Here is a 72,089-nt window from a genome sequence, read left to right as displayed (position 1 = left end):
CCATCTTGGATTTTCACGTGGGTTGCACCCACACACCAAATTAGAATTCGGTCCTTCGCTTACGCACGCGAGCATGTACATACGCACGCACTGACGGACACACGGAAGGAGGGGAAAACCATAGTCCCCCTTTCGCTCCGTGGTGCGACGGAGGACAATAAACGCTGTCTCCATCGATCTTGCCAAGGCCGTAACAGCTATCGGCTCAAAATCCTTTTAACTGTTGATTTGGTACAGTTACACGTATCGGGAATTTGGTACATGTATCGGGAGTACATATGACATAGCGATTGTGAACACTATTATCGATCACGATTCACGATCATGATCATCACGATCACAGTGTATCGATCACGATTTGAAACACTATGGAATAATATTTACCGATATGAACAGTGATGTGGCTTTTATTGAAATTCTAAAGATACTGTTGTGGCGGACACGAAAGCACTGACGTGGTGACATCACCCCACACATCAAGTGGGGGTGGGCCACGCCGGGGAGAGAGGCGTGGCCTCAGGATATACACGGGGCACGCAGCCCCGAGCATCTCAGTGCTGCAGTTTGAGTGCTTTGAATAAAGACTCTTTTGTATGAACCGCGTTGTCCGCTTGCTCCTTTCGTAAGCCTTAGCGTGCGCAGCACCGCGCTTCATTTGGTGACCTCAACATTGGATCTGCCGTAGCGATCCTTCCGAACACGACGCCATTGCAATGGCAAACAACGCGATGTCGGTCAAACTTCCCGAATTTTGGGAGGCCCAGGCCGAAGTTTGGTTCGTCCAAGCTGAAGCTCAGTTTCAGCTTCGGCGCATCACCAGCGACGACACGCGCTACTGCCACGTCGTCGCCTCCCTCGGGCCCGGCACGGCCACTCGAGTTGTGTCCGTCCTTCGCCACCCACCGGACGGCCACAAGTACGAGGCGCTCAAGCGGCTACTCCTAGCCATGTTCGGCCTCACGGAGGACGTACGGGCCGACCACCTCCTGGATCTCCCCGAGCTCGGCGACACGTGCCCGTCGGTCCGAATGGACCATATGCTGTCGCTGTTGGGCGACGAAGCCCCTGGTTCTCTATTCCGGGCACTTTTCCGTCGCCAACTACCAGCACAGGTACGCCTCGCGTTGGCCGGGACCGAGATAACGGAACCCCGAGCACTGGCCGCCGAGGCAGACAGGTACTTCGCGGCTTCGGACACGCGGGCAAGAGTCGGTGCGGCCGTCGCGGATCTCGAGGCTGATGCTGCTGCACACCTCGTGGATCCCGAGGCTGATGCCGATGCACACCTCGTGGCCGTCGCCACGTCCCGCCCATCACTGCGGAGAAAACCGCCACCGTGGGGAAAACCGCCGGCTCCACCAGCCTGGCGGAGCCAGCCACGCTCCTCCAGCTCCACCACCTGGTGCCGGTTCCACGCCAGGTTCGGCCACGAGGCTCGACAGTGTCATCCGCCGTGCTCCTTCGACAGGTCGGGAAATGCCCGGGCCGGCGTTCGATAGTGGCAATGAGCGCCGGCCGTTCGAACAGCCTACTGTTCATAACGGACACCTTATCCGGGCGCCGTTACCTGTGCGACACGGGAGCGCAGGTGAATGTCGTTCCTGCCGATACGTCGGACAAGCACACCGTGGGCGGGGGCCCCGCGCTGCTTGCCGCGAACGGGACGCCCATCCGTACGTACGGAAAATGCTGCCTCTCTCTGCGGTTCGGAGGGCAGGTTTTCTGATGGTCGTTCGTCACCGCCGACGTGCCCATAGCATTGCTTGGCGCGGACTTCCTGTGCGCAAATGGGCTCCTGGTCGACGTAAAGCACAGACGTCTTGTCCAGGCCGAGATGTTCAGCTCGCTCGCTTGTGCGCTGCCCAGCTCGTCGAGCAGCTCACTGAGCGGCTCACCGAGCGGCTTGCCAAGCGGCTTGCCGAACAGTTCGGTTCCGGCCACGTTGATCTGTATGCTTCCGGCATTGGACGAATTCACCCGCCTCCTCGCCAGCTTCCCGGCCCTCACGCGGCCCACCTTCTCGGCGGGGGCCATCAAGCATGGGGTGGCCCATCACATCCCCACCGTCGGGCCACCGGTCTACGCCCGGGCACGCCGCCTCGAGCCGACGAAGCTAGCGGTAGCAAAAGCGGGGTTCGCTACCCTGGAGCGACTTGGCATCGTTCGGCGCTCGGAGAGTGCTTGGGCATCGCCGCTGCACATCGTGCCGAAGCTCGGCGGGGGGTGGCGACCGTGCGGGGACTATCGCCGTCTCAATGACGCCACCACCCCCGACCGCTACCCCGTCCCCCACATTCAGGACTTTTCCGCCCGTTTGGCGGGCATGTCCTTCTTCTCGAAGGTGGACCTCATACGCGGCTACCATCAGGTCCCCATCAGGCCGGAGGACATCCCGAAGACCGCGGTCATCACGCCATTCAGACTCTTCGAATCCCTGCGGATGCCCTTCGGTTTGAAGAATGCGGCTCATGCGTTCCAGCGGCTGATGGACAGCGTCCTGCGCGACTTGGATTTTGTATACCTCTACCTGGATGATATCCTCGCCACCAGAGCGTCCCGCGAAGAGCACCGACACCACCTCCGCACGCTCTTCGAACGCCTGGGCCAGCATGGCCTGATTGTGAAACCGCAAAGTGCGGGTTCGGCGTCGCCGAAATCGATTTTTTGGGACACCGCGTCACCAGGCACGGAGCCGTCCCCCTGCCGGCCAAGGTGGAGGCGGTGAAGGGGTTTCCGCGCCCCCGCACGATCAGGGGGCTGCAGGAGTTCCTGGGCATGGTGAACTTTTACCATCGGTTCCTGCCCCGTATCACCCAGCTCCTGCGCCCCCTGCACGAAGCTCTCCGAGGTAAGCCGGGCAAAGGTGACATTACCTGGACCAAGCAGATGGACGCGGCATTCACGGGTGCGAAGCTCGCCTTGGCTAACGCCACCATGCTCGCGCACCCGTCGCCCGATGCACTGATCGCCCTCACCACCGACGCCTCGGACTACGCGGTGGGCACGGTGCACGAGCAATGGGTGCGTGGAGCTTGGCAACCGCTGGCGGTCTTTAGCCGGCAGCTTCGCCCGCCTGAACGCCGTTACAGTACCTTCGACCGCGAGTTGCTCGGGCTTCACCTGGCGGTCAGGCACTTCCGCCATCTGCTCGAGGGCCGTGCGTTCATGGCCTTCGTCGACCACAAGCCGCTGGTCTTCGCGATGGGCAAGGTCACCGAGACGTGGTCGGCCCGGCAGCAGCGTCACCTCTCGGCCGTGTCTGAGTACACGACGGACATCCGGCACGTCGCGGGGAAGGACAACCCGGTGGCGGATTGCCTTTCCCGGGCCGTCGCCCACGCAGTCCACCTCGGCATTGACTATGCCCGGATGGGAGCGGACCAGGCCGCTGACTCCGACGTCCAGGCCTTGCGGACCGCCGTCACGGGCCTCCACGTCACCGAGGTGCCATTCGACGGCGCGGGCGCGGCCCTCTTGTGCGACGTCTCCCTCGGGCGGCCTCGCCCCATCGTGCCCGCGGGCTGGCAGCGCCAGGTGTTTGACGCCATCCACGGCCTGTCCCACCCGGGCACGAGGGCCTCCCAGAGGTTGATCGCCAACAAATTCGTCTGGCATGGCCTCCGGAAGGCCGCCCGTGGCTGGGCCAGGAGGTGCCTCGCGTGCCAGCGCGCCAAGGTGCACCGGCACACCCAGGCCCCGTTGGCCCCGTTTACGGTGCCGGAACGCCGGTTTGACCACGTCCACGTGGACCTGGTGGGACCTCTGCCCCCCTCGCGGGGTTTCACCCACGCCCTCACCATGGTGGACCGCACCACCCGGTGGCCGGAGGCCGTGCCCTTGGCGTCGACGACGGCGGCAGACGTCGCGCAGGCGTTCATCGCCACCTGGGTCGCCCGGTTCGGTGCCCCCTCAGACATCTCGTTCGACCGCGGCCCCCAGTTCACCTCAGAGCTCTGGGGGGCGGTCGAGTGGGGGCTCGGGGTCCGGCTGCACCGAACCACGGCCTACCACCCCCAGGCTAACGGCCTGTGCGAGCGATTCCACCGCTCATTGAAGGCTGCGCTCCGGGCCACCCTCCGCGACGGCGGCTGGGTCGACAGGCTCCCCTGGGTCCTGCTGGGCCTCTGGATGGCGCCCAAGGATGACCTGCGCGCATCCGCGGCGGAGTTGGTCTTCGGGCAACCGCTGCGGGTGCCGGGCGAGTTCCTTCCCGACTCCATGGCACCATGGTCCGCGGCACAGCAGCGCTCCGCTCTGCAGGAGACTGCCCAGAGGTTCGCCCCGGTGCCAACGGCACGCCACGGGCACCCACCGACACACGTCGCCCCGGAGCTTCGCACGGCGGAGTACGTCTTCGGCCGCCACGGTGCCCACCGGACACCACTGCGGCCCCCGTACGACGGGCCTTTCCGCGTGCTGGAGACCGGGGTGAAGCACTTCACCCTGCACATCGGCGGTACTCCTGACCGCGTTTCGGTGGACCACCTCAAGCCGGCCCACCTCGACGTGGACCATCCACCGCCAGTGGCCCGACCCCCGCGTCGGGGCCGCCCCCCTGCGGGCGGACCCCCGGCACCGCCCAGTCACGCCGCCCCCCGGTCCTGCACCCATCCCAGGGGCAGCCAGAGGCATCCCAGATGGCATCCCGGACGCCGCCAGTCGCCAGGGGGCGCTTCGGCCGGGTCATCCGTTTGCCCCGCAAACTGACCCTTCAGGTGCGCGGGGATTCTGGGGGGGCGCATGTGGCGGACACGAAAGCACTGATGTGGTGACATCACCCCGCACACCAAGTGGGGGTGGGCCACGCTGGGGAGAGAGGCGTGGCCTCAGGATATACACGGGGTGCGCAGCCCCGAACAGCTCAGTGCTGCAGTTTGAGTGCTTTGAATAAAGACTCTTTTGTATGAACCGTGTTGTCCGCTTGCTCCTTTCGTAAGCCTTAGCGCATGCAGCACCGCACTTCACTGTTTAGATTTTGATGATTTGCGTGTGATATGATTCAACGGATGTTTACATGAATTGTTTAAAATAAAAAAACCCTTCAATTTCTGATATTTTTTTCCTTTTCATTTGGCCTTCCCAATTGAAGCCCCGCCCATAGGGCGGGTACCGCTGCCAGTTCATATAAACATCCGACAAATCATATCACACGCAAATCATCAAAATCAAAACAGTATCTTTAGAATTTCAATAAAAGCCACATCACTGTTCATATCGGTAAATATTATTCCATCGTGTTTCAAATCGTGATATCAACTGTACGCTTTTCTTTAGGGAAAATAATTGAATGATTTTGTACCTCTTCTTCAGCTTGGAACTTCAGGATAGACGACATTGCTGATAAAAGTTCATTTTCTCGAATTGCACGAATATGTGAATTGTGATTGTTTCATTGTGATGTTTGTGCGGCGACGGGCGGTGTGTACAAGGGGCAGGGACTTAATCAACGCGAGCTGATGACTCGCGCTTACTGGGAATTCCTCGTTCGTGGGACACTGTCTCGAGCCCCAGTCCCCATCACGGATGGGGCTCAGCAGTTTACCCGAGTCTGACGGTGAAGGGCAAGGTCCACACTGGCCGCCCGTCCAGTGTAGCGCACGTGCGGCCCCGGACATCGAAGGGCATTAAAAGTTCATTAAACATTAAACTTTCATTAAAGGATTATGAAACGAAAAACATTACGAAACTACGGATTGCATGAATATGTGAATTGTGATTGTTTCATTGTGATGTTTGTGCGGCGACGGGCGGGGTGTACAAAGGGCAGGGACCTAATCAACGCGAGCTGATGACTCGTGCTTACTGGGAATTCCTCGTTCGTGGGACACTGTCTCAAGCCCCAGTCCCCATCATGGATGGGGCTCAGCGGTTTACCCGAGAGCAAGGTACACGCTGGCCCATCCAGTGTAGCACGCGTGCGGCCCCGGACACCGAAGGGCATTATAAACGTTCATTAAACATTAAACGTTCATTAAAGGATTACAAAACAAAAAACATGATGAAATTACGTTCACACCATCACGTCACACAAGACCGTGAACACACACATCGCCACAACATCGTCACAACGAGAACATCGTCACAATGAACGTTATGTGAATGCGAATGTTATGCGGGAGTCCAAACCTCAGAATGCTGGAGACCAAAGCTGAAATTGGGAAAACTAAATAGTCTATTTTACTCCCAGGGGTCGCAGGATAAACCCACCCAAAATATCTTTGCGATCGGTTCAGCAGTTTTTGCGGTACCTTCGAACAGACAGACGGACTTTTGGTGAATTATAGTAAGATGAGGTGTTTCCAATACAATGGCAGATCAAACACGAGCGGGGCGAGGAGGGGAGGTTATGGGGGGGGGGGAAGGGGGGTTTGGGGGAGAATGCCGCGGCTTACCTGTCGGTCTGACGGTGTCTTCACCCTGAAAATCAACTCAACCCGACGCGGATGTAAAATGTACAAATATAAATATTTATTACGCGATGGAAGAACTAAAACCTTGATTGGGATCCCACTCACAGATTTCAAATACAGCACAGGGGAATGAAGAATAAAATAAAACGTTGTGTCCGTGTTTGTGTTGGGTTTATCTCGGTCTGTGTCTCGGGTTGATCATGCTCCGTCCGACGTGGCTCCGGATGGCACAAATCGCTCGGCTCGTCTGCTGGTGTTCCACCGGCCCTCCCAACGACTAGAACGAGTCGAGTGCAGCTCGCTCTTCCGGCTGTGCCCGAACTCGTCTAGCGGAGTCGCCCCCTTATCCGGAACCAAGATGAGAGGTCCGCCAGCACAGGAATGCGCAAAGGGCAACAAAATAAGAAAGGAACGGTCTCCATCGTGGGAAGGCAGGAAGAGGCAGAGGCGAAGAGGGAAGCGAGAAGAGGAAAAAATGTCCGTCTCCGTTTACCTCTATCAGACGTCTTCTGATGTCAGCTCTCTATCTCTGCCAATCAGTGCGTCGTTTCCTTGCGGCTTTTTGCGCCTTCCTCACGTCCTGGTCTTTTTCCTCCAATCAGCGTGTCATTTGTTGGAAGCTCGTCCGACCGTGCAACGGTGCAACGGTCGCACGTCCTTGTGGTGTCCAATCAGTGTTGCGCGTCCTTCATCCTCCCTACTCTCCAACCGGTGCTCAGGTTGTTGCTCGCCCCTCCCCCTCCTGTCAATCACGAGTTCTCCGAGGCATGACTCTCGGCCAGCCTGTGCGATGTCTGCTTGCCATAGTGCCGTCGTGTGCGGTCGCTTGCTGTCTGCTCTTCCGGTCAGTTTTATCGTCTTGTGTCGGAGGGGAATTTAATTAGTGTGTGCACTAATGGATCTAACTAATGCATGTGATGTGTTGCTGTCTGCTCTTCCAGTCAGTTTTATCGTCTTGTGCCGGAGGGGAATTTAATTAGTGTGTGCACCAATGGATCTAACTATAAATGTATGTGATGTGTTGCTGTCTGCTCTTTGAGTCAGTTTTGTCGTCTTGTGTCGGAGGGGAATTTAATTAGTGCGTGCACTAATGGATCTAACTGTTACGGATTAGGCCCTCATTATGGTTGTTGTTATCATTGTTGGTTATAGATATTATGCTTATTGTGACTTAAGAGAAAGGGTTGTTGTGGTTAAATGATTTAAAAGCGCTCCTGGTAAAATGTGGCCGGAAATCCGGATCGTGTCCGGAAGAGGTGGAGCTAGGAACAAAGAGGCGGGAGGACATCGAAAAGAGACATGTTTGTTGAAGCTCCGGCCCGAGCATTCGACATACAGTGCGAGTGAACTTTGCGTCCTTGAAGGGAAGTTCGGGCGATGAGAAATATCGCCGGAGTGCGTGGAGCCTGTGTCGTCGGGTATTCTCATTGAGGTTGTGGAGGATCCGGGCCTCAAAGTCCGGGTTGGAGCGAAAGCCATCCGCCATCATCGCCACGCGAGCAACCTGGACTGGACAGGCTTTTGTCGTGTCGGCTGGGCATTATTCCCTGGTGGTTTGCCGGGGACGGCTGTGCAAGAAAGGGGCACGTGAGAATTATACGGAGGCTCGCGGATTGAACCGCAACGTGTCCGTCGGAGGGCGTCTTTGTGAGGTTCCTCTCCACCGCTGTGTTGCTGGGGGCCGAGCACGTGACCTCGGGGTCGTCTCGCTCGTCTACGCCTCAATTGACCATCGGGCCTTGACTCCCCGATCGCGGGAGCGCACAGAGACATTGGGACTTCGCCTTGGAGGGGCGCAGAGACATTGGGGGAGGTGCCGTGAGTGTGGGGTTAAGGGGATTGACAAGGATATTATCGTAAGATTTGAAAGTAGGGGTGATTGCCCCCATTGTTGTATGGCTCTTTGGGTGTGATCTATAATATATTATGGTTTGTTTATTACCTGGTGTGGTTGCATTATTGATTCGACTGTTTCATTTGCTGGTTCCATTGAGGGACATTATTTGCTGGGTTTCAACCAAGGATAACACATCTTTCTGCCGGGGACCCTCTCGGCGTTCGGGGGTCCACCGAGACCAGGGGTAAGGGGGGAGACCCCGTAACACTAACTAATGTATGTGATGTGTTACTGTCTGCTCTCCCGGTCAGTTTTATCGTCTTGTGTCAGAGGGGAATTTAATTAGTGTGTGCACCAATGGATCTAACTCATGAATGTGGTGTGTTGCTGTCTGCTCTTCCGGTCAATTTTATCGTCTTGTGTCGGAGGGGAATTTAATTAGTGTGTGCACGAATGGATCTAACTAATGCATGTGATGTGTTGCCATGAGGGACACCGAATGATCACAGAGGTTTGACATGCCGGGGAGTTAGCCTAATCCCTCTTCTACCTATCACCCGATCATCCTCGCATGATCACAGCTGCACACTTAATCCGACATTCCGGCTACAGAACTTATTACATCGAGATTCCCTTTCCCGACAGACGAAGCACCGACCTATGCAGATCTACCTGGATCTAGAAAAGCCCGACCCAACCAACATAACACATGTTTATTTATGCCATATACTTATTTTGATATTTTGATTGATGTAATTTTATATTTATTAAATTTATGAATGTAATTTTATATGATTAATATTATTTTTATGTACATTTGTAAGTTTTTTGAAACAGTTTTATTATTGTAAACTTGACAAATTTCAGTCTTCGAACTGCCTTGCCCAGTGTTTAAATATTTCAATAAACCGAAATGAATGAATGAATACCGTCCCTTGGACCTGTAAATTATATGATTTGAATGGGGAAGAAATCTTGGGTTCATTTTATTGACAAGAATTACAAAAGACCCAAATAAGCAGATAATGCCCTTGAAAGCAATGGGTTGGCGCTTAACAATCCTCTACTATACACCGCTATGGACACTCGAGGGCCAAGTTCAGGGTGTATAGTAGGGGGCATCTGCTGAGGTATTAAAAATAATAAACAATCCATGTAATGGGGGACGTTCGCAGATCTGTGAACCCCAAACACAGAATCCTCAACTGAATAATCAGTCAAGGCTTAACTTCGAATCTATTTGACCTTGTCGGACACCCAACCGGTCCCCGAAGTTTCGTCCAAATCCGTCCACAACTTTTTGAGATATCCTGCTATGTATCGTTTTGGCCCCATCTCCCAATGGTGAAGAATCAATTAAAAATTCTAGTCGCCGAATCCAGATATTCACCAAAATCTAATCATTTCGTCCTTGACACAAACGCGACATCTCTGCCTGCGACCGTTCACTTGAACTAGATTCTTATATTCTGATGTGAAAAGCGAAATGTACAACATTTAACAACTAAACGCGGACGTCATAGGAAACACCGTTTAGATTTCCTGCCCGTTGTGTGTTTTCTCTTGAACTTCTCCCGCCGCTGGTCGGGTCTTTTGACCAACCAGGAGTTAAATTAATTGAAATGATTTAATCTGAAAGCTCCGGTGAGTAATCCTCAAACGATCTCTTGTTATTATCTTCCACTGATTTTAAAATACCATTTACCTCAGCTGAGGAAGAAGCCAGGACGAGCATTTCATGCGATCCACAGGTGCTTGGAGTGCTGACCACGCCCAAAAGGTGAATTATTGTGTTGTAGAGAAGTAAAGTCGTCCTGGTTTTAACAATGTTTTATTTATAATTCAGCCATTCTGCACTCTGTCTGCGGAAATATTCACATTTCTTCTTTGACCAAGTTGCACTTTCACCCCTGATCGTTTCCCTGCCACTTCCGCCTCTTCCGTTGCCGAGCAACGGTGTTTTGAGACAGATCTTCGAAGTAATGAGGGAGAAGAGCGAAGGATGAAAGAAGGAGGTGAGCAGCAGGGGTGTGTTCCATCAGCAGGCCGCTTGTAATGTCGATAATAACAGGTGTCGAACACTCCGCTCTGTCACCTTGGAGTGCTTACTTGAGCGCTTTGAATCAAGCGAGCCGCTTGGCGAGCGGTAAGCGAGCTGCTTGGAAACGGAACACCCTGGGAATTGAGGCCCACGTGGTCCGCCGGCTGGTCGTGCACCCCCACCCCCAGTACCATACCTGGTTGGCATCTTTTTATTCCTTTGGATGTCCTGCGTGAGTAATACGATGTTAACATAAAATATCTTGGGTTGGAAATTTGTACTTCAGGTACCTTGTTGATAGGTGCCCATAGTCACGTGAAGTGAACTTCATACTCTGAAATTTCGTGAATATGGTTGCTCAGCAACCTCCTGCCTCAATTTGAATAAACCTTTCGTTAATTGTTGCATATCATTTGAAAGGTTAAATCAATTGTCTGTTCAATGATGTAGCAAATATTCATTTCTGATGAATCTTCATCCGAACAGTCATGAAATCACAATAATAAACGAGACCGTCACAAGGTAGAGCACACATACCTCCACCTGACTGTTTATTTTTTTTGTATACAAGATCGAGGTTCGTGTAAGAGATAACATTCATCACAAAAAGACAAACTGACACATAAAACGTGTGATAAAGGGAGCAGGACACAACATGGAGAGCAGGGATATCGGGAGATCTGTGGGAGGGTGAGGGCTTGGGGGGAGGAGGCATGGGAAGGGGGTGGAGGAGGGGGTGGGAGACGTAAAAAAAACACATGGACACTGCTAGGGCTTCCAGGAAAGAAGTCGGTATTTCAAAAAAGTGGGTCTGGGGTGAATTAATGGGGGTAGAAAAGATCAAGATTTTGGATGGGGGAAGATAAGAGATGGTGGTGGACAGCTGTTTTAAAGACCTGGAGGGAGGAGTGGGATTGACGAGAGTGAGGGAGTTTATTCCAGAGGTGGGAGGAGACGAATGAAGGAGTGAAGGTGAGTAGAGAGTCTTGATTTTGGCAGTTTCACGAGAAGAGGGTTGCTGGCAGATCTTGTGCGACATGTCGGAATATTTTGGGGACAGAGCACGGACAGAGCTGGGGGAGCTAGGCCGGATAGGAGTTGGAAAACACAGAAAGACCACCAACCTGCATGCGGTGAGTGAGTGAAAGGACCTCAGAGTTAGCTTCATCACGGGAGATTCCAATAATTCTGAAAGCTTTGGTTTTAACAGTGTAAAGACAAGCTGGGTGTGAGGCAGGAACACCAGCCCAGAGGGGAGAACAGTATTCCATTGAGCTGCGGATGAAAGCCTTGCATGTGGTGAGGAGCTCAGGTGTGCCAAGGAAGGACTTCGCACGACGGAGGATGCCTAGCCGGCAACTGGCTTTGGAGGCCAGCTTGGAAATGTGGTTTTTTCAGGAAAGATCAGGGCAGATAGTGAGACCCAAACGCTTGAGTGACAGAACTTCTTGGAGAGGATTGTTCAGAAAGTAGATGGGAGGGTTGTCCAGTCGGTCTTTTCGGAGAGACATAGTGAGAGTGTGAGATTTGTCAGGTTTGCAAGACATGTTCCACTTGTTTGAACAGTCTGATTTTGTCTAGGTCTGCAGAGAGTGAGGAGGCTGCAGACTGCTGATCTGAGGGATGAGGAATTGACCGGCAGAGAGTGGAGTCATCAGCAAAGAGATAGAGAGGATTTTCCAGAGACTCGGAGAGATCATTGATGAAGACCAGAAAAAGCACAGGGCCCAGAACACTGCCTTGGGGAACTCCAGCCTGAACAGGAAGGGGGAGATGAGAGAAACCCTTTCAGGGCCACACGTTGATTACGACCAGAAAGGAAGTCCGCAAGCCATTTTTGGAGATTTCCATGGATTCCATTGGAGGAGAGTTTGGTGAGCAGAGCGGGGTGCCAGACCGTATGGAAGGCACGAGATATGTCAAAGGCGACAGCTCTAATTTCCTGTTTGACATTGAGGACCTCCATCCATTGTTGAGACAGCAGAAGCAGCATGTCCAGAGTGGAGTGACCTGGTCTGAAACCAAGTTGATGATCCGAGATCAAGCCATTGGAGAAGAGGAAGGATTTGATGTCAGAAGCGATAATTGATTCCATGACCTTGCTGATTATTGGGAGCAGGCTGATTGGTCTGTAGTTGCAAGGATCTGTTTTTGCACCTTTTTTGTGTGAAGGGGTAATGTTGGCTGATTTCCAAGCTGATGGCAGATGACCTTGAGCAAAATAGAGGGTGAAGAGAACAGACAGAGGCTGTGAAAGAGCGGCAGAGCAGGATTTTAGGACCCTTGGGCTGATGCCGTCTGGTCCAGTTGCAGAATCATTGTCGAGGATTGACAGAAACTTATCCACCTTGTCAGGAGAGAAGGACACAGAGTCCAGAAGCAGCTGGGTTTGACTGGGAAAGGTAGGTACAGAGGCAAAATGGGTCCGGGACACAATATTTTGAGGCAAACACAGAGTTGAGGCATTCAGCTTTTTCATGTGCGGAGTCAGCTGTGTATCCGTTTGAGGTAAGGGAGGGGATGGAAGGGGAACAAACACCAGAAACAGATTTGACCAGACGCCACCAGCATTTGGAAGAGGGAGACAGGTTTGAGAGTTCAGTCTTGAGAGTGGAGAGATATTGTTTCCTTGCTGTCCTGAGAGTGGACACACACTTGTTCTGGGATTTGTGAAAGGAAATTAGATTTCCTTCCGTTGCATTTGTCTTACAGGAGGCGAAGTCAAGTTCTTTCAGGGCAACTGCCTCACCACAAGATTCCGTGTACCATGGACAGGAGGAAGGGTATGACAACTGAAGACGAGATGGGATAAATCTGTGCATGAGAGAGATCAGTTTACTTTGGAAGAATTCCCAGGATGAGTTGATGTCAGAGGCAGTAGAGATAGGAGACCAATCCAGATGATTGATGGTTGCTTTAAGACTGTGCCAGTCGGCCCGAGTTAAATGCCAGACTCGTCGACGCTGAGGAGGCTCTCTGGGAATGGCCAGAGAGATGTCCACTTAAACAAGCATATGGTCAGATGAACCGATTGGAGCAGAAGAAGAGCAGCAGACATTTGCATGTAAGTTAGTCATAACCAAGTACATAAGAGAAGATTCTCCGTTGACTGAGATCCAGGTCGGGAAATTGACAGATTGTGTCAGTCCCAATGAGTTGCAGAAGTCCTTTGCTGAGGAGCCGTGGCTGGTGAGAGAGATACCCACACCCAGCCAGCTGGCATGATGACAATTAAATCACCACATATGAGGAAAAGAGAGTTGGAATGATTGGATAGAAGTTGGTCCATGTTATCAGACAGCGAGATGTAGATGGAGTCATCACTGTTTGGTGGATGTGTTCCGGATTCGTCATGTCCGTTGTTGTGGTTATCATCCACTGTAATCATTTTTGGTTGCATGTACTATTATTGTTATCGTTTAAGTGAATTGGAAATAACTGTTTTCAAAAGGTAAAAAAAATTAATGTTTTAAAAAGAAACCGGAAACCGGATCGGGAACCGAATGAAGAAGAAGAGGAAGAAGCAGAGGAGGAAGAGGAGAAAAGGGAGGCGCAGTGAGTGAGGTAGGAGAAGGAGCCGAGCTGCGTTGAGGTTTTGAGCAAACGCTGGCGAACGGGGGTCTCAAGTGAACTTTGGGTTTCCTGGGAAAGGGATTCCTGCGACAGAGTTGTTATCGCTGTGACAGTTAAACCTGTGTGACAGGTTTTGCAGTTGATTCCGAAGAGAATCATTGGAGTGCCGTTACGTTCCGAGAACGGACTGTTGGCCATTTTCCCTCGCGCCTGATTTCGCATCGCTCCAGGTTCTTCACCTCGCTTCAACCATTTTCACAACCATCCAGACGTTAATCTGGTGTGTGTGTGTAATGTGGATTTTGAGTGGGAATTTGCGGTTCGCTGATTGGGAGCCGTTGAACGTCCATACCCGAAGGTGTGATTTCCCAGCCGCCTCTTGAGGACACTTTTGCCTATCTTTGGCAGTGTGACTGTCAACCGAGCGGGATTCTGGTCTCGATACAACATCGTTCTGACGATCACTGGAGCGTGGATCGACTTTCGTTTGAAGCTGGGACAGAGACATTGGGAATGTTTTTTTTCACTCACTTGGAGCACAGTGAGTTCTATTATGCGAAACTGATGGTGCCATCATAGGAATGATATATTGGTTGTACAATTGATTAATATTGTTATTGTACTGTTATTCTTGTGTGACCTTAATACAATACTTGTTTGTTGGTAACAATTGGTGTGGTTTCACCATTGATCTTTGACACACAGAATAACACATCTTTCTGCCGTGACTCCTCTCGGGGCTCGGATGTACACCGTGACCGGTGTTTGGGGAGGAGCACGTAACAGAAATTTAGGGCTCGTCTGGGATAGAATTCCGCAACATTCCCAAAATTCCCAAATTTGGAATTTTCTAACATTCCCAAATTTTTCTAAAAAATTGAAAATTTTTGTGTGAAGGTTAATAGGTGCTAACTGATAGTCACTATGGTGTTTGACGCAGAAAAGTTTGCGGCGTCCCCTAATGAGGTACAGTTCCAGGCATCAAAAAGATCGGAACTCATGATATTGGCTAAATATTTTAACTTGGAGGTCCGAGTTAGTATGAAGAAAGCAGAGATGCAGACATTGGTGGTGGAGTCTCTAGTGGGACAAGGAACATGGGAAGAGCCTGAACTCTCCAGCCTGCACAGGAAGAGGAGATGAGAGAAACCCATTCAGGGCCACACGTTGACTACGACTAGAGAGGAAGTCCGCCAGCCATGCGTGGAGATTTCCATGGATACCAAAGGAGGAGGGTTTGGTGAAATCGAAATTGGAAATTGGAATGGAAAGCCGAGGAAAGAAGAGCAAAGGAAAGAGCAGAACAGGAACGAGAACTCGAGGAAAGAAGAGCAGAGGAAAGGAGAGCCGAAAGGGAGTTAAAGGAACGTGACATGGAGTATCAGAAGGAACTTAAACTCAAGGAGCTGGAATTACTGGGAGAACGGAGAGAAGTAGTATCCATGCCGGCTAGTTCGACAACTACTGAGAACTCTTGGTATGTTGGTAGGCATGTGAGGCTGGTTACACCCTTCAATGAAAAGGAGGTGGCCAAGTCATTTTTACATTTTGAGAAAGTGGCTCCAATGCTAAAATGGCCTGTGAGGTCCTGGACTATGTTAGTGCAAAGTGTTCTGGTGGGTAAAGCTCAAGATATCTATTCGGCTTTACCGATTGATCAATATGCAGATTATGAGATAGTGAAGAAAGCCATTCTCAAAGCCTATGAATTGGTCCCTGAACCTTACCGGCAAAAATTCGGGAATGCCAGGAAGAGGGAGAGTTAGACCCATGTGGAGTTTGCCAGAATGAAGGAAACCATGTTTGATAGGTGGTGTGACTCGAAGGAGATTGGGAAAGACTTCAACCTGTTACGACAATTGATCTTGGTGGAGGAATTCAAACAGTGTGTCCACGTGGACATTAAAGTACATCTGGATGAGAAGAAAGTACCAGAGTTGTATGAGGCAGCAACCGTGGCAGATGACTATGCCATGACACACAGGATGGGGTTCCACAAACCTAACTTCCCACCTAGAGTTTTATAGGGGAGATATAGTAAATCAGATTCGGAGAACAGATTTTCATGGAGGCGGCCTCGAGATGACTATGGGGACAAATCTGATACCACGACTTTTAGGGGTCAGAAGACTACAGTTCCAAGACAGACTTATCTTCCGGGGGTCCCGAGGCAGACCCCGAGTTTTTCCTCCTGGCCGACTTGCGCTTTTTGCACGAAACCTGGGCATTTGATGTCCCAATGTTACGCCCGGAAAAGGAAAAATCAGGAGCGGAGTCAAACTAGTGCAACTCCGAATGCATTGGCCAATGCGAGTAATCGTCCTTGGAGGACAGTGCCTTGTGAAGGTTCCCATGCCAAAGTTACGGCATCACAGAATGACCTTGTTCAAGAGGGTTACAAACCTTTTATTTAAGAGGGGGTTGTGTCACTGGATGGAGACTTAACGAACCAGAGACCTGTTAGGGTATTGAGGGACACAAGAGCACATCAATCTTTGATGCTTGAAGGCATTTTGCTATTGCCAGAGAAGACGGCAACTGGTGTTAGTGTTCTTTTACAGGGGGTTGGGGGCTATGTTAAAGCTCCTCTTCATGTCATCCATTTGAAGTCTGATTTGGTGTCGGGACCGGTCACTGTGGGGTTACAAGCCACTCTTCCTGTCGAGGGAATCTCTTTTATTATCGGGAATTATTTGGCCGGTGGTCGAGTTTCTCCTAATCCGATGTTGGTTGAAAAGCCCAGTATGGAAAATAACACCGCACAGTTAGAACAGGAGATTCCGGGTATCTTTCCATCCTGTGCAGTGACTCGTGCTATGGGTAGGAAGCGCTCTGAAGAGAAGGAAAAGGAAGGCGATGTGAATTTGGGTTCCTTTGAGGTATTGGAGGAAAATTCTGAAAGAGGTAATAGGAAAGGGAGTGACATCAAGGAACCGAAGGAAAAGGTGGCATCTGGAACAAAAGAGGAAATGGAGTGTCCGTCGGAGACATCTGGGAACGAGGTTGAACAAACAGTGCTGGTCCGAAAGAGACTTGTTGAAGAACAACACGGAGATTCGGAGATCCGGAGTTTAATTGTTAAAGCCGTTACAGAGGAAGAGGCTATGAAGATACCTGTTGGTTACTTCATGAAAGGGGAAATACTCATGAGAAAATGGAGACCACCGGAGGTGCCAGCAAACGATGATTGGAAAGTTCATTACCAAATTGTGGTGCCACCGCCGTACCGGAAGGAGATATTGAGTTTGGCGCATGAGACACCTTTGGCCGGGCACCTTGGAGTGAACAAGACCTGTGACAGAATATTGGTACATTTTTTCTGGCCAGGATTGCGACGTGATGTGGCGGAGTTCCTTAAATCTTGCCACTCTTGTCAGGTGGTGGGAAAACCTAATCAGAAAATCCCATCCGCACCTTTAAAACCAATTCCAGCTTTTGAAGAGCCATTCAGCCGAGTCATTATTGACTGTGTCGGCCCTTTACCTAAAACTAAGGCTGGACATCAGTATTTGCTGACCATCATGTGCACTTCCACAAGGTTCCCAGAGGCAGTGCCTCTTAGAAAAATTACTGCGGCAGTTATTGCGAAGGCCTTGATTAAAGTTTTCACTTTCGTTGGCCTACCTTAGGTCATCCAGTCTGATCAGGGTTCCAATTTGATGTCAACGCTTTTTCAGCAAGTGGTACACCTGTTGGGAGTGGAGCAAGTAAGATCAAGTACTTACCATCCCGAGAGCCAAGGGGCCTTGGAAAGGTTTCACCAGACATTGAAGAATTTGATCAGAAGGTACTGTTTTGAATGTGACAAGGATTGGGATGAAGGAATACCCTTATTGTTGTTTGCTACGAGGGAATCTGTTCAGGAGTCATTGGGATTCAGTCCTTTTGAACTTGTGTTTGGACATGCAGTGCGAGGACCATTGAAATTAGTGAAAGAACAGTGGCTACAGGAGGAGTCACAGTCAACAGTGGTGGAGTATGTGTCAACGGTTGGGCACAGATTGGCAAAGGCTTGTGAAGTTGCGAGAAGAAACTTGAAAGTGACACAGGATAAAATGAAAGTGAGACATGACAAGAAATCTCAGGTAAGAAATTTCAGTCCTGAGGACCGAGTGTTAGTGTTGCTTCCTGTTCCAGGTCAGCCACTACAGGCTAGATATTTTGGTCCCGATGCAATCGAAAGGAGGGTTAATGAAACAGATTACGTGGTGACAACTCCCGACCGACGGAAAAAGCAGCAGCTGTGTCATGTCAACCGACTGAAGAAATATTATGAGAGGAAGCCTGTGGGAAAAATGGTTCCTGTCTCACCTGTCGTGCCTGTAGTCGGGGTGCAAGAGAATCCAGAGGTTGAGGCCAGTTTGAAGTTTGATAACTTTGATGACCAGGCTTGTCCCAGATTGACGAACACGGAAGTGTTGAGTCATTTAGATGAGAAATTGGGTCATTTGATGAGGGAACAACAAGGACAACTATCCAGCCTAATTTTTGAGTTTGCACATTTGTTCACAGATGTACCTGGTCGTACTGACCTGGTATATCATGATATTGAGGTGGGGGAAGCCACTCCTGTGAAGCAACACCCCTATCGCATGAACCCTGTGAAGATGGAGTATCTTCGGAAGGAGGTTCAGTGTATGTTGGAGAATGACATCATCGAACCAAGCAGCAGTGAATGGAGCTCACCATGTGTGTTGGTTCCAAAACCCGATGGCAGTTTTCGTTGTTGTACGGATTTAAAACGGGTTAATGGAGTGACCAAGACCGACTCATATCCCATCCCGAGGATTGATGACTGTATTGATAGAATAGGCCCAGCTAAATTTGTAACTAAATTTGACTTGCTGAAAGGGCATTGGCAGATTCCTCTTACTGATAGAGCCAAGGAAATCTCGGCTTTAGTCGCACCAAATGGGTTGTATCAGTACAAGGTTCTTCCCTTTGGATTGAAAAACGGGCCTGCTACATTTCAACGGCTGATTAATAAGCTCATTGCAGACCTTCAGGGGGTGGAGGCTTATCTGGATGATGTCATCATCCACACCATGACCATGGAAGATCATATTAAACAAATCCATGCATTTTTCAAGAAACTGACCGAGGCAGGGTTGACCATCAACTTATCTAAGAGTGAGTTTGTAAAGGCACAAGTGGTGTTCCTAGGCCATGTAGTAGGTCAGGGTCAGGTGCAACCAGTGACAGCCAAGATAGAAGCCATTGATCACTTCCAAGTTCCAAAAGGGAAGAAGGAGCTTATGAGATTCTTGGGTATGGCTGGTTGGTTCTGCAGGAATTCTGCAGGAATTTTTCTGATGTGGTAGCCCCTTTAACGAATTTGCTGAGGAAAGAGACCAAGTTTATTTGGAATGACAAATGTCAAGCTGCCTTTGCCCACGTCAAAGCAATATTAATGAGCTCTCCTGTCCGAGCAGCCCCGGATTTTCAAGCACCTTTCAAGTTGGCCATTGATGCAAGTGATGTGGGGGCTGGGGCAGTTCTATAACAGGAAGATGAGGATGGAGTGGATCACCCGGTGTGCTACTATTCCAAAAAGTTTAACAAACACCAGGCAAATTATGCCACCGTGGAAAAAGAGACCCTTGCTCTCCTGCTAGCACTTTAGCATTATGAGGTGTATCTCGGAACCTTTCCTATAAAAGTCTTCACTGATCACAACCCCTTAACCTTCATTCACAAAATGAAAAATAAAAATTAGAGGTTGATGAGATGGAGTTTGGCTTTGCAGGAGTTCAACTTGGAAATTGAGCATGTAAAGGGCAGGGACAATATCGTTGCTGATGCTTTATCCAGAGTGAACTAACTTTGGAAATTCCTGTAGGTTGTTTGGAAGTTTTGTTGCTTTATTTTGGGGAATATTAATTATTGTTGCTCACGTGAATTGATCATTTGGGGGTGAGTTTTACTTTTGTTTGTTAAAAGTGTTTTTGTATGCAAACAAAGTTTTCACTATGTTCCAACTTTCTTTCTTGAAGGGGGGGAAGTGTTACGGATTCGTCACTTCTGTTGTTGTGGCTCTCATCCACTGTAAACATTTTTGGTTGCATGTACTATTATTGTTATTGTTTAAGTGAGATAGAAATAACTGTTTTCAAAAGGTAAAAAAGTTAGTGTTTTAAAAGAAACCGGAAACCGGATCGGGAAGCAGACGAGGAAGAAGAAGAGGAGAATGAGGCGGAGCGAGTGAGGTCGGAGAAGGAGCCGAGCTGTTTGGAAGTCTGGAGCAAACGCTGGCGAACGGAGGTCACTAGCGAACTTTGGGGTTTCCTGGGAAAGGGATTCCTGCGACAGAGTTGTTATCGCTGTGACAGATAAACCTGCGTGACATGTTTTGCAGTTGATTCCGAAGAGAATCATTAGAGTGCCGTTATGTCCCGAGAACGGACTGTTGGCCATTCTACCTTGCGCCTGATTTCTCATCGATCCAGGTTCTTCACCTCGCTTCAACCATTTTCACAACCATCCAGACGTTAATCTGTTGTGTGTGTGTGTAGCGTGGAATTTGAGTGGGAATTTGCGGTTCGCCGTCTGTGAGCCATCGAACGTCCATACCCGAAGGAGTGATTTCCCAGTCGCCTCTTGAGGACACTTTTGCCTATCTTTGGCAGTGTGACTGTCAACCGAGCGGGATTCTGGTCTCGATACAACATCGTTCTGACGATCGCTTCAACATCGACTTTGGCTTGATGCCAGGATGCGGGATAGAGACATTGGGAATGTTCTTTTCGCTCACTTGGAGCACAGTGAGTTACATTGTACGAAACTGATGGTACCATCATAGGAATGATATATTGGTTGTACAATTGATTAATATTGTTGTTGCTGTTATTCTTGTGTGACCTTAACACAATACTTGTTTGTTGGTAGCAATTGGTGTGGTTTCACCATTGATCTTTGACACACAGAATATCACATCTTTCTGCCGTGACTCCTCTCGGGGCTCGGAGGTACACCGTGAAAGGGGTTTGGGGAGGAGCAAGTAACAAGCTGATATTTGGACATGCCAATGACCAGGTGATTTGGCTGCAAAGGCTATTTTTACTCACGCCAGGGAGTAATGCATTCACTCGTGTCCGAGTGTGTGTGTGTGTGTGTGTGTGTGTGTGTGTGTGTGTGTGTGTGTGTGTGTGTGTGTGTGTGTGTGTGTGTGTGTGTGTGTGTGTCTGTCAATGAAAGAGAGGGATAGAATTGTGAGGAACAGAAATGAAAAAACGAGATGTGTGTGTGCTCGTGTGTTGGTGAACAAGATATCTGGAAAAGTTCTGAACGGATTTGGATGAAAGTTGGTGGGATGAAAGCCCTTGGGATAAGGAAGAATTGATTAGTTTTTGGTGAAGCTCAGTATATTATTCCCGATCCAGGAATTTTTTGAAGGATTTTTTTACCTTTGGAAGATAGGGCTCATTTTCTTTTAACATTATCTTCTATTTATTCTATATTTAAAATTGTGATATGAAAATAGTTTTCATATTTGTTGTAAATGTAGTTTAAACTCGTGGTTATGCGTTAGAGCAGTGTATTTTTTTTAGCAGCGTCGTCTTCAATGTTCATTTTTTTTTCTAATAAAGACATTCTGTCATTTTAAAATCACCAAAGTGTGTATTAGGTTTTCACGTTTCATAAAATGTATCGTTTGATACGTATAATGCTTTAAAACTTTTTTTTTTTTTTTTTTTTTTTTTTACCTCAGAAGAGATATCAACATTTAATAGCTCAGCGAATGTCATTCGCGGTGTCAGTATTTGATGAACTTATAAAGACTTAGTTCCAGATTTGTCAATGGCTGAGGTATATTAACAAACAAATAAAACAGATTTGGCAAAATTCCAACTTTAAAAAAAAAAGATCGCATATTCACCCAGGGTTGTGAGTGGCTGAAGAAGAAGAAACCTCGCATGGGCTTCCCGGACCAAATAAATCATTCTGTTTCTGGCTCTGCGATTTTCAGGTTTTTTTATTTATTATTATTCATTTTTTGTATACAAGATCGAGGCTCGTGAAAGAGCTAACATTAATCACACAGAAAGACAAACCGACACATAAAACATATACCATGGGGAGCGGTAGACAAGATGGGGCGAGAGGGGGAGGAACACAAACACGACGTCTGAGAGCAGGGACATCGAGAGATCTGTGGGAGGGAGAGGGCTTTGGGGCGGGGAGGCATGGGAAGGGAGGGGGGGTGTGGGAGAGGCATAAAACATCTGGACACTGCCAGGACTTCCAGGAAAGATGTTGGAATTTCAAACAAGGTGGATCTGGGGTGAATTCGTGGGGGAAGAAAAGCTCAAGGTTTTGGATGGGGAAAGATAAGAGATGGTGGTGAACAGCTGTTTTAAAGACCTGGAGTGAGGAGTGGGATTGAAGAGAGTGAGGGAGTTTATTCCAGAGGTGGGAGTGAAGACGAATGAAAGAGTGAAGGTGAGCAGAGAGCCGAGATTTCGGCAGTTTAACCATCAGAGGGTTGCTGGCAGATCTTGTGCGACCTGTAGGAATATTTTGAGGACAGAGCACAGACAACGCTGGGGGAGCTCGGCCGGATAGGATTCGGTAGAACACAGAAAGACCACCAACCTGCCTGCGGTGAGTGGGTGAAAGGCCTCGGAGTTCGCTTCATCGCGGGAGATTCCAATAATTCTGAAAGCTTTGGTTTCAACAGTGTAAAGACGAGCTCAGTGTGGGGCAGGAGCACCAGCCCAGAGGGGACAACAGTATTCCATTGAGCTGCAGATGAAAGCCTTGTATGTGGTGAGGAGCTCAGGTGTGCCAAGGAAGGACTGAGCACGACGGAGGATGCCTAGTCGGCGACTGGCTTTGGAGGCCAGATTAGAAATGTGGTTTTCTCAGGAAAGATCATGGCAGATAGTGAGACCCAAAAGCTTGAGTGACAGAACTTCTTGTAGAGGATTCTTCAGAAAGTATATGGGAGGGTTGTCCAGTCGGTCTTTTCGGAAAGACATAGTAAGAGTGTGAGATTTGTCAGGTTTGCAAGACATGTTCCACTTGTTTGAACAGTCTGTGATTTTGTCCAGGTCTGCAGAGAGTGAGGAGGCTGCAGACTGCAGACTGCCAATCTGAGGGATGAGGAATGGAGCGGCAGAGAGTGGAGTCATCAGCAAAGAGATGGGGAGGATTGCGTTTGTACTACACCCAATCGTTTTATTGCGTACCCATCTATTCAGTCCTATGCTCAACAACTTCGTCATTCTGGTTTACAGTTGTTGAGCAAACGCAGGAATTGTCTTCTCTTGCGTTTTGGTCTTGGTCTTTTAAAATGTGATCGTCACCGTGACATTCTTCCTCCGACCCGACAATCCGTGTCTCGATATAATATGCAACTCAGGAATGCTCAACATCTTGACCTACATCGGTGTAAGACTCAGAGATACAAGAATTCAACAATTCCTTTTTTGATTGAAATGCTTAATTCTGTTATGTAGGTGCATCTTACCATAATTCAACAAATGTCCATCTGTCTGTTCGGAGGGAACCGTAAAAACTGCTGAACCGATCGCAAAGATATTTTGGGTGGGTAATCCTGGGACTCCTGGGAGTAAAATAGGCTATTTAGTTTTCCCAATTTCAGCTTTCGTCTCCAGCATTCTCAGGTTTGGACTCCCACATAACATTCGTGTAAGCGTAATGTTCATTGTGATGTTCTCATTGTGACGATGTTGTGACGATGTATGTGTTCGCGGTAGTGTTTGACGTGAAGGTGTGAACGTAATTTCGTAATGTTTTTCATTTCGTAATCCTTTAATGAACGTTTAATGTTTAATGAACGTTTAATGTTTAATGAACGTTTAATGTTTAATGAACGTTTAATGTTTAATGAACGTTTAATGTTTAATGAACGTTTAATGCCCTTCGATGTCCAGGGCTGCATGCGCGCTACAGTGGACTTGCCAGCGTGTACCTTGCCCTTCGCCGTCAGGCTCGGGTAAACCGCTGAGCCCCATCTGTGATGGGGACTGGGGCTTGAGACAGTGTACTTCATTAAAAGTACTAGGACGTGCCCGTACGTGGCGTACCCGTAACCGTACCGTACCCGGAACCGTACCCGTACCATACCCGTACCCGTGACGTGCCCGTAATGAATATGTACAAAATATAAATATGTATGTACTACAATCGATCGTACCTTACAACAATCAACACAGATTGCAACGTCAAATAAATGAATACGCTCTCAAATGTGCCGTCCGAGGCAGCGTCTGCTCGCCACGTTCAGCGTCACTATGACTATCCGTAAGTCCGGAAGTGACGTCCTCATTTGACTGTCCGGAAGGTCGCATATCGCAGTTACGATGAATCGCAAATTAGTTTTAATTAGTTTTAAAACATAGTTTAACGCCAACATAGTTTGCCAACGTGAAATAAATGAATACGCTCTCAAATGTGCCGTCCGAGGCAGAGTCTGTTCGCCACGTTCGGCACACGTGATAGCTCGCTGCTCTCTGATTGGTTGAATCGTTTTTTGGACATAGCTCGGTAACTACTTGTCCGATTAATATGAAACCTTGAAAAGGCACATCCTCAAGTCCCCAGCAATATACCTGGCAAGTTTCAAGTATATCGGACCCGTGGTTGTCGAGAAACAGCGGTCACAGACACACAGACATACACACAGACAAACACACACACACACACACACACACACACACACACACACACACACACACACACACACACACACACACAGAGATTACTGGAATTATAGATAGACTAGGACGTGCCCGTACGTGGCGTACCCGTAACCGTACCGTACCCGGAACCGTACCCGTACCGTACCCGTACCGTACCCGTACCGTACCCGTACCCGTGACGTGCCCGTAATGAATATGTACAAAATATAAATATGTATGTACTACAATCGATCGTACCTTACAACAATCAACACAGATTGCAACGTCAAATAAATGAATACGCTTTCAAATGTGCCGTCCGAGGCAGCGTCTGCTCGCCACGTTCAGCGTCACTATGACTATCCGTAAGTCCGGAAGTGACGTCCTCATTTGACTGTCCGGAAGGTCGCATATCGCAGTTACGATGAATCGCAAATTAGTTTTAATTAGTTTTAAAACATAGTTTAACGCCAACATAGTTTGCCAACGTGAAATAAATGAATACGCTCTCAAATGTGCCGTCCGAGGCAGAGTCTGTTCGCCACGTTCGGCACACGTGATAGCTCGCTGCTCTCTGATTGGTTGAATCGTTTTTTGGACATAGCTCGGTAACTACTTGTCCGATTAATATGAAACCTTGAAAAGGCACATCCTCAGGTCCCCAGCAATATACCTGGCAAGTTTCAAGTATATCGGACCCGTGGTTGTCGAGAAACAGCGGTCACAGACAAACACACAGACATACACACATACACACACACACACACACACACACACACACACACACACACACACACACACACACACACACACACACACACACACACACACAGAGATTACTGGAATTATAGATAGATAACAAGGCGGCCATCTTGGATTTTGACGTGGCGACCCAATTTTCAATAGCGTTCTCCCTTGTGTATAGATACACCCACACACCAGATTAGAAGTTGGTACTTCGCTTATTTTTCAAGATATTCCGCTCACAAAGTTCAGACATACATGGCGGCGGCCATCTTGGATTTTGACGTGGTCACCCAATTTTCAATAGCGTTCTTCCTTATGCCAAGATACACCCACACACCAGATTAGAAGTTGGTACTTCGCTTATTTTTCAAGATATTCCGCTCACAAGGTTCAGACATACATGGAGTCAGACATAAATGGCGGCGGCCATCTTGGATTTTGACGTGGGTTGCACCCACACACCAAATTAGAATTCGGTCCTTCGCCTACGCACGCATGTACATACGCTCGCACGGACGGACACACGGAAGGAGGGGAAAACCATAGTACCCCTTTCGCTCCGTGGTGCGACGGAGGACAATAAACGCTGTCTCCATCGATCTTGCCAAGGCCGTAACAGCTATCGGCTCAAAATCCTTTTAACTGTTGATTTGGTACAGTTACACGTATCGGGAATTTGGTACACGTATCGGGAGTACATATGACATAGCGATTGTGAACACTATTATCGAGCACGATTCACGATCACGATCATCACGATCATAGTGTGTCGATCACGATTTGAAACACTATGGAATAATATTTACCGATATGAACAGTGATGTGGCTTTTATTGAAATTCTAAAGATACTGTTTAGATTTTGATGATTTGCGTGTGATATGATTCAACGGATGTTTACATGAATCGTTTAAAATAAAAAAAACCTTCAATTTCCGATATTTTTTTGCCTTTTCATTTGGCCTTCCCAATTGAAGCCCCGCCCATTGGGCGGGTACCGTTGCCAGTTCATATAAACACCTATGCAGATCTACCTGGATCTAGAAAAGCCCGACCCAACCAACATAACACATGTTTATTTATGCCATATACTTATTTTGATATTTTGATTGATGTAATTTTATATTTATTAAATTTATGAATGTAATTTTATATGATTAATATTATTTTTATGTACATTTGTAAGTTTTTTGAAACAGTTTTATTATTGTAACCTTGACAAATTTCAGTCTTCGAACTGCCTTGCCCAGTGTTTAAATATTTCAATAAACCGAAATGAATGAATGAATACCGTCCCTTGGACCTGTAAATTATATGATTTGAATGGGGAAGAAATATTGGGTTCATTTTATTGACAAGAATTACAAAAGACCCAAATAAGCAGATAATGCCCTTGAAAGCAATGGGTTGGCGCTTCACAATCCTCTACTATACACCGCTATGGACACTCGAGGGCCAAGTTCAGGGTGTATAGTAGGGGGCATCTGCTGAGGTATTAAAAATAATATACAAACAAGCCATGTAATAGGGGGACGTTCGCAGATCTGTGAACCCCAAACACAGAATCCTCAACTGAATAATCAGTCAAGGCTTAACTTCGAATCTATTTGACCTTGTCGGACACCCAACCGGTCCCCGAAGTTTCGTCCAAATCCGTCCACAACTTTTTGAGATATCCTGCCATGTATCGTTTTTGGCCCCATCTCCCAATGGTGAAGAATCACTTAAAAATTCTAGTCGCCGAATCCAGATATTCACCAAAATCTAATCATTTCGTCCTTGACACAAACGCGACATCTCTGCCTGCGACCGTTCACTTGAACTAGATTCTTATATTCTGATGTGAAAAGCGAAATGTACAACATTTATCAACTAAACGCGGACGTCGTAGGAAACACCGTTTAGATTTCCCGCCCGTTGTGTGTTTTCTCTTGAACTTCTCCCGCCGCTGGTCGTGTCTCTTGACCAAGCAGGAGTTAAATTAATTGAAATGATTTAATCTGAAAGCTCCGGTGAGTAATCCTCAAGCGATCTCTTGTTATTATCTTCCACTGATTTTAAAATAACATTTACCTCAGCTGAGGAAGAAGCCAGGACGAGCATTTCATGCGATCCGCAGGTGCTTGGAGTGCTGACCACGCCCAAAAGGTGAATTATTGTGTTATAGAGAAGTAAAGTCGTCCTGGTTTTAACAATGTTTTATTTATAATTCAGCCATTCTGCTCTCTGTCTGCGGAAATATTCACATTTCTTCTTTGACCAAGTTGCACTTTCACCCCTGATCGTTTGCCCTCCACTTCCGCCTCTTCCGTTGCCGAGCAACGGTGTTTTGAGACAGATCTTCGAAGTAATGAGGGAGAAGAGCGAAGGATGAAAGAAGGAGGTGAGCAGCAGGGGTGTGTTCCATCAGCAGGCCGCTTGTAATATCGATAATAACAGGTGTCGAACACTCCGCTCTGTCACCTTGGAGTGCTTACTTGAGCGCTTTGAATCAAGCGAGCCGCTTGGCGAGCGGTAAGCGAGCTGCTTGGAAACGGAACACCCTGGGAATTGAGGCCCACGTGGTCCGCCGGCTGGTCGTGCACCCCCACCCCCAATACCATACCTGGTTGGCATCTTTTGATTCCTTTGGATGTCCTGCGTGAGTAATACGATGTTAACATAAAATATCTTGGGTTGGAAATTTGTACTTCAGGTACCTTGTTGATAGGTGCCCATAGTCACATGAAGTGAACTTCATACTCTGAAATTTCGGGAATATGGTTGCTCAGCAACCTCCTGCCTCAATTTGAATAAACCTTTCGTTGATTGTTGCATATCATTTGAAAGGTTAAATCAATTGTCTGTTCAACGATGTAGCAAATATTCATTTCTGATGAATATTCATCCGAACAGTCATGAAATCACAATAATAAACGAGATCATCACAAGGTAGAGCACACATACCTCCACCTGACTGTTTATTTTCTTTATTTTTTTTGTATACAAGATCGAGGTTCGTGTAAGAGATAACATTGATCACAAAAAGACAAACTGACACATAAAACGTGTGATAAAGGGAGCAGGACACAACATGGAGAGCAGGGATATCGGGAGATCTGTGGGAGGGTGAGGGCTTGGGGGGAGGAGGCATGGGAAGGGAGTGGAGGAGGGGGTGGGAGAGGGGGTGGGAGACGTAAAAAAAACACATGGACACTGCTAGGGCTTCCAGGAAAGAAGTCGGTATTTCAAAAAAGTGGGTCTGGGGTGAATTAATGGGGGTAGAAAAGATCAAGATTTTGGATGGGGGAAGATAAGAGATGGTGGTGAACAGCTGTTTTAAAGACCTGGAGGGAGGAGTGGGATTGACGAGAGTGAGGGAGTTTATTCCAGAGGTGGGAGGAGACGAATGAAGGAGTGAAGGTGAGTAGAGAGTCTTGATTTTGGCAGTTTCACGAGAAGAGGGTTGCTGGCAGATCTTGTGCGACATGTCGGAATATTTTGGGGACAGAGCACGGACAGAGCTGGGGGAGCTAGGCCGGATAGGAGTTGGAAAACACAGAAAGACCACCAACCTGCCTGCGGTGAGTGAGTGAAAGGACCTCAGAGTTAGCTTCATCACGGGAGATTCCAATAATTCTGAAAGCTTTGGTTTTAACAGTGTAAAGACGAGCTGGGTGTGAGGCAGGAACACCAGCCCAGAGGGGAGAACAGTATTCCATTGAGCTGCGGATGAAAGGCTTGCATGTGGTGAGGAGCTCAGGTGTGCCAAGGAAGGACTTCGCACGACGGAGGATGCCTAGCCGGCAACTGGCTTTGGAGGCCAGCTTGGAAATGTGGTTTTTTCAGGAAAGATCAGGGCAGATAGTGAGACCCAAACGCTTGAGTGACAGAACTTCTTGGAGAGGATTGTTCAGAAAGTAGATGGGAGGGTTGTCCAGTCGGTCTTTTCGGAGAGACATAGTGAGAGTGTGAGATTTGTCAGGTTTGCAAGACAAGTTCCACTTGTTTGAACAGTCTGATTTTGTCTAGGTCTGCAGAGAGTGAGGAGGCTGCAGATTGCCGATCTGAGGGATGAGGAATTGACCGGCAGAGAGTGGAGTCATCACCAAAGAGATAGAGAGGATTTTCCAGAGACTCGGAGAGATCATTGATGAAGACCAGAAGAAGCACAGGGCCCAGAACACTGCCTTGGGGAACTCCAGCCTGAACAGGAAGGGGAGATGAGAGAAACCCTTTCAGGGCCACACGTTGACTACGACCAGAAAGGAAGTCCGCAAGCCATTTTTGGAGATTTCCATGGATTCCATTGGAGGAGAGTTTGGTGAGCAGAGCGGGGTGCCAGACCGTATGGAAGGCACGAGATATGTCAAAGGCGACAGCTCTAATTTCCTATTTGAGATTGAGGACCTCCATCCATTGTTGAGACAGCAGAAGCAGCATGTCCAGAGTGGAGTGACCTGGTCTGAAACCAAGTTGATGATCCGAGATCAAGCCATTGGAGAAGAGGAAGGATTTGATGTCAGAAGCGATAATTGATTCCATGACCTTGCTGATTATTGGGAGCAGGCTGATTGGTCTGTAGTTGCAAGGATCTGTTTTTGCACCTTTTTTGTGTGAAGAGGTAATGTTGTCTGATTTCCAAGCTGATGGCAGATGACCTTGAGCAAAGTAGAGGGTGAAGAGAACAGACAGAGGCTGTGAAAGAGCGGCAGAGCAGGATTTTAGGACCCTTGGGCTGATGCCGTCTGGTCCAGTTGCAGAATCATTGTCGAGGATTGACAGAAACTTATCCACTTTGTCAGGAGAGAAGGACACGGAGTCCAGAAGCAGCTGGGTTTGACTGGGAAAGGTAGGTACAGAGGCAAAATGGGTCCGGGACACAATATTTTGAGGCAAACACAGAGTTGAGGCATTCAGCTTTTTCACGTGCGGAGTCAGCTGTGTATCCGTTTGAGGTAAGGGAGGGGATGGAAGGGGAACAAACACCAGAAACAGATTTGACCAGACGCCACCAGCATTTGGAAGAGGGAGACAGGTTTTAGAGTTCAGTCTTGAGAGTGGAGAGATATTGTTTCCTTGCTCTCCTGAGAGTGGACACACACTTGTTCCGGGATTTGTGAAAGGAAATTAGATTTCCTTCCGTTGCATTTGTCTTACAGGAGGCGAAGTCAAGTTCTTTCAGGGCAACTGCCTCACCACAAGATTCCGTGTACCATGGACAGGAGGAAGGGTATGACAACTGAAGACGAGATGGGATAAATCTGTGCATGAGAGAGAGCAGTTTACTTTGGAAGAATTCCCAGGATGAGTTGATGTCAGAGGCAGTAGAGATAGGAGACCAATCCAGATGATTGATGGTTGCTTTAAGACTGTGCCAGTCGGCCCGAGTTAAATGCCAGACTCGTCGACGCTGAGGAGGCTCTCTGGGAATGGCCAGAGAGATGTCCACTTAAACAAGCATATGGTCAGATGAACCGATTGGAGCAGAAGAAGAGCAGCAGACATTTGCATGGAAGTTAGTCATAACCAAGTACATAAGAGAAGATTCTCCGTTGACTGAGATCCAGGTCGGGAATTTGACAGATTGTGTCAGTCCCAATGAGTTGCAGAAGTCCTTTGCTGAGGAGCCGTGGCTGGTGAGAGAGATACCCACACCCAGCCAGCTGGCATGATGACAATTAAATCACCACATATGAGGAAAAGAGAGTTGGAATGATTGGATAGAAGTTGGTCCATGTTATCAGACAGCGAGATGTAGATGGAGTCATCACTGTTTGGTGGATGTGTTCCGGATTCGTCATGTCCGTTGTTGTGGTTATCATCCACTGTAAACATTTTTGGTTGCATGTACTATTATTGTTATCGTTTAAGTGAATTGGAAATAACTGTTTTCAAAAGGTAAAAAAAATAAATGTTTTAAAAAGAAACCGGAAACCGGATCAGGAACCGGATGAAGAAGAAGAGGAAGAAGCAGAGGAGGAAGAGGAGAAAAGGGAGGCGCAGTGAGTGAGGTAGGAGAAGGAGCCGAGCTGCGTTGAGGTTTTGAGCAAACGCTGGCGAACGGGGGTCTCAAGTGAACTTTGGGTTTCCTGGGAAAGGGATTCCTGCGACAGAATTGTTATCGCTGTGACAGTTAAACCTGTGTGACAGGTTTTGCAGTTGATTCCGAAGAGAATCATTGGAGTGCCGTTACGTTCTGAGAACGGACTGTTGGCCATTTTCCCTCGTGCCTGATTTCGCATCGCTCCAGGTTCTTCACCTCGCTTCAACCATTTTCACAACCATCCAGACGTTAATCTGGTGTGTGTGTGTAATGTGGATTTTGAGTGGGAATTTGCGGTTCGCTGATTGGGAGCCGTTGAACGTCCATACCCGAAGGTGTGATTTCCCAGCCGCCTCTTGAGGACACTTTTGCCTATCTTTGGCAGTGTGACTGTCAACCGAGCGGGATTCTGGTCTCGATACAACATCGTTCTGACGATCACTGGAGCGTGGATCGACTTTCGTTTGAAGCTGGGACAGAGACATTGGGAATGTTTTTTTTCACTCACTTGGAGCACAGTGAGTTCTGTTATGCGAAACTGATGGTACCATCATAGGAATGATATATTGGTTGTACAATTGATTAATATTGTTATTGTACTGTTATTCTTGTGTGACCTTAATACAATACTTGTTTGTTGGTAACAATTGGTGTGGTTTCACCATTGATCTTTGACACACAGAATAACACATCTTTCTGCCGTGACACCTCTCGGGGCTCGGAGGTACACCGTGACCGGTGTTTGGGGAGGAGCACGTAACAGAAATTTTGCGGCGTCCCCTAATGAGGCACAGTTCCAGGCATTAAAAAGATCGGAACTCATGATATTGGCCAAATATTTTAACTTGGAGGTCCGAGTTAGTATGAAGAAAGCAGAGATGCAGACATTGGTGGTAGAGTCTCTAGTGGGACAAGGAACATGGGAAGAGCCTGAACTCTCCAGCCTGAACAGGAAGAGGAGATGAGAGAAACCCATTCAGGGCCACACGTTGACTACGACTAGAGAGGAAGTCCGCCAGCCATGCGTGGAGATTTCCATGGATACCAAAGGAGGAGGGTTTGGTGAAATCGAAATTGGAAATTGGAATGGAAAGCCGAGGAAAGAAGAGCAAAGGAAAGAGCACAACAGGAACGAGAACTCGAGGAAAGAAGAACAGAGGAAAGTAGAGCCGAAAGGGAGTTAAAGGAACGTGACATGGAGTATCAGAAGGAACTTAAACTCAAGGAGCTGGAATTACTGGGAGAACCGAGAGAAGTAGTATCCATGCCGGCTAGTTCGACAACTACTGAGAACTCTTGGTATGTTGGTAGGCATGTGAGGCTGGTTACACCCTTCAATGAAAAGGAGGTGGCCAAGTCATTTTTACATTTTGAGAAAGTGGCTCCAATGCTAAAATGGCCTGTGAGGTCCTGGACTATGTTAGTGCAAAGTGTTCTGGTGGGTAAAGCTCAAGATATCTATTCGGCTTTACCGATTGATCAATATGCAGATTATGAGATAGTGAAGAAAGCCATTCTCAAAGCCTATGAATTGGTCCCTGAACCTTACCGGCAAAAATTCAGGAATGCCAGGAAGAGGGAGAGTGAAACCCATGTGGAGTTTGCCAGAATGAAGGAAACCATGTTTGATAGGTGGTGTGACTCGAAGGAGATTGGGAAAGACTTCAACCTGTTACGACAATTGATCTTGGTGGAGGAATTCAAACAGTGTGTCCACGTGGACATTAAAGTACATCTGGATGAGAAGAAAGTACCAGAGTTGTATGAGGCAGCAACCGTGGCAGATGACTATGCCATGACACACAGGATGGGGTTCCACAAACCTAACTTCCCGCCTCGAGTTTCACGGGGAGTTATAGTAAATCAGATTCGGAGAACAGATTTTCATGGAGGCGGCCTAGAGAGGACGATGGGGACAAATCTGATACCGTGACTTTTAGGGGTCAGAAGACTACAGTTCCAAGACAGACTTATCTTCCGGGGGGCCCGAGGCAGACCACGAGTTTTTCCTCCGGGCCGACTTGCGCTTTTTGCAAGAAACCTGGGCATTTGATGTCCCAATGTTACGCCCTGAAAAGGAAAAATCAGGAGCTGAGTCAAACTAGTGCAACTCCGAATGCATTGGCCAATGCGAGAAATCGTCCTTGGAGGACAGTGCCTTGTGAAGGTTCCCATACCAAAGTTATGGCATCACAGAACGACCTTGTTCAAGAGGGTTACAAACCTTTTATTTCAGGGGGGGTTTGTGTCACTGGATGGAGACTTAACGAACCAGAGACCTGTTAGGGTATTGAGGGACACAGGAGCACATCAATCTTTGATGCTTGAAGGCATTTTGTCATTGTCAGAGAAGACGGCAACTGGTATTAGTGTTCTTTTACAGGTCGTTGGTGGCTATGTTAAAGCTCCTCTTCATGTCATCCATTTGAAGTCTGATTTGGTGTCGGGACCGGTCACTGTGGGGTTACAAGCCACTCTTCCTGTCGAGGGAATCTCTTTTATTATCGGGAATGATTTGGCCGGTGGTCGAGTTTCTGCTAATCCGATGTTGGTTGAAAAGCCCAGTATGGAAAATAACACCGCACAGTTAGAACAGGAGATTCCGGGTATCTTTCCATACTGTGCAGTGACTCGTGCTATGGGTAGGAAGCGCTCTGAAGAGAAGGAAAAGGAGGGCGATGTGGATTTGGGTTCCTTTGAGGTATTGGAGGAAAATTCTGAAAGAGGTAATAGGAAAGGGAGTGACATCAAGGAACCGAAGGAAAAGGTGGCATCTGGAACAAAAGAGGAAATGGAGTGTCCGTCGGAGACATCTGGGAACGAGGTTGAACAAACAGTGCTGGTCCGAAAGAGACTTGTTGAAGAACAACACGGAGATTCGGAGATCCGGAGTTTAATTGTTAAAGCCGTTACAGAGGAAGAGGCTATGAAGATACCTGTTGGTTACTTCATGAAAGGGGAAATACTCATGAGAAAATGGAGACCACCGGAGGTGCCAGCAAACGATGATTGGAAAGTTCATTACCAAATTGTGGTGCCACCGCCGTACCGGAAGGAGATATTGAGTTTGGCGCATGAGACACCTTTGGCCGGGCACCTTGGAGTGAACAAGACCTGTGACAGAATATTGGTACATTTTTTCTGGCCAGGATTGCGACGTGATGTGGCGGAGTTCCTTAAATCTTGCCACTCTTGCCAGCTGGTGGGAAAACCTAATCAGAAAGTCCCATCCGCACCTTTAAAACCAATTCCAGCTTTTGAAGAGCCATTCAGCCGAGTCATTATTGACTGTGTCGGCCCTTTACCTAAAACTAAGGCTGGACATCAGTATTTGCTGACCATCATGTGCACTTCCACAAGGTTCCCAGAGGCAGTGCCTCTTAGAAAAATTACTGCGGCAGTTATTGCGAAGGCCTTGATTAAAGTTTTCACTTTCGTTGGCCTACCTTAAGTCATCCAGTCTGATCAGGGTTCCAATTTGATGTCAACGCTTTTTCAGCAAGTGGTACACCTGTTGGGAGTGGAGCAAGTAAGATCAAGGACTTACCATCCCGAGAGCCAAGGGGCCTTGGAAAGGTTTCACCAGACATTGAAGAATTTGATCAGTAGGTATTGTTTTGAATGTGACAAGGATTGGGATGAAGGAATACCCTTATTGTTGTTTGCTACGAGGGAATCTGTTCAGGGGTCATTGGGATTCAGTCCTTTTGAACTTGTGTTTGGACATGCAGTGCGAGGACCATTGAAATTGGTGAAAGAACAGTGGCTACAGGAGGAGTCACAGTCAACAGTGGTAGAGTATGTGTCAACGGTTGGGCACAGATTGGCAAAGGCTTGTGAAGTTGCAAGAAGAAACTTGAAAGTGACACAGGATAAAATGAAAGTGAGACATGACAAGAAATCTCAGGTAAGAAATTTCAGTCCTGAGGACCGAGTGTTAGTGTTGCTTCCTGTTCCAGGTCAGCCACTACAGGCTAGATATTTTGGTCCCGATGCAATCGAAAGGAGGGTTAATGAAACAGATTACGTGGTGACAACTCCCGACCGACGGAAAAAGCGGCAGCTGGGTCATGTCAACCGACTGAAGAAATATTATGAGAGGAAGCCTGTGGGAAAAATGGTTCCTGTCTCACCTGTCGTGCCTGTAGTCGGGGTGCAAGAGAATCCAGAGGTTGAGGCCAGTTTGAAGTTTGATAACTTTGATGACCAGGCTTGTCCCAGATTGACGAACACGGAAGTGTTGAGTCATTTAGATGAGAAATTAGGTCATTTGACTAGGGAACAACAAGGACAACTATCCAGCCTAATTTTTGAGTTTGCACATTCGTTCACAGATGTACCTGGTCGTACTGACTTGGTATATCATGATATTGAGGTTGGGGAAGCCACTCCTCTGAAGCAACACCCCTATCGCATGAACCCTGTGAAGATGGAGTATCTTCGGAAGGAGGTTCAGTATATGTTGGAGAATGACATCATTGAACCAAGCAGCAGTGAATGGAGCTCACCATGTGTGTTGGTTCCAAAACCCGACAGCAGTTTTCATTGTTGTACGGATTTAAAACGGGTTAATGGAGTGACCAAGACCGACTCATATCCCATCCCAAGGATTGATGACTGTATTGATAGAATAGGCCCAGCTAAATTTGTAACTAAATTTGACTTGCTGAAAGGGCATTGGCAGATTCCTCTTACTGATAGAGCCAAGGAAATCTCAGCTTTAGTCACACCAAATGGGTTGTATCAGTACAAGGTTCTTCCCTTTGGATTGAAAAACGGGCCTGCTACATTTCAACGGCTGATTAATAAGCTCATTGCAGACCTTCAGGGGGTGGAGGCTTATCTGGATGATGTCATCATCCACACCATGACCATGGAAGATCATAGTAAACAAATCCATGCATTTTTCAAGAAACTGACCGAGGCAGGGTTGACCATCAACTTATCTAAGAGTGAGTTTGTAAAGGCACAAGTGGTGTTCCTAGGCCATGTAGTAGGTCAGGGTCAGGTGCAACCAATGACAGCCAAGATAGAAGCCATTGATCACTTCCAAGTTCCAAAAGGGAAGAAGGAGCTTATGAGATTCTTGGGTATGGCTGGTTGGTACCGGCGGTTCTGCAGGAATTTTTCTGATGTGGTAGCCCCTTTAACGAATTTGCTGAGGAAAGAGACCAAGTTTATTTGGAATGACAAATGTCAAGCTGCCTTTGCCCACGTCAAAGCAATATTAATGAGCTCTCCTGTCCGAGCAGCCCCGGATTTTCAAGCACCTTTCAAGTTGGCCATTGATGCAAGTGATGTGGGGGCTGGGGCAGTTCTATAACAGGAAGATGAGGATGGAGTGGATCACCCGGTGTGCTACTATTCCAAAAAGTTTAACAAACACCAGGCAAATTATGCCACCGTGGAAAAAGAGACCCTTGCTCTCCTGCTAGCACTTTAGCATTATGAGGTGTATCTCGGAACCTTTCCTATAAAAGTCTTCACTGATCACAACCCCTTAACCTTCATTCACAAAATGAAAAATAAAAATTAGAGGTTGATGAGATGGAGTTTGGCTTTGCAGGAGTTCAACTTGGAAATTGAGCATGTAAAGGGCACGGACAATATCGTTGCTGATGCTTTATCCAGAGTGAACTAACTTTGGAAATTCCTGTAGGTTGTTTGGAAGTTTTGTTGCTTTATTTTGGGGAATGTTAATTATTGTTGCTCACGTGAATTGATCATTTGGGGGTGAGTTTTACTTTTGTTTGTTAAAAGTGTTTTTGTATGCAAACAAAGTTTTCACTATGTTCCAACTTTCTTTCTTGAAGGGGGGGAAGTGTTACGGATTCGTCACTTCTGTTGTTGTGGCTCTCATCCACTGTAAACATTTTTGGTTGCATGTACTATTATTGTTATTGTTTAAGTGAGATAGAAATAACTGTTTTCAAAAGGTAAAAAAGTTAGTGTTTTAAAAGAAACCGGAAACCGGATCGGGAAGCAGACGAGGAAGAAGAAGAGGAGAATGAGGCGGAGCGAGTGAGGTCACAGAAGGAGCCGAGCTGTTTGGAAGTCTGGAGCAAACGCTGGCGAACGGAGGTCACTAGCGAACTTTGGGGTTTCCTGGGAAAGGGATTCCTGCGACAGAGTTGTTATCGCTGTGACAGATAAACCTGCGTGACATGTTTTGCAGTTGATTCCGAAGAGAATCATTAGAGTGCCGTTATGTCCCGAGAACGGACTGTTGGCCATTCTACCTTGCGCCTGATTTCTCATCGATCCAGGTTCTTCACCTCGCTTCAACCATTTTCACAACCATCCAGACGTTAATCTGTTGTGTGTGTGTGTAGCGTGGAATTTGAGTGGGAATTTGCGGTTCGCCGTCTGTGAGCCATCGAACGTCCATACCCGAAGGAGTGATTTCCCAGTCGCCTCTTGAGGACACTTTTGCCTATCTTTGGCAGTGTGACTGTCAACCGAGCGGGATTCTGGTCTCGATACAACATCGTTCTGACGATCGCTTCAACATCGACTTTGGCTTGATGCCAGGATGCGGGATAGAGACATTGGGAATGTTCTTTTCGCTCACTTGGAGCACAGTGAGTTACATTGTACGAAACTGATGGTACCATCATAGGAATGATATATTGGTTGTACAATTGATTAATATTGTTGTTGCTGTTATTCTTGTGTGACCTTAACACAATACTTGTTTGTTGGTAGCAATTGGTGTGGTTTCACCATTGATCTTTGACACACAGAGTATCACATCTTTCTGCCGTGACTCCTCTCGGGGCTCGGAGGTACACCGTGAAAGGGGTTTGGGGAGGAGCAAGTAACAAGCTGATATTTGGACATGCCAATGACCAGGTGATTTGGCTGCAAAGGCTATTTTTACTCACGCCAGGGAGTAATGCATTCACTCGTGTCCGAGTGTGTGTGTGTGTGTGTGTGTGTGTGTGTGTGTGTGTGTGTGTGTGTGTGTCAATGAAAGAAAGGGATAGAATTGTGAGGAACAGAAATGAAAAAACGAGATGTGTGTGTGCTCGTGTGTTGGTGAACAAGATATCTGGAAAAGTTCTGAACGGATTTGGATGAAAGTTGGTGGGCTGAAAGCCCTTGGGATAAGGAAGAATTGATTAGTTTTTGGTGAAGCTCAGTATATTATTCCCGATCCAGGAATTTTTTGAAGGATTTTTTTTACCTTTGGAAGATATTAAGGCTCATTTTCTTTTAACATTATCTTCTATTTATTCTATATTTAACATTGTGATATGAAAATAGTTTTCATATTTGTTGTAAATGTAGTTTAAACTCGTGGTTATGCGTTAGAGCAGTGTATTTTTTTTAGCAGCGTCGTCTTCAATATTAATTTTTTTTTCTAATAAAGACATTCTGTCATTTTAAAATCACCAAAGTGTGTATTAGGTTTTTACGTTTCATAAAATGTATCGTTTGATACGTATAATGCTTTAAAACTTTTTTTTTTTTTTTTTTTTTTTACCTCAAAAGAGATATCAACATTTAATAGCTCAGCGAATGTCATTCGCGGTGTCAGTATTTGATGAACTTATAAAGACTTAGTTCCAGATTTGTCAATGCTGAGGTATATTAACAAACAAATAAAACAGATTTGGCAAAATTCCAACTTTAAAAAAAAAAAGATCGCATATTCACCCAGGGTTGTGAGTGGCTGAAGAAGAAGAAACCTCGCATGGGCTTCCCGGACCAAATAAATCATTCTGTTTCTGGCTCTGCGATTTTCAGGTTTTTTTATTTATTATTATTCATTTTTTGAATACAATATCGAGGCTCGTGAAAGAGCTAACATTAATCACACAGAAAGACAAACCGACACATAAAACATATACCATGGGGAGCGATAGACAAGATGGGGCGAGAGGGGGAGGAACACAAACACAACGTCTGAGAGCAGGGACATCGAGAGATCTGTGGGAGGGAGAGGGCTTTGGGGCGGGGAGGCATGGGAAGGGAGGGGGGGGGGGTGGGAGAGGTATAAAACATCTGGACACTGCCAGGACTTCCAGGAAAGATGTTGGAATTTCAAACAAGGTGGATCTGGGGTGAATTCGTGGGGGAAGAAAAGATCAAGGTTTTGGATGGGGAAAGATAAGAGATGGTGGTGAACAGCTGTTTTAAAGACCTGGAGTGAGGAGTGGGATTGAAGAGAGTGAGGGAGTTTATTCCAGAGGTGGGAGTGAAGACGAATGAAAGAGTGAAGGTGAGCAGAGAGCCGAGATTTCGGCAGTTTAACCATCAGAGGGTTGCTGGCAGATCTTGTGCGACCTGTTGGAATATTTTGAGGACAGAGCACAGACAACGCTGGGGGAGCAAGGCCGGATAGGATTCGGTAGAACACAGAAAGACCACCAACCTGCCTGCGGTGAGTGGGTGAAAGGCCTCGGAGTTCGCTTCATCGCGGGAGATTCCAATAATTCTGAAAGCTTTGGTTTCAACAGTGTAAAGACGAGCTCAGTGTGGGGCAGGAGCACCAGCCCAGAGGGGACAACAGTATTCTATTGAGCTGCAGATGAAAGCCTTGTATGTGGTGAGGAGCTCAGGTGTGCCAAGGAAGGACTGAGCACGACGGAGGATGCGACGGAGGGGAATTTAATTAGTGTGTGCACGAATGGATCTAACTAATGTATGTGATGTGTTACTGTCTGCTCTCCCGGTCAGTTTTATCGTCTTGTGCCGGGGGGAATTGAATTAGTGTGTGCACTAATGGATCTAACTAATGTATGTGATGTGTTGCTGTCTGCTCTTCCAGTCAGTTTTATCGTCTTGTGCCGGAGGGGAATTTAATTAGTGTGTGCACCAATGGATCTAACTATAAATGTATGTGATGTGTTGCTGTCTGCTCTTCCAGTCAGTTTTATCGTCTTGTGTCGGAGGGGAATTTAATTAGTGTGTGCACTAATGGATCTAACTGTTACGGATTAGACCCTCATTATGGTTGTTGTTATCATTGTTGGTTCTAGATATTATGCTTATTGTGACTTAAGGGAAAGCGTTGTTGTGGTGAAAAGATTTAAAAGCGTTCCTGGTAAAATGTGGCCGGAAATCCGAATCGTGTCCGGAAGAGGTGGAGCGAGGAAAAAAGTGGTGGGAGGACATCGAAAAGAGACGTGTTTGTTGAAGCTCCGGCCCGAGCGTTCGACGTACAGTGCGAGTGAACTTTGCGTCCTTGAAGGGAAGTTCGGGCGATGAGAAATATCGCCGGAGTGCATGGAGCCTGTGTCATCGGGTATTCTCATTGAGGTTCCGGAGGATCCAGGCCTCAAAGTCCAGGTTGGAGCGAAAGCCGTCCGCCATCTTCGCCATGCGAGCAACCTGCAGTGGACAGGCTTTTGTCGTGTCGGCTGGGCATTATTCCCTGGTGGTTTGCCGGGGACGGCTGTGCAAGAAAGGGGCACGTGAGAATTATACGGAGGCTCACGGATTGAACCGCAACGTGTACGTCGGAGGGCGTCTTTGTGAGGTTCCTCTCCACCGCTGTGTTGCTGGGGGCTGAGCATGTGACCTCGGGGTCGTCTCGCTCATCTACGCCTCAATTGACCATCGGGCTTTGACTCCCCGATCGCGGGAACGCACAGAGACATTGGAACTTCGCCTTGGAGGGGCGCAGAGACATTGGGGGAGGTGCCGTGAGTGTGGGGTTAAGGGGCTTGACAAGGATATTATCGTAAGATTTGAAAGTCGGGGTGATTGCCCCCATTGTTGTATGGCTCTTTGGGTGTGATCTACAATATATTATGGTTTGTTTATTACCTGGTGTGGTTGCATTATTGATTCGACTGTTTCATTCGCTGGTTCCATTGAGGGACATTATTTGCTGGGTTTCAACCAAGGATAACACATCTTTCTGCTGGGGACCCTCTCGGGGTTTGGAGGTCCACCGAGACCAGGGGCAAGGGGGGGTAGCCCGTAGCACTAACTAATGCATGTGATGTGTTGCTGTCTGCTCTCACGGTCAGTTTTATCGTCTTGTGTCAGAGGGGAATTTAATTAGTGTGTGCACCAATGGATCTAACTAATGTATGTGATGTGTTGCTGTCTGCTCTTCCGGTCAGTTTTATCGTCTTGTGTCGGAGGGGAATTTAATTAGTGTGTGCACCAATGGATCTAACTAATGTATGTGATGTGTTGCTGTCTGCTCTTCCGGTCAGTTTTATCGTCTTGTGTTGGAGGGGAATTTAATTAGTGTGTGCACCAATGGATCTAACTAATGTATGTGATGTGTTGCTGTCTGCTCTTCCGGTCAGTTTTATCGTCTTGTGTTGGAGGGGAATTTAATTAGTGTGTGCACCAATGGATCTAACTAATGTATGTGATGTGTTGCTGTCTGCTCTTCCGGTCAGTTTTATCGTCTTGTGTTGGAGGGGAATTTAATTAGTGTGTGCACCAATGGATCTAACTAATGTATGTGATGTGTTGCTGTCTGCTCTTCCGGTCAGTTTTATCGTCTTGTGTCGGGGGGAATTTAATTAGTGTGTGCACCAATGGATCTAACTAATGCATGTGATGTGTTGCTGTCTGCTCTTCCAGTCAGTTTTATCTGGACGATAAAACTGGACTTTCTCTGTCTCACCGAAACCTGGCAACAACCTCTGGACTACTACACACTCAACCTCACCACACCCAATGGATATTCCTACGTCAATAAACCACGCTCGGAGGGCCGAGGTGGTGGAATTGCCGTTATCCACCGTCAAGACATCAAGACCAACCTCATCTCCATCTCATCTGCTCCATCATTTGAACACCTGGCTTTAAAACTCTCTGGTCACACGCAGTCAGTCATGGCTGTCGTCTACCGCCCTCCCAAACCACACCCATCATTCCTGTCTGACTTCTCCTACTTTCTGACCCAGCTATGTTCCCTCTCCCCCTCAATCCTCCTCCTTGGTGATTTCAATATCCACATGGACTCCACTGACTCCACAATAACCACTGACTTCACTGATTTACTCACCTGCTTTAACCTCACTCAACATGTCGACTTTCCTACCCATATCCGTGGTCACATTTTGGACCTTGTCTGCTCCACTGGATTAAATTTGCACCATCTCTATGGCTCCGACCTCACCCTCTCTGACCACTTAGCCATCACTCTGACCATCAACATCCCCGCCCCAACACCAAGGCATTATCGCACAATCAACTTCCGTAAGCTAAACGCTCTTTCACCTACCTCATTCTCATCCACCCTCTCTGAAAAAATGTCCACTTCTCCCTTCATTGACCTCCACACCCCTTCCGACCTCACTGACTACTACAACCACACTCTCTCCTCCTGCCTTGACCAGCTTGCGCCTGTAAAAACCAAAACAGTTTCTTTCACCCATTCTGCTCCCTGGTTTACCCCTGAACTCCACCTGATGAAAACTCGTGCTCGCCAACTTGAAAGACTCCGCAATAAAACGGGTCTCACAGTTCACTCCCAAGCCTACAAGGACCACATACAACACTACAAAGATGCCCTCTCCCGCGCCCGCTCTGCCTACTACTCTCAAATTATCCACTCTGGCTCCGGAAACCCAAAAGCACTCTTCTCGACAATAAACAAACTCCTCCGCCCCCTGAACACCACCACCCAGTCATTCACAGTAGACAACTGCATCTCCTTCCTCTCTTTCTTCCAACGCAAAATTGACAACATCTACAACAGCTTGACCACCGCCGCACCCGCTCCCCCTCCAACCACCTGCCCCCCCTTGTCCTGCCATCCCCTGTCTCGGTTCTCCCCAATCTCTCCTACTGACCTCTCTGAACTCCTCATAGGAATGAAAACTGCCACCTGCACTCTTGACCCCATCCCCTCCAGCTTTGTCAAAGCCTCCCTCCCTGCTCTCTCTCCACTTATCATTGCAACAATAAACTCCTCCCTGTCTACAGGCATCGTCCCACCTTCCCTCAAAATTGCTGCTGTTACCCCCATTCTAAAAAAACCTGGTCTAAACCCTGACACCCTAAACAACTTCAGACCCATCTCCAACCTACCCTTTCTGTCAAAAGTTTTGGAACGCGCTGTAGCCACTCAACTCAAACATCATCTCTCTGCCAATAACTTGTATGAAACATTCCAATCCGGATTCCGCTCCAACCACAGTACTGAAACTGCTCTCCTCAAAATCACCAACGACCTTCTCCTCTCCTCTGACGCTGGCAACCTCAACATTCTCGTCCTCCTCGACCTCAGCGCTGCCTTTGACACCATCGATCACACTATCCTCCTCACCCGACTTGAATCCACCTTTAACGTCACCGGCACTGCCCTCTCTTGGATTAAATCATACCTCTCTGACAGATGCCAGTTCATCTCCATCAATAACTGCAAATCCCCCACTGCTCCCCTCCCCCAAGGTGTCCCCCAAGGTTCAGTTCTTGGCCCCCTCCTCTTCATCCTTTACCTGTCCCCGCTCGGTCACTTAATCCGCCGTCATGGTCTCCAATTCCACTGCTTCGCCGATGACATCCAGCTTTTCATCTCCACCAAGTCCGTCTCCACCGACACCCACTCTATCCTGACAAACTGCATCACTGAAATAAAATCCTGGCTTCAAATCAACTTCCTCAAGCTTAACTGTGATAAATCTGAAATAATCATCATTGGCCCAAAAACGCTCACAAAATCCACCCATAACTTTGCCCTCAACATCGACGGTATCCCAGTATCCACCTCCCCTCACATCCGGAATCTTGGCGTCATCTTTGACCAAACCCTTTCCTTCGACAAATACACTAAACAGATCACAAAGTCAGCCTTCTTTCACCTGAAAAACATTGCCCGTCTCCGCTCATCCCTCTCCTCCACGGCTGCAGAAACCCTCATCCACGCCTTCATCACCTCCCGTCTGGACTACTGCAATAGCCTCCTCTATGGTTCACCCTCAAAAATCACCAATAAACTCCAATACATTCAGAACTCCGCTGCCCGTCTACTCACTCATTCCCGGACCCGTGACCACATCACCCCCGTCCTTTACAAGCTTCACTGGCTCCCCATCCCCCAGAGAATCCAGTACAAAATCCTCCTCTTGACATACAAAGCCCTCCATAACCTGGCCCCATCCTACCTGGCTGACCTCCTCTCCAGACACACTCCCACCCGCAACCTCCGCTCTGCTGGTACCAACCTCCTGACCCCCTCCATCCGGACCAAATTCAGATCCTGGGGGGACAGGGCCTTCTCCATCGCTGCTCCCACCCTCTGGAACTCACTACCTCACACCATCAGAGACTCCTCCTCACTCACCACATTCAAAACATCACTAAAGACCCACCTGTTCAACGCTGCATTCAACATTCAACCCACAGCATTTAACCCCTGACTATCTCTTCTCCTTCTCCCTCCTTTTGCTTTAAATATTTCCCTATTGATTCTTGTCTTGTCTTTTTGATTCTTGTCTTATATATATGCCGTATATCGCTGCTGTTTGTTTTCTTGATTCTTGTCTTTTTGCAATTGTTGTTTTCATGTATTGTTATGCATTATGTTTTCCACTCTGTCAAAGCGCCTTTGGGCTTCTGGAAAAGCGCTATACAAAATAAATGAATTATTATTATTATTATTATCGTCTTGTGCCGGAGGGGAATTTAATTAGTGTGTGCACTAATGGATCTAATTAATGCATGTGATGTGTTGCTGTCTGCTCTTCCGGTCAGTTTTATCGTCTTGTGCCGGAGGGGAATTTAATTAGTGTGTGCACTAATGGATCTAACAACACATGTGATGTGTTGCCATAAGGGACACCGAATGATCACAGAGGTTTGACATACCGGGGAGTTAGCCTAATCCCTCTTCTACCTATCACCCGATCATCCTCGCATGATCACAGCTGCACACTTAATCCGACATTCGGGCTACAGAACGTATTACATCGAGATTCCCTTTCCCGACAGGCGAAGCACCGACCTATGCAGATCTACCTGGATCTATATATGCCTGACCCAACCAACATAACACATGTTTATTTATTCCATATACTTATTTTGACATTTTGATTGATTAAATTTTCTATTTATTAAATTTATTAATGTAATTTTATATGATTAATATTATTTTTATGTACATTTGTAAGTTTAATGAAACAGTTTTATTATTGTAAACTTGACAAATTTCAGTATTCGAACTGCCTTGCCCAGTGTTTAAATATTTCAATAAACCGAAATGAATGAATGAATGGACTCTTTAACTTTTTAAATCGTTGATGTAATGAATACCGTCCCTTGGACCTATAAATTATATGATTTGAATGGGGAAGAAATATTGGGTTCATTTTATTGACAAGAATTACAAAAGCCCCAAATAAGCAGATAATGCCCTTGAAAGCAATGGGTTGGCTCTTCACAATCCTCTACTATACACCGCTATGGACACTCGAGGGCCAAGTTCAGGGTGTATAGTAGGGGGCATCTGCTGAGGTATTAAAAATAATAAATAAACAATCCATGTAATGGGGGACGTTCGCAGATCTGTGAACCCCAAACACAGAATCCTCAACTGAATAATCAGTCAAGGCTTAACTTCGAATCTATTTGACCTTGCCGGACCCCCAACCGGTCCCCGAAGTTTCGTCCAAATCCGTCCACAACTTTTTGAGATATCCTGCCATGTATCGTTTTTGGCCCCATCTCCCAATGGTGAAGAATCACTTTAAAATTCTAGTCACCGAATCCAGATCTTTACCAAAATCTAATCATTTCGTCCTTGACACAAACGCGACATCTCTGCCTGCGACCGTTCACTTGAACTAGATTCTTATATTCTGATGTGAAAAGCGAAATGTACAACATTTAACAACTAAACGCGGACGTCGTAGGAAACACCGTTTAGATTTCCCGCCCGTTGTGTGTTTTCTCTTGAACTTCTCCCGCCGCTGGTCGTGTCTTTTGACCAAGCAGGAGTTAAATTAATTGAAATGATTTAATCTGAAAGCTCCGGTGAGTAATCCTCAAGCGATCTCTTGTTATTATCTTCCACTGATTTTAAAATAACATTTACCTCAGTTGAGGAAGAAGCCAGGACGAGCATTTCATGCGATCCACAGGTGCTTGGAGTGCTGACCACGCCCAAAAGGTGAATTATTGTGTTATAGAGAAGTAAAGTCGTCCTGGTTTTAACAATGTTTCATTTATAATTCAGCCATTCTGCTCTCTGTCTGCGGAAATATTCACATTTCTTCTTTGACCAAGTTGCACTTTCACCCCTGATCGTTTGCCCTCCACTTCCGCCTCTTCCGTTGCCGAGCAACGGGTTTTGAGACAGATCTTCGAAGGAATGAGGGAGAAGAGTGAAGGATGAAAGAATGAGGTGAGCAGCAGGGACGTGTTCCATCAGCAAGCCGCTTGTAATGTCGATAATAACAGGTGTCGAACACTCCGCTCTGTTACCTTGGAGTGCTTACTTGAGCGCTTTGAATCAAGCGAGCCGCTTGGCGAGCGGTAAGCGAGCTGCTTGCTAACGGAACACCCTGGGAATTGAGGCCCACATGGTCCGCCGGCTGGTCGTGCACCCCCACCCCCAGTACTATACCTGGGTGGCACCTTTTGATTCCTTTGGATGTCCTGCGTGAGTAATACGATGTTAACATAAAATATATTGGGTTGGATATTTGTACTTCAGGTACCTTGTTGATAGGTGCCCATAGTCACGTGACGTGAATTTCATACTCTGAAATTTCGGGAATATGGTTGCTCAGCAACCTCCTGCCTCAATTTGAATAAACCTTTCGTTGATTGTTGCATATCATTTGAAAGGTTAAATCAATTGTCTGTTCAATGATGCAGCAAATATTCATTTCTGATGAATATTCATCCGAACAGTCATGAAATCACAATAATAAACGAGATCATCACAAGGAAGGGCACACATACCTCCACCTGACTGTTTATTTTTTATTATTATTTTTGTATACAAGATCGAGGTTCGTGTAAGAGCTAACATTGATCACAAAAAAACAAACTGACACATAAAACGTATGATAAAGGGAGCAGGAGACGACATGGAGAGCAGGGATATCGGGAGATCTGTGGGAGGGTGAGGGTTTGGGGGGAGGAGGCATGGGAAGGGGGTGGGGGAGGGGGTGGGAGAGGTAATAAAAAACACATGGACACTGCTAGGTCTTCCAGGAAAGAAGTCGGTATTTCAAAAAAGTGGGTATGGGGTGAATTAACAGGGGTAGAAAAGATCAAGGTTTTGGATGGGGGAAGATAAGAGATGGTGGTGAACAGCTGTTTTAAAGACCTGGAGGGAGGAGTGGGATTGAAGAGAGTGAGGGAGTTTGTTCCAGAGGCGGGAGAAAAGAGGAGTGAAGGAGTGAAGGTGAGCAGAGAGTCTTGATTTTGGCAGTTTCACCAGAAGAGGGTTGCTGGCAGATCTTCTGCGACCTGCAGGAATATTTGGGGGACAGAGCCCAGAGAGAGCTGGGGGAGCAAGGCCCGAGAGGAGTCGGTAGAAGATGGAAAGACCACCAACCTGCCTGCGGTGAGTAACTGAAAGGCCCTCGGAGATAGCGTCATCGCGGGAGATTCCAATGATTCTAAACGCTTTGGTTTCAACAGCGTGAAGACGAGCTTGGTGTGAGGCAGGAGCAACAGCCCAGAGGGGAGAGCAGTATTCCATTGAGCTGCGGATGAAAGCCTTGTATGTGGTGAGGAGCTCAGGTGTGCCAAGGAAGGACTTCACACGACGGAGGATGCCCAGTCGGCGACTGGCTTTGGAGGCCAGCTTGGAAATGTAGTTTTCTCAGGAAAGATCATGGCAGATAGTGAGACCCAAAAGCTTGAGTGACAGAACTTCTTGGAGAGGATTATTCAGAAATTAGATGGGAGGGTTGTCCAGTCGGTCTTTTCGGAGAGACATCGTAAGGGTGTGAGATTTGTCAGGATTGAAAGACATGTTCCACTTGTTTGCCCAGTCTGTGATTTTGTCCAGGTCTGCAGAGAGTGAGGAGGCTGCAGACTGCCGATCTGAGGGATGAGGAATGGAGCGGCAGAGAGTGGAGTCATCAGCAAAGAGATAGAGAGGATTTTCAAGAGAGTCAGAGAGATCATTGATGAAGACCAGAAAAAGCACGGGGCCCAGAACACTGCTTTGGGGAACTCCAGCCTGAACAGGAAGAGGAGATGAGAGAAACCCATTCAGGGCCACACGTTGACTACGACGAGAGAGGAAGTACGCCAGCCATGCGTGGAGATTTCCATGGATACCAAAGGAGGAGAGTTTGGTGAGCAGAGCGGGGTGCCAGACCGTATCGAAGGCACATGATATATCGAGGGAGACAGCTCTAATTTCCTGTTTGGCATTGAGGACCTCCATCCATTGTTGAGACAGCAGAAGCAGCATGTCCAGAGTAGAGTGACCTGGTCTGAAACCAAATTGATGATCAGAGATCAAGCCATTGGAGAAGAGGAAAGATTTCATATCCGAAGCAATGATGGATTCCATGACTTTGCTGATAATTGGGAGAAGGCTGATTAGTCTGTAGTTGCTAGGATCAGTTTTTTCACCTTTTTTGTGCAAAGCTGTGATGTTGGCTGATTTCCAAGCAGATGGCAGTTGACCTTGAGCAAAAGAGAGGGTGAAGAGAACAGAGAGAGTGAAAGAGTGGAAGAACAGGATTTTAGGACCCGTCGGCTGATGCCGTCAGGTCCAGTTGCAGAATCAGAGTCGAGGGTTGACAGAAACTTTTCCACCTTGTCAGGAGGAAAGGACACGGAGTCCAGGAGCAGCTGGGTACGACTGCGTATGGTTGGTAAAGAGAGGGATGGATTTGGGACACAAGATTTAGAGGCAAACACAGAGTTTAGGCATTCAGCTTTTTCACGTGCGGAGTCAGCTGTGTAGCCGTTTGAGGTAAGGGAGGGGATGGAGGGGGAACAAACACCAGAAACAGATTTGACCAGACGCCACCAGGATTTGGAAGAGGGAGACAGATAAGAGAGTTCGGTCTTGAGAACGGAGAGATATTGTTTCCTGGCTCTCCTGAGGGTGGACACACACTTGTTTCGGGCTTTGTGAAAGGAAATGGGATTTCCTTCCGTTGGATTTGCTTTCCAGGAGACGAAGGCAAGTTGTTTCTGGGCAACAGCCTCACCACAAGATTCCGTGTACCATGGACGGGAGGAAGGGTATGACAACTGAAGACGAGATGGGATAAATCTGTGCATGAGAGAGAGCAATTTACTTTGGAAGAATTCCCAGGATGAGTTGATGTCAGAAGTGGTAGAGATGGGAGACCAGTCCAGATGATTGATGGCTGCTTGAAGACTGTGCCAGTTGGCCTGAGTGAAATGCCAGACTCGTCGACGCTGAGGAGGCGCCCTGAGAATGGTCAGAGAGATGCCCACTTTAACAAGTGAGGAGAATAGAACCATGTTCCACACCTTGAGTTCAAGAGATAAGATTTAATGATGAACCAATATCACAGCGCTGTGGAGGGTGTAAGAGTCATACCATTCACAATTGAACAGCATGGCCACATACACTCCTAGAAAATTGGCAACCCAGAGTTTCTTTATATACACAGAATTATACAAAAAATCTCCGCTGAAAAATGAGCACGAACAAAGGAAAACTGGCTCGACATCTCCCACCGAAACCCTATCTTCTTTGGCATGGGGAGAACGAGCACAAGAGCACCGTGACATTCTCAAAACTTATCTTCCATGTTGGCTTTTGGTCAAGGACAGACAGACGCGTTTTCACGAGGGGGTCTAACAGAGCAAGCGGTTTCACTATCTTTCTACATTTTTTGGCACAGTTGGACAATAAAACATAGTTCAAAACAAGAGGGAACATAGTAAGCTTAATCCTTTTCACAAAGCAACCATTATTAAATGCAAACCACAATTACATAAGGCACAATAAAAGGCATGATCTCGACATTCCCCCATTTGGTCTCTACGAGACTACGTATCAGAGACCAGGCCACATCGGCTTTATTTGCAAAGCAAAAGAGAATAGTGTTATATGTGGCCACATCGGGCTTTATTGAGTGTTGTATGTGTGTCCTCCAAGGGCATGCCACGCACATAAAGTACCTCGCATGCACGCTTGAAAGGTGTGTCATGTTGTGCGTGTTTGGAACATGAAGGTCCAGAACATGTAGATCTATTAACTTTTCAGATCCGCAACGAAGGCGCCTGGTCCGGCCAAGGATGTTGCCCGGGGGGGTCTGACAGCCCACCCTTGGAGCAGCGTAGGTGCGGCTGAAATCCCCCCCAAATCGAAGGGCTCCCCGTCCTCGCACAGACCCGGTCCTTGCCGATCTTCGAAGTTAATCGACGTCCATGCTGTTGTTCTGAGGAATACATAATGTAATTAATAACTTGTGTCACGTGTTCCTGGTCAGAGTACAGAGCATTACAATTCAAAGTAAAGAGAGAGACTTCCTTTTGTGTCAAAGACGTTCATGGACGCATAATCAGCTTGTGGAACCAGAGTATCAGTGGCAGGTCCTTTGGCAGCCAGACCCAGCATTGCAGTCAGATCCATAGTCGAATCAAGCGGAGATGTGCAGCTGTGTGCTTATAATACATAAGAAGCATTAGCCATTTCCCGCAGGGGATTTACAACAAAATCATCACAATAAATCAAATAAATCAACAGTCTTCTGATGCGCCGGTCACATCGGCATCGCCCAGGGGCTCGTTCAGGTCGACGGCCTCGGCGGTCAAGATCATGGTCTTCCGACGGCGGTTTCTTCATCGTCCATCCTGAAAAATACTTTCTTACACACACCATGATCAAATTCCTAGCCCCCCGTCCCACCAATTGGCATTTAGTTACCTTATCTCTCAGATGGTTGGCTTATTCATAGCCGCATTTCCTGTGTCGTGTCTGGAAATTCAAATGCCATATTTACTTTCACCAATTTCCGAAAATACCTTCCTTTTAATCATCTTCCCTACATCTAATAATACATGATTTACCAACCATTTCCCCCCCAGCCATAATCGGTCAATGGAAATAATCGGTATTCTCCCCTTCAAAATTTCACTGTTATCCTATCAATACCTGGACATTTTTTCCCTTCCTTCCTAGATACGCGAATTTCACACCAGTATAAACCCACTGGAAAAATTATCAGAAAAATAACGAAATCGTCTCCAAGTTCTCTAGCGAATCTCCATCCGCAATCACCAACTCTACCCTCCTGTGCATTTTGCCTTAGGTTTTAGAACCTAGAGTCTACCAAAACAACAACAACTAGCCTCCCAAAGCCATTTCCCTGCAAGGGCGGGGGTTAGCCTTGCGGTCCCCATGACAATCTTCTTCATTTTGCTCTATCACCTCCCTTTGAGCAATAATTCAATTGATGTGATTCCCACATACCTGGTGGAGTTCTGTTCACCTGGTCTGCAGAGCCGTGATCCAATCTTCACCAGCCCCCAATCACCTCCTCGATTGGGGTCATTCTGCATGTAGCAATCTAACGCAACGTTATTAAACGAAATTCACAACTTTACATTCATTGGTCCCCCCAGTGCAAGCCAACCCCTTGTATCACCTTCTTATCACAAAAACAACAGTCCATAACTAACCACTTTCCTTTATTTCCTGTCTTTTCCATTAACTTTTTACAACCTTTTCCTCTACTTCCTCAACAATTCCTGCAGTCACCTGTCATTGACAAATAATCCATCTGAGTCGACTTTCCAATCCAATCATCTTTGCACTTTCCACGACCTTCTTCACACTTCCTCCCGAACCTTTCCTTCAGACACAACCCACATGAGTTATGAATACAATTTCCCCTTTCAGGCGCGTGTCTAGCCACTCACAAAGTGTCCACAAGACAACGTCACCATATTTCACACCTCGGACCAGCCAGGGGTCCCTTGAGAGATGCATCCTCAGGTTAAAATCACCTCAGCTCTTGAGAGCTCAATTTTGTTCCATGGCCTATTCTGACCCATCTTGGCCCACCACCACCTCTACCTTCTGCCAAGCAAGAGGCAGGAGCATCATTACTCCCTCTTCCCTCTGCCCACCATAACTGGCAGACAGACAATGGCGAGCCACAAGCCCCAATGTTTTTAAACAGACAGATTCAACAACATCCAATAAGAGATTTCTTTTTCCCAGAACACATTCCCCTTTCCAACCAACATTTACACCTAAGCTTTAGGAACATGCCTTGTTCCAGGTGTGTGCGCATCCACATCCTTAAATTGGCCGACCCCCATTTGTATCCCGGCTGCCCCACCACCTGGAGCATGGTTACCCCCCAAAATGACATTGCACGAACCCTTTCAATACCTGTCTAAACCTACTACCATTTAACGACGCTTCCCCATACACTGTTATGGCCCCATCTGGATTTTCAATCTTTATTTCAATTTAAATTTAACCCGATTTCCTCCAATTCCTCCCTACAGCATCACATGCACCTGTTACAGTGAATATATTTCCCCTGCCCCCTCCCCTTACTCAGGAGCCATCATTTTGATAAAATCATTTGAAAAATAGCCAATGGCAATCCATTCTGTTCAGATTGCGTGCTCCCAACAGAATACTGGATCCCAACCTCCAACCAAGCCACTGTTTCTCCGAAACAGTTCCAATTTTTTTCTTTTTCCCCCGCACACAAGTCAGTCCAAGCCAGCAACTGTACACAAAGATATCCCAGCACGCCGTGACCTTCACACCCCCACCAAGCTAGCATTCCCAAAAACAAACCCATGTTGTCTTTTTTTCCAGTCATACAAACCAAAGTACACTTTTGTTTGCACATGTACTTTAACCACGATTATATGAGACTCAACACCAGGACTGCTCCGTGGAGCAAGGCACCAGAGACAACTCCCCTCTCCACCTGGACTTACCCCAGGTAGAATTTGGCTACCTACAGAGAAAGTACTTGCACAACACATTTACAAACCAATTCGTCCCCTCGTTGTATTAGGGGACATCTCGAATGTTCCACCACAATTCACAGCAGGTGACCACCCACCTGCCCTTGAAGTCCTTCTCAGTCATCTTTCCCACGAAAATGTAATCGATTTGTCTGACGCACCACGTCTGTTCAGCAAATTTTTGAGACACCCAAGCATGTCATAACACATGGGTTGTCCAATTCTGAAATCTCACGAAACCTTTTCTGAGGGTCAAATGTAACAGACAGACAGACTGGCAAATAGGCAGGGGCAAACCCCGAGGCCCCAGACACCATCACCACACACATACCCCGCATCACATAGGAGTATCAACATTTGTCATAGGAGTATCAGCTTAAAATATCCACCCGCTCTGATCCTCCAGAGCTGAGGAAACCAGCCAACTTGAGCCGGACAGCAAATGCCATATGTCTTCGTCTCAAATCGAGGGCAAAATTTTCACAATGGCAAACAATTAATATATTGTCCACATTCATCTTGGTCACCCCAACCCATCCTGGCTCTCCCAAGAGCTCCGTGTCCGGACAGACAGACAGATAAACAGACCGGGTGAAACCATAACCATCCATCCTTCCGATTGGACTCAGCACACATGCCGCCCGCTCACCAGTCATGTACACTCAGCACCCATAAATGGCACACGCCAGCATCACATGTCATTCTTACCTTTATTCAACGCATTCCGCAATCCCAAGTCAAATCCCAAAACAAATTAAAACAGACGTCATCTTAAAAAATACAACTTGCCTCTGCAAGAGGGGTCTCACTAAAATCCGAAATGGAGCGAAATGGACCTCAAAATAACCAATAACTTCCCCACAGCCTTCCTAGGGAGGCGTGCTCTATCATGCAGCACCCTTTACCTGGTGCACACCTTCCGCACACACTCGTCGTTCGCACACTCCATTCCAGGTGTGCATTCCTTCTCACCTGCCACAACCAACTCGTACTCCGTGCCACTCTCAGCACCTTCCCTGTGTCTTTGCACCAATGCATCTCCAGAATGCATTACGCAACCCATCCACACATCATTCGCACGGTGTGAGCCACATCATATACCGACAGTTGAAACCTCGACCGTTTTCATCCCTCGGATGAGCGTTCGACCCACATTATCTTCTCCAATACTTTCCCCCATCCGCCTGTGGGGCAGCTTGTCTCGCATTATCTGCCCTGAGACCCATATGCATTTTCATAACTAAATCATACCACCATCGCTTGCCTGGAAAGCCGTTGTCCGGCGCATTGATCAACACAAATGTGCCGATGCATCGTCCAGCTGCCATTCCGCATCTCATCCGTACCTCGGTCTTGTAACTGCCATTCTCTATTTCATCCGCTGTAGAAAACCTCATTCACCTCATTCAGAGAGACCTCATCCACACTATACATCATTCATTGTATGGACAATGGACAAGAACAAGACTTCCTGTTGGCACCGGAAATTCAATATTGTCTTGAAATCCTACATTCAACCACGTCAATCGCCTCATTTAATATACTTCGCGTTACTATCAACGTTAATTCAGCATTCCTCTTATAATTCCATTATCAAACAATGTATTCCTCATGATATTGCATGGCAGGATTCACAGGCGACCACGATACCGACATGGCGCATAGCACACCGCATGAAGCACCTTGCTGGCAAGGCATGAACGACTCACGTGTAGGAAAGTTGAAGTGGCCCACAATGCATTTGGGCACACATCCTCCAAGCAACCTCATAGCAGGGTTCTCCCCCGTACTCACGCATCTTCCTGTTCCATAATGCGCCTTTCTCTCCAGACGGCTCTCCCACACTCGTCCGTCTCAATCCCAACTGCACCTGTTCACAGGATTTTTGGGTCTCTCCCAATCTTCTGCTTATCTCGCCGGCCTCCATGCTAGCCGGGCTGCATCCCCATGCGGCAACTCCGCACGTTATTCTTTCCCTCATCTTCAGTTTTTCATAAAGGTGCAACCACCCGATGCGGCTGGTCGCATCATTTTCTTACCTGGCTCATTTTAATCCTTTATTCGCCTGACTCGGCCACCCGAATGCGTCGAATACACGCACTCCGTCTCCAGAACTCAAATCATTCTAGTTTACTTCAGATTGAGTATTACTCCGACATACCTTAATCTCCCTTAAGATATTTAATTAACGTGCACGGAACATGGCGGCTGGGCCAGGACGTGCCTCGCGTGCCAGCGCGCCAAGGTGCACCGGCACACCCAGGCCCCGTTGGGCCCGTTCACGGTGCCGGAACGCCGGTTTGACCACGTCCACGTGGACCTGGTGGGACCTCTGCCCCCCTCGCGGGGTTTCACCTACGTCCTCACCATGGTGGACCGCACCACCCGGTGGCCGGAGGCCGTGCCCTTGGCGTCGACAACGGCAGCCGATGTCGCGCAGGCTTTCATCGCCACCTGGGTCGCCCGGTTCGGCGCCCCCTCAGACATCTCATCCGACCGCGGCCCCCAGTTCACCTCGGAGCTCTGGGGGGCGGTTGTGCAGCGGCTCGGGGTCCGGCTGCACCGAACCACGGCCTACCACCCCCAGGCTAACGGCCTGTGTGAGCGATTTCACCGCTCAATGAAGGCCGCACTCCGGGCCACCCTCCGCGACGGCGGCTGGGTCGACAGGCTCCCCTGGGTCCTGCTGGGCCTCCGGACGGCGCCCAAGGAGGACCTGCGCGCATCCGCGGCGGAGTTGGTCTTCGGGCAACCGCTGCGGGTGCCGGGCGAGTTCCTCCCCGACTCCACAGCACCATGGTCCGCGGCAGAGCAGCGCTCCGCTCTGCAAGAGACCGCCCAGAGGTTCGCCCCGGTGCCAACGGCATGCCACGGGCACCCACCGACGCACGTCGCCCCGGAGCTTCGCACGGCGGAGTACGTCTTCGTCCGCCACGATGCCCATCGGACACCACTGCGGCCCCCGTACGACGGGCCTTTCCGCGTGCTGGAGACTGGGGCGAAGCACTTCACCCTGGACATCGGCGGTACTCCGGACCGCGTTTCGGTAGACCGCCTCAAGCCGGCCCACCTCGATGTGGACCATCCACCGCCAGTGGCCCGACCCCCACGTCGGGGCCACCCTCCTGCGGGCGGACCCCCGGCACCGCCCAGCCCCGCCGCCACGCCGCCCCCCGGTCCTGCACCCATCCCAGGGGCAGCCAGGGGCATCCCACCGGGCATCCCTGCACCCCGGACGCCGCCGATCGCCAGGGGGCGCTTCGGCCGGGTCATTCGTCTGCCCCGCAAACTGGCCCTCCAGGTGCGCGGGAATTCTGGGGGGGCGCGTGTGGCGGACACAAAAGCCCACTGGCGTGGTGACATCATTCCACGCACCAAGTGGGCGGTGGCCACGCCCGAGGGGTAGGCGTGGCCTCATGATATACACCGGGCGACAAGCCCGGAGCATTTCAGTGTTACAGTGTAGTCTTACAATAAAGACGTTTATATGTTACCGCTTGTCCGCTTCCTCCTTGCTCACAAGCAGCGCGCGTAACGCCGCACTTTAATTGTTTCATTGTGATGTTTGTGCGGCGACGGGCGGTGTGTTCAAGGGGCAGGGACTTAATCAACGCGAGCTAATGACTCGCGCTTATTGGGAATTCCTCGTTCGTGGGACACTGTCTCGAGCCCCAGTCCCCATCACGGATGGGGCTCAGCGGTTTACCCGAGAGCAAGATACACGCTGGCCCATCCAGTGTAGCGCGCGTGCGGCCCCGGACACCGAAGTGCATTAAACGTTCGTTAAACATTAAACGTTCATTAAAGGATTACGAAACGAAAAACATTATGAAATTACGTTCACACCATCACGTCAAACACGACCGTGAACACATACATCGCCACAACATCGTCACAACGAGAACGTCGTCACAACGAACGTTATGTGTATGTTATGCGGGAGTCCAAACCTGAGAATGCTGGAGACGAAAGCTGAAATTGGGCAAACTAAATGGTCTATTTTACTCCCAGGGGTCCCTGGATTACCCACCCAAAATATCTTTGCGATCGGTTCAGCAGTTTTTGCGGTACCTTCGAACAGACAGACGGACATTTGGTGAATTATAGTAAGATGAGGCGTTTCCAATGCAATGGCAGATCAAACACGAGCGGGGGGAGGGGCGAGTTATGGGGGGGAGGGAAGGGGGGTTTGGGGGAGAATGCCGCGGCTTACCCGTCGGTCTGACGGTGTCTTCACCCTGAAAATCAACTCAACCCGACGCGGATGTAAAATGTACAAATAGAAATATTTATTACGCGATGGAAGAACTAAAACCTTGATTGGGATCCCACTCACAGACTTCAAATACAGCACAGGGGAATGAAGAATAAAATAAAACGTTGTGTCCGTGTTTGTGTTGGGCTTATCTCGGTCTGTGTCTCGGGTCGATCATGCTCCGTCCGACGTGGCTCCGGTCGGCACCAATCGCTTGGCTCGTCTGCTGGTGTTCCACCGGCCCTCCCAACGACTAGAACGAGTCGAGTGCAGCTCGCTCCTCCGGCTGTGCCCGGACTCGTCTAGCGGAGTCGCCCCCTTGTCCGGAACCAAGATGAGAGGTCCGCCAGCACAGGAACGCGCAAAGGGCAACAAAATAAGAAAGGAATGGTCTCCATTGCGGGAAGGCAGGAAGAGGCAGAGGCGAAGAGGGAAGCGAGAAGAGGAAAAAATATCCGTCTCCGTTTACCTCTATCAGACGTCTTCTGATGTTAGCTCTCTATCTCTGCCAATCAGTGCGTCGTTTCCTTGCGGCTTTTTGCGCCTTCCTCACGTCCTGGTCTTTTTCCTCCAATCAGCGGGTCGTTTGTTGGAAGCTCGTCCGACCGTGCAACGGTCGCACGTCCTTGTGGTGTCCAATCAGTGTTGCGCGTCCTTCATCCTCCCTATTCTCCAACCGGTGCTCAGGTTGTTGCTCGCCCCTCCCCCTCCTGTCAATCACGAGTTCTCCGAGGCGTGACTCTCAGCCAGCCTGTGCGATGTCTGCTTGCCATGGCGCCGTAATGTGCGGTCGCTTGCTGTCTGCTCTTCCGGTCAGTTTTATCGTCTTGTGGCGGAGGGGAATTTAATTAGTGTGTGCACCAATGGATCTAACTAATGTATGTGATGTGTTGCTGTCTGCTCCTCCTGTCAGTTTTATCGTCTTGTGCCGGAGGGGAATTTAATTAGTGTGTGCACGAATGGATCTAACTAATGTATGTGATGTGTTGCTGTCTGCTCTCCCGGTCAGTTTTATCGTCTTGTGCCAGGGGGAATTTAATTAGTGTGTGCACTAATGGATCTAACTAATGTATGTGATGTGTTGCTGTCTGCTCTTCCAGTCAGTTTTATCGTCTTGTGTCGGAGGGGAATTTAATTAGTGTGTGCACTAATGGATCTAACTGTTACGGATTAGGCCCTCATTATGGTTGTTGTTATCATTGTTGGTTCTAGATATTATGCTTATTGTGACTTAAGGGAAAGCGTTGTTGTGGTGAAAAGATTTAAAAGCGTTCCTGGTAAAATGTGGCCGGAAATCCGAATCGTGTCCGGAAGAGGTGGAGCGAGGAAAAAAGAGGTGGGAGGACATCGAAAAGAGACGTGTTTGTTGAAGCTCCGGCCCGAGCGTTCGACGTACAGTGCGAGTGAACTTTGCGTCCTTGAAGGGAAGTTCGGGCGATGAGAAATATCGCCGGAGTGCATGGAGCCTGTGTCGTCGGGTATTCTCATTGAGGTTCCGGAGGATCTAGGCCTCAAAGTCCAGGTTGGAGCGAAAGCCGTCCGCCATCTTCGCCTTGCGAGCAACCTGCAGTGGACAGGCTTTTGTCGTGTCGGCTGGGCATTATACCCTGGTGGTTTGCCGGGGACGGCTGTGCAAGAAAGGGGCACGTGAGAATTATACAGAGGCTCACGGATTGAACCGCAACGTGTACGTCGGAGGGCGTCTTTGTGAGGTTCCTCTCCACCGCTGTGTTGCTGGGGGCTGAGCATGTGACCTCGGGGTCGTCTCGCTCATCTACGCCTCAATTGACCATCGGGCTTTGACTCCCCGATCGCGGGAACTCACAGAGACATTGGAACTTCGCCTTGGAGGGGCGCAGAGACATTGGGGGAGGTGCCGTGAGTGTGGGGTTAAGGGGCTTGACAAGGATATTATCGTAAGATTTGAAAGTCGGGGTGATTGCCCCCATTGTTGTATGGCTCTTTGGGTGTGATCTACAATATTGTTGCGGATATGAGATTGGCCTCCATCCATATCCGCTTGTAAATATTCCCCTATTTCCCCAATACTTCCCAACTATCCCCAATCCCCCATTCCCTAGTCCCATTTTCTGTAAACAACACTCTGTAGACCCGACCTTCCCCTATTTCCCCCATTAAATGTCGCATCCAGGTCCACCGCATCTCACGTAGACAACTATAGGACATCTTGCTAGTTATTCTTAGTCTATGTCAGTTAAGGACTCGTTTCCATTTATTCTGACTCTTCGTTGCACCAGAATGTGATTGTATGGCACCGTTAGAAAGTTTAGGACCTCCCAATACCTCCCCGCAGCTCTTCCTCATGGTACAACAACAACAACAACAACAACAGCGGCGGCGGCGCGGGCAGTGTGCGTCCTCACTCCGGCTTGGTTAGCCGCCATTGAACATGTGCTCCGACGGGGTTACCACGCAGGGGCTCGCTGTCAGCTCCTCGTCAAGGGCGGAGCCCGGTAACCCCCCGCACCCAATAGAAGCGGCGGACCGATTCCATCTGGGGCGGAGCCAATGAGCCGAGGGCGTGTCACTCCCCGCTGAGCATGCGCAGGAAGAGGGAGGTGACGTCAGATGCGCCCTCAGCTTGGAGAGAGAAGACGCCACCTCCGAGCGCGGCAATACCTCCCCGCATCTCTGGACTGGACCGAGCTGTATCCTGTCCCTGAGCCAAGGTGCACCTTGTGCTATCGACTGCCTGTCCTTCCCTGCCATCAATCCCCATGTAAGTCAGTCTTGTCCCGTTTGTCTGTGGTCTGTCGGGGATAGATAAGACTGTGTCTAAGTGCCCATCTTTTCTGTGCTTTACCTCTTACCTTGTAATCTACCCCTTTTCTGCATCACCAATTATATCCTCCTCCGGAGGTCTTGAGAACTGTACCCCCTTGTGTCGTTTCATTTAACCCAGCCGTTGTGTCCTTTCCTTCATTGATTTAGCGTAGCGCGATTCGGCCAACGTTCGAGTGGAATCGGGCGGGATCGGGTTCTAATTGGGGAGTAACTGTTCGGACGCGGTAATACACCACCGCTCGGTCATTATAACATCTGTCCGCGTGTCCGCAACAATTGGTGTCGGGAAGTGGGATTGGACCCGAAGCGCGCTTCACGCGCTCGAAATTATTAACGGCGAAATTTGATTTTGTTTTACAAAAATAAAAACCCGAATTTTGAAAGTCGCGCTATGGCGGATCAAGACGGCTGGGTTCCGGTAGAGGAGAGTGAGGCAGGGTCGATCCAGGACCAAATTGAGGGACAAGAGGAGAGCGAAGCAGTGAGGGCGGCAGGTTCGCAAAATGGCGCCTCGCACATGGCTGCGGCGGCCGCACCCGCTGCACAAGTGGGAGGGATGGCCCAAATGCAGGCCCTCATGGAGCAATTTATGGCGCAAATGCAGGCGTCCCTCAACCTGCAGAAGGACGATATGAGGGCTAATAGTGAGCAAATGAGGGCTGATAGTGAGCGATTGGGTGAGCGATTGGAGGGCCAAATGGGGGTAATGGGGAACCGGATGGATGCTCAGGGTGAGCGATTGGAGGGCCAAATGGGGGTAATGAGGGACGAAGCGAGGGGTACCGGTGAGGGGTTAGAACAAAGGATGGGGGCCCAGATCGGAGGGTTAGGGAGTAGAATAGAGGGATTAGACAATAGATTAGGGGAAATACAGGAGGGGTTAATGGGGGTAGAAAACAGAATAGCCGCTCAAGAGAATCAAATGGAAGGGATGCAAAAGGGGTTAGAGGGGTTAGAAAACAGTATGGAAGGCAAATTGAGGGACATGAGGGACCAAGCGGAAAGGGAAGTTAAACAAATGGGGCAGCAGATAGAGGGGGTCAGAATGGGGGTAGAAACTAAATTGGATGCTCACAGGGAGGAAATGGAGCAGATGAGGGTGGCATCTGGGCAGGAGATGCAAGTGATGGGAGAAGAGATCAGAAGAGGGGTGAGTGAGGAGGTCGGAGGAGTGCGCGAGGAGGTGAGGCACTGTAAGGAGCGCATGGAGAAGGAGGTGAGAAAGGGGACTGTAAAGTTACAAGGGGGCATAGAGGACCTGACGCAGGAGGTGGAACAGCTGACGGTGGGACAGACTGAGTTAGTGGAGCAGGTACAAAGGAACACTGCGGTACTAGGAGGGTTAAAAGCGACACAGAAAGAACTAAAAGACGACTTGATAGCGACGAAGAGGGAATGTCAGATGGTACGTGAGGGACTGACAACGAGGTTGGACGAGGTGACAGAGGTAATGGAGAGGAAGGACCGGCAGGTGAGGACACACATGGAAACGGTCAAGGTAGCCTTAGAGGACGAGCTTGAGGAGACGTACCGGGACATAAAAGAGGTGAAGCAGAAATTAGAAGAAGTGGAAGAAGGGGTGAGCGAAATTAAGAAGCGACAGAGAGAGGATAAGAAAGAGATAAAAGAGGAGGTAAAAGAATTGGTCCAAAGTCTGTGTTCGGATCGTGATGATGTGCTCATTAACCGGATGAGGGATTCGCAGGTGATGGAGGAGAAGCGAAGAGAAAGAGGACCCGGTGTAAGTGGTGACCAATATGGTCGTGCGTATGATGCGCCAGGTGATTTAATGAGCTTGGTGGTCGAGATGGACCCGTGTGTTCGTGAGAGGCCGTTGGTGAAGTGTGCGACAGGTCTGGTGTGCGAAAAAGGAGGTGTGCGAGAAAGATGTGTGACGGACAGGTGCATGGGGAAAGAGTGCGCTGTCAAAAGTAAGGAAGAGTGTACACCTGTGGTGAGTGTTACAGAGGGTGTAACGGGAGAGTGTGTGCGAGAAAGGTGTGCAACGGACAGGTGCATGAGGAAAGAGTGCGCTGTCGAGAGTAAGGGTGAGTGCGCGACCGAGAGTGGAGGTGAGAGTAGTGAGAGTGACATGGAGCGTGAGTTGGTTGTGACAGGTGAGCGAGGATGTACACCTGGCATGGAAGGATGCACACCTGGAATGGTAGAGCGTGTGTGGGAATGCACACTTGAGTTGGTCGTGAGGCACGTGGTTGGGTGTGCGAGTGAAAGCACACCTGTGATTGTCACAGAGGAGGTGACCGAGGAAGGGGCGCGAAGAGGTGTGTTGGTGAGGGGTGCGAGCGACGAATGTGTGCCAAGGTGTTCGGTGGTCAGGTGTGTGACTAAGGCTGTGAGTGGAATGACTGTACCTGGGTGTGTTAGAGAAGGTACGACGAGGAGCATGGGAACAGCTGGATGTATGGGCAAGAAAGGGGTAGCGTATGCATGTGAGCATGCAGGTGAGGCATCGACGGTAACCGGGTTAGCGGTTAGAGCGACTTTTAGCCGAATCGGGCCCTCGGTGCGTGCCGGGCTTCGCGTGCCGCGAGAACCAGCGGGGATCCGAGCCACGGCGGGTTCGAAAGGACCGCCGTACATGATCCACGCTGGGCCTCGCTTTGAACGGCCGCGTCCGTGCTCCACTAGGCGGAGCTGGCAGCCCGATAGGAAGGGTCGTCATGGCGACCACTTTTTGTTGAGACGTGCCGGCAGGTCGAGATCGGGACAGTGGATGGCTCCACGCCAAGGTGGTGCGTGGGATCTCGGCCCGGGTAAGCCCCCGTCCCTGCCCCGAATGCGGGACGTATCCAGCCGCTGGCACAAAACGACCCGCGTTCATTGCTCGGCTGTACGAAGCCGGGCTGTAGACGTGAATTGGCGCGCCGAGAGGATGTAATAAGTAGACGGGTGATAGTGATAGTGATCGTGATTTGATACGAAATTTATAATAGTGGGTAGAATTGGCAGTAAATGGAAAATTTTTGATTTGTTGAAATTTGGTAAGCAAAATTGGTAGTGGGAGATGCCCGATGTGGTGGGATGGCAACTCTGTCATCCCTCACAAACGTGGGGGCAAAGGAGCAATAGATTATGGGGTGTATGGCAGTGAAAACTAGCCCGGGTGGGTTAGGTTATATTGATAGGGATCTAGCGAAGCTGACATTAGGTAACGTTAAGGTTAGTTAGTGACAAGGATACCTGTAGTGGGGACGCAGGTAGATTAGCGTGGTTGATAATGACGTGGGAGCGCAATAGTTAAAGGGACGACTGGGAAGCGCAAGTTTCAGAGGGGAGTAGTTAGATGAGATGATGCTGTGTGAGAACTGGACAGGTGTGTGGAGCAGTGTATGAGTAGTGAGTGTTGTGGATCAGCGCGAATGCACTTGGGGAGAGAAGGGTGCAGGTGGCACCAGGTGTGAGAGCACAGGTGTGCAAGTACAGGTGTGTGGAATACATGGAGTAAGTGGTACGGAGTGGTGTGCATGGTGCGAAGGTGTGGATGGGGGAAGAGTGGACCCCTTTCACGAGTACCCGGGGCGGGTAGTGTAAGTGTTAGGTAGAGGGTATAGGTAAATTGTGGTTGGATATTGGCATTTGTGGTGCGGTTGCAGAATGGTATTGTGGATGGGTGCATTAGTGTTGTGGAAATGGCTGGGCGTGTAGCCTGTTAGTGTGTGTAGTTGGTTTGGGCACTCCACCACTGTGAGGATGTCGGCCAGGTGAGGCCGCAGGTGGGCTCTGGGAGCCGTTAGTGTCAGTGGGTGCCTGAGGATCCCGGGTGTGGATCGGGCAGCCCGTGCCAGAGAGGGCACTGAGGGGGTGAGAGTGCGAGAGGGCCTTCCCCAGTTAGTTAGGTTAGGGTGAGGAGCAGGTAAGCTCGGGTGGCAACTACAGTGGTGGAGGTGTGCAGGTGGGTAGACCTGCTGGGAGAGCTACACGTCACAGCCCAGAAATTGTGCGAGGGCACCGGGAGATGAATCGGGGGAGTGGGACCCCAAATTGAGAGGCATCACAGATTGGTCAATGGGAATTGTTTTTTTTTAGAACCCATAGTGTAAGTGGGCCAATGGTTTGGCAGGAGAAAGACCCCGGGTAATGTAAAGTTGTTAAAGTCATTTAGGAAATAGTTAGGATTGATGAACCTGTCGCACCATACGCAGCCACTTACCTGAGGTGATGATGATGACTCCACACCTGTGTTCCTTTGTTCTGTGTTGCAGGAAATAAGAATTGCTGGTTGGATTGGTGAGACGCATCACGACGTGGATGAGACATTGGGGTGATTCCATCTCTCCCTCCTTAGGAGGGACTGATGATGAATTGGTGATGGCAAATTTTGATGTTGAATTGGAGATGGCAAATTTTGATGAGAGTTGGAAATGGCAAATTTGATTGGTTAGGAGGAAGAGAAGACGAATTTGGTTTATGGAAGGAACGGGGAAGACAGTAGGGACGTTTGTTGATGTGTAAAGTAGATGTTTATGGGTAGTGTTGTGTTTTGTGGATACAGTAAGGGGTAAGGGAGGGGCAATGTAGGTTACCTGGTGGGGGGGGGCGTACGGTAGGAACGTACCTGTCTCACCTGGTTCCCATGTGCCCCTAGTGTGCATTACCTAATATTGCGTGCACTTTTGCGCCCTTACCACCTTACTCACTTGTCTTTTTTTTGTCTCCCACCTCCGAGGATCTGGCTTTGGGGCAGAGAGAGAGGAGAGAGAGGTGCTGGCTCCGCAGTTGTGGGCCTGTACTTTCGCTGCTTGCTGCCTGGATCGATACACCATATGGACCGCAATTTTTGTGGCCGCCCACCATGGACCGCAGTTCTTTTGCGGGCAAGCACCACCCGTTGATGGACCTCTGGGTCAACGTGGCACCTATGCCATACAGGTGAACCACTTATAGTTGGCCCCCCTGACGGCCACAATTTAGAAATGGACGCGGTTGGCGCCTTTCTTTATTTCTAAGGAAGCCAGAAGGCCAAGTGCTCCATGAAGGCAAGACCAGCGGCAGAACATCGGCCGGCTGCGACACCACCGGTGACCATGGACACTTGATTGTGCATTATTGTTGAACACTTTATTGGTGCACCGGATGGTGCTGACTGTACATGATGGGGTGGTACTTTTGGTGCTTGGATGGGGTGCTCTGCACATTATTAAAGGCCGTAGGGCCACAGGGCACTCGTGGGTTGGTGTATCGATGCTGGCATGCGTGCTCTCTCTATGCATAACATCTGCATGTGTTCCTCAAAGAACAGGTCCTGGATCGTAGTGTAAATATCAGTCTTGTGTAAATAATGCTCCCTACCGGCTGTATGTTTAGTTTGAGGATTCTTTCCGCGATTCGGTTATCCTGTGGGTGTGTTTCTGTGAGGAGAAGGGTGCAACGTCGCAGGGGGACATATTTACTCATTTGTAAACATCTGTAAAACTGTCGCACTCAGGGTTGAGTTAATAGTAGAGGGAACTACATCTGAGTGCCACACTAAAGTAAGTAAAAATTTATCGGGTCGGGTCGCCCCGAGGTAGAGAAGGGTGCAATGTTGCGGATATGAGATTGGCCTCCATCCATATCCGCTTGTAAATATTCCCCTATTTCCCCAATACTTCCCAACTATCCCCAATCCCCCATTCCCTAGTCCCATTTTCTGGAAACAACACTCTGTAGACCCGACCTTCCCCTATTTCCCCCATTAAATGTCGCATCCAGGTCCACCGCATCTCACGTAGACAACTATAGGACATCTTGCTAGTTATTCTTAGTCTATGTCAGTTAAGGACTCGTTTCCATTAATTCTGACTCTTCGTTGCACCAGAATGTGATTGTATGGCACCGTTAGAAAGTTTAGGACCTCCCAATACCTCCCCGCAGCTCTTCCTCATGGTACAACAACAACAACAACAACAACAACAACAGCGGCGGCGGCGCGGGGAGTGTGCGTCCTCACTCCGGCTTGGTTAGCCGCCATTGAACATGTGCTCCGACGGGGTTACCACGCAGGGGCTCGCTGTCAGCTCCTCGTCAAGGGCGGAGCCCGGTAACCCCCCGCACCCAATAGAAGCGGCGGACCGATTCCATCTGGGGCGGAGCCAACGAGCCGAGGGCGTGTCACTCCCCGCTGAGCATGCGCAGGAAGAGGGAGGTGACGTCAGATGCGCCCTCAGCTTGGAGAGAGAAGACGCCACCTCCGAGCGCGGCAATACCTCCCCGCATCTCTGGACTGGACCGAGCTGTATCCTGTCCCTGAGCCAAGGTGCACCTTGTGCTATCGACTGCCTGTCCTTCCCTGCCATCAATCCCCGTGTAAGTCAGTCTTGTCCCGTTTGTCTGTGGTCTGTCGGGGATAAGATAAGACTGTGTCTAAGTGCCCATCTTTTCTGTGCTTTACCTCTTACCTTGTAATCTACCCCTTTTCTGCATCACCAATTATATCCTCCTCCGGAGGTCTTGAGAACTGTACCCCCTTGTGTCGTTTCATTTAACCCAGCCGTTGTGTCCTTTCCTTCATTGATTTAGCGTAGCGCGATTCGGCCAACGTTCGAGTGGAATCGGGCGGGATCGGGTTCTAATCGGGGAGTAACTGTTCGGACGCGGTAATACACCACCGCTCGGTCATTATAACATCTGTCTGCGATCCGCAACAATATATTATGGTTTGTTTATTACCTGGTGTGGTTGCATTATTGATTCGACTGTTTCATTCGCTGGTTCCATTGAGGGACATTATTTGCTGGGTTTCAACCAAGGATAACACATTTTTCTGCTGGGGACCCTCTCGGGGTTTGGAGGTCCACCGAGACCAGGGGCAAGGGGGGGGGGGTAGCCCGTAGCACTAACTAATGCATGTGATGTGTTGCTGTCTGCTCTCCCGGTCAGTTTTATCGTCTTGTGTCGGAGGGGAATTTAATTAGTGTGGGCACCAATGGATCTAACTAATGTATGTGATGTGTTGCTGTCTGCTCTTCCGGTCAGTTTTATCGTCTTGTGTCGGAGGGGAATTTAATTAGTGTGGGCACCAATGGATCTAACTAATGTATGTGATGTGTTGCTGTCTGCTCTCCCGGTCAGTTTTATCGTCTTGTGTCGGAGGGGAATTTAATTAGTGTGTGCACCAATGGATCTTACTAATGTATGTGATGTGTTGCTGTCTGCTCTTCCGGTCAGTTTTATCGTCTTGTGCCGGAGGGGAATTTAATTTGTGTGTGCACTAATGGATCTAACAACACATGTGATGTGTTGCCATAAGGGACACCGAATGATCACAGAGGTTTGGCATACCGGGGAGTTAGCCTAATCCCTCTTCTACCTATCACCCGATCATCCTCGCATGATCACAGCTGCACACTTAATCCGACATTCTGGCTACAGAACGTATTACATCGAGATTCCCTTTCCCGACAGGCAAAGCATCGACCTATGCAGATCTACCTGGATCTATATATGCCTGACCCAACCAACATACAACATGTTTATTTATTCCATATACTTATTTTGACATTTTGATTGATTTAATTTTCTATTTATTAAATTTATTAATGTAATTTTATATGATTAATATTATTTTTATGTACATTTGTAAGTTTTATGAAACAGTTTTATTATTGTAAACTTGACAAATTTCAGTATTCGAACTGCCTTGCTCAGTGTTTAAATATTTCAATAAACCGAAATGAATGAATGAATGGACTATTTAACTTTTAAAATCGTTGATGTAATGAATACCGTCCCTTGGACCTATAAATTATATGATTTGAATGGGGAAGAAATCTTGGGTTCATTTTATTGACAAGAATTACAAAAGCCCCAAATAAGCAGATAATGCCCTTGAAAGCAATGGGTTGGCGCTTCACAATCCTCTACTATACACCGCTATGGACACTCGAGGGCCAAGTTCAGGGCGTATAGTAGGGGGCATCTGCTGAGGTATTAAAAATAATAAATAAACAATCCATGTAATGGGGGACGTTCGCAGATCTGTGAACCCCAAACACAGAATCCTCAACTGAATAATCAGTCAAGGCTTAACTTCGAATCTATTTGACCTTGCCGGACCCCCAACCGGTCCCCGAAGTTTCGTCCAAATCCGTCCACAACTTTTTGAGATATCCTGCCATGTATCGTTTTTGGCCCCATCTCCCAATGGTGAAGAATCACTTAAAAATTCTAGTCACCGAATCCAGATCTTTACCAAAATCTAATCATTTCGTCCTTGACACAAACGCTACATCTCTGCCTGCGACCGTTCACTTGAACTAGATTCTTATATTCTGATGTGAAAAGCGAAATGTACAACATTTAACAACTAAACGCGGACGTCGTAGGAAACACCGTTTAGATTTCCTGCCCGTTGTGTGTTTTCTCTTGAACTTCTCCCGCCGCTGGTCGTGTCTTTTGACCAAGCAGGAGTTAAATTAATTGAAATGATTTAATCTGAAAGCTCCGGTGAGTAATCCTCAAGCGATCTCTTGTTATTATCTTCCACTGATTTTAAAATAACATTTACCTCAGCTGAGGAAGAAGCCAGGACGAGCATTTCATGCGATCCACAGGTGCTTGGAGTGCTGACCACGCCCAAAAGGTGAATTATTGTGTTATAGAGAAGTAAAGTCGTCCTGGTTTTAACAATGTTTCATTTATAATTCAGCCATTCTGCTCTCTGTCTGCGGAAATATTCACATTTCTTCTTTGACCAAGTTGCACTTTCACCCCTGATCGTTTGCCCTCCACTTCCGCCTCTGCCGTTGCCGAGCAACGGGTTTTAAGACAGATCTTCGAAGGAATGAGGGAGAAGAGTGAAGGATGAAAGAATGAGGTGAGCAGCAGGGACGTGTTCCATCAGCAAGCCGCTTGTAATGTCGATAATAACAGGTGTCGAACACTCCGCTCTGTTACCTTGGAGTGCTTACTTGAGCGCTTTGAATCAAGCGAGCCGCTTGGCGAGCGGTAAGCGAGCTGCTTGCTAACGGAACACCCTGGGAATTGAGGCCCACATGGTCCGCCGGCTGGTCGTGCACCCCCACCCCCAGTACTATACCTGGGTGGCACCTTTTGATTCCTTTGGATGTCCTGCGTGAGTAATACGATGTTAACATAAAATATCTTGGGTTGGATATTTGTACTTCAGGTACCTTGTTGATAGGTGCCCATAGTCACGTGACGTGAACTTCATACTCTGAAATTTCGGGAATATGGTTGCTCAGCAACCTCCTGCCTCAATTTGAATAAACCTTTCGTTGATTGTTGCATATCATTTGAAAGGTTAAATCAATTGTCTGTTCAATGATGCAGCAAATATTCATTTCTGATGAATATTTATCCGAACAGTCATGAAATCACAATAATAAACGAGATCATCACAAGGAAGGGCACACATACCTCCACCTGACTGTTTATTTTTTATTATTATTTTTGTATACAAGATCGAGGTTCGTGTAAGAGCTAACATTGATCACAAAAAAACAAACTGACACATAAAACGTATGATAAAGGGAGCAGGAGACGACATGGAGAGCAGGGATATCGGGAGATCTGTGGGAGGGTGAGGGCTTGGGGGGAGGAGGCATGGGAAGGGGGTGGGGGAGGGGGTGGGAGAGGTAATAAAAAACACATGGACACTGCTAGGTCTTCCAGGAAAGAAGTCGGTATTTCAAAAAAGTGGGTATGGGGTGAATTAACAGGGGTAGAAAAGATCAAGGTTTTGGATGGGGGAAGATAAGAGATGGTGGTGAACAGCTGTTTTAAAGACCTGGAGGGAGGAGTGGGATTGAAGAGAGTGAGGGAGTTTGTTCCAGAGGCGGGAGAAAAGAGGAGTGAAGGAGTGAAGGTGAGCAGAGAGTCTTGATTTTGGCAGTTTCACCAGAAGAGGGTTGCTGGCAGATCTTGTGCGACCTGCAGGAATATTTGGGGGACAGAGCCCAGAGAGAGTTGGGGGAGCAAGGCCGGAGAGGAGTCGGTAGAAGATGGAAAGACCACCAACCTGCCTGCGGTGAGTAACTGAAAGGCCCTCGGAGATAGCGTCATCGCGGGAGATTCCAATGATTCTAAACGCTTTGGTTTCAACAGCGTGAAGACGAGCTTGGTGTGAGGCAGGAGCACCAGCCCAGAGGGGAGAGCAGTATTCCATTGAGCTGCGGATGAAAGCCTTGTATGTGGTGAGGAGCTCAGGTGTGCCAAGGAAGGACTTCACACGACGGAGGATGCCCATTCGGCGACTGGCTTTGGAGGCCAGCTTGGAAATGTAGTTTTCTCAGGAAAGATCATGGCAGATAGTGAGACCCAAAAGCTTGACTGACAGAACTTCTTGGAGAGGATTGTTGAGAAAGTAGATGGGAGGGTTGTCCAGTCGGTCTTTTCGGAGAGACATCGTAAGAGTGTGAGATTTGTCAGGATTGAAAGACATGTTCCACTTGTTTGCCCAGTCTGTGATTTTGTCCAGGTCTGCAGAGAGTGAGGAGGCTGCAGACTGCCGATCTGAGGGATGAGGAATGGAGCGGCAGAGAGTGGAGTCATCAGCAAAGAGATAGAGAGGATTTTCAAGAGAGTCAGAGAGATCATTGATGAAGACCAGAAAAAGCACAGGGCCCAGAACACTGCCTTGGGGAACTCCAGCCTGAACAGGAAGAGGAGATGAGAGAAACCCATTCAGGGCCACACGTTGACTACGACGAGAGAGGAAGTACGCCAGCCATGCGTGGAGATTTCCATGGATACCAAAGGAGGAGAGTTTGGTGAGCAGAGCGGGGTGCCAGACCGCATCGAAGGCACGTGATATGTCGAGGGAGACAGCTCTAATTTCCTGTTTGGCATTGAGGACCTCCATCCATTGTTGAGACAGCAGAAGCAGCATGTCCAGAGTAGAGTGACCTGGTCTGAAACCAAATTGATGATCAGAGATCAAGCCATTGGAGAAGAGGAAAGATTTCATATCCGAAGCAATGATGGATTCCATGACTTTGCTGATAATTGGGAGAAGTCCCTCTCTCAGATCTCTCGATGTCTCCATGTCTCTCGGTCCCTGCTCTCAAATGTTGTGTTTGTGTCCTTCCCCCTCTCTCCCCATCTTGTCTACCGCTCCCTATGTTATATGTTTTATGTGTCGGTTTGTCTTTCTGTGTGATTAATGTTCGCTCTTTCACGAGCCTCGATATTGTATACAAAAAAAAAAAAAAAAAAAAAAAAAAAAAAAAAAAAAAAAAAAAAAAAAAAAAAAAAAAAAAAAAAAAAAAAAAAAAAAAAAAAAAAAAAAAAAAAAAAAAAAAAGGCTGATTAGTCTGTAGTTGCTAGGATCTGTTTTTTCACCTTTTTTGTGCAAAGCTGTGATGTTGGCTGATTTCCAAGCAGATGGCAGTTGACCTTGAGCAAAAGAGAGTGTGAAGAGAACAGAGAGAGGGAGTGAAAGAGTGGAAGAACAGGATTTTAGGACCCGTCGGCTGATGCCGTCAGGTCCAGTTGCAGAATCAGAGTCGAGGGTTGACAGAAACTTTTCCACCTTGTCAGGAGGAAAGGACACGGAGTCCAGGAGCAGCTGGGTACGACTGCGTACGGTGGGTAAAGAGAGGGATGGATTTGGGACACAAGATTTAGAGGCAAACACAGAGTTTAGGCATTCAGCTTTTTCACGTGCGGAGTCAGCTGTGTAGCCGTTTGAGGTAAGGGAGGGGATGGAGGGGGAACAAACACCAGAAACAGATTTGACCAGACACCACCAGGATTTGGAAGAGGGAGACAGATAAGAGAGTTCGGTCTTGAGAACGGAGAGATATTGTTTCCTGGCTCTCCTGAGGGTGGACACACACTTGTTTCGGGCTTTGTGAAAGGAAATGAGATTTCCTTCCGTTGGATTTGCTTTCCAGGAGACGAAGGCAAGTTGTTTCTGGGCAACAGCC

This window comes from Myxine glutinosa, chromosome 6 (genome assembly GCF_964187855.1).
Source record: "Myxine glutinosa chromosome 6, kmMyxGlut1.1, whole genome shotgun sequence".
Lineage (NCBI taxonomy): Eukaryota > Metazoa > Chordata > Myxini > Myxiniformes > Myxinidae > Myxine > Myxine glutinosa.
This window is presented reverse-complemented; position numbering follows the sequence as displayed.